The sequence below is a fragment of the Carica papaya genome, chromosome 7, assembly GCF_054855325.1.
Source record: "Carica papaya isolate Zhongbai chromosome 7, ASM5485532v1, whole genome shotgun sequence".
Taxonomy (NCBI): Eukaryota; Viridiplantae; Streptophyta; class Magnoliopsida; order Brassicales; family Caricaceae; genus Carica; species Carica papaya.
Genome location: NC_142315.1, coordinates 7,816,168 through 7,877,115, shown reverse-complemented (window position 1 = coordinate 7,877,115; position 60,948 = coordinate 7,816,168). Strand labels below are relative to the sequence as shown.

The following is a 60,948-nucleotide window of genomic DNA, read 5'->3' as shown; positions in this document are numbered from 1 at the left end:
ACTGGGTATTATATGAAAGGGCGGACAAGTCTCGTACATACAGAACTTTACCGTGAACACTTATCTCAGTCAGACGGGACTGATAAGTCCCATACCAAAAGGGTTTGAAAGATATAGTTTACTCTCATACCGGATGGAATATCGAGATGATGGAATGCTTGACACCCATTATTAGACGGGTATGAGGATGGGCAATTTATTGATAAATTTGAATATTTAGTTCATGCGTAGGAGATACATCCCTATGGACCTCTAGGAGTACCAGTAAAAAGGTAAGAAAGGAAAATTATCGTTTATTTTTCACTTGTGTGTGAAATTGCAAAGTTGTATGAATAGTGGTCTTCATAGGTTTATTTTTTAAAAAAACTCATAATGGTAAGTATGAAATAAATGTTTTTTTTCTATGATAAATGAAGTTACTTAAATTAATGGCTCTATTAGTTGTTTTGTGATTTTTACTAATCTTTATTTTCCATATAAATGATTAACGTGATATTCTTATTGGGTTAATGTAGCTTACTATTCTATTAATTATTTTAGATCAAGAGGATCTGGATCTACACCCCAATCAATAAGAAAGTTGTGAATAGTTTATCTCTCGAACCCCTTTAAGAGCTAGTGGAGGTTAACCCCTAATACATTTATTTATTTGTTTTAAATTATTTATTTTTATTAGTCACTGTAGTAGAGTCATTTTGGTAACTCTTAGGTATTCTAGTTTATTATGTAAAAAATATAAACTCTAATATTATAATTCAATTTCACATTTAAATTATAAATCTACTTCCTTTAAGTTATGTGCTTTTACACATGAGTTTATTGATAAAATTGAATTAATTAATTTCAATATTTTTAGTAAAATTATTAAGTTTTTAATTTTATTTTTTTCATAATTTAAATAAAAAAGAGAAATAATGAAATGTTAAGTTTATTTAATTATTTTATTTTAAAAGATATTTACCAAAAAATAACCCATAAAATAATTTTTAAAGTTTCAAGAAGATTAAAATATTAAAATTTCAAAAATTGAAATGAAACTTTTCTTTTGAGACAACCACTAAAGTATCCAATTTGTTTTTTTTTTTTAATTCTTTTTGGAGAATTACTTAATTGGTTCAATCAAACAGTGCCTCTTAAAAAAAGAGACTCTCAGACGGTAATCGTTTTGAATGAATTCTTCTCCGTTCACCAGCGTCCTCTCGGCGCTCGTTGTAAAAATTTGAACAGCGGACGACGTCGTATTTAATGCATAAGGAGCACCAGGAGGTGCTAAGTAGCCGAGGGATAGAGAAAATTAGGGCTCCGCGGATCACCTAGACCTGTCCTCCATCCGGTGATGGCGTCTGATTCCTCAAGGACGCGAATCGATCAGGTCCTTTCTTAATCCGGCAGTTCTTTTCAAACCCTCGATGCTTGCAATGTTCACTTTATATTTGAATTCTTTCTATACATTGATATACGTACACAAGCACTGATACGATTATCTTTGATACTGAATCAAGAAGTTTCGTTATCCGAGCCTCTTTTTTTATAACTTTTAAATCTTTAATATATTCTTGTAAACTCTGTTACTAATCTCCGAGGCAGCTCTGATGAAGTAGAATTTCTTTGTGAATTTGAATTCCATTTCGATACTGATATTTCTGCAGAGAATATATTTGGCTTTGAGAAACTGGAAAGCAGGATAAATTGTGGTTTTGAACAGATTTGCTTTGTTGTTTTGTAGTAAAAATGAAGAAATGGTATTCAGTGCCCGTGGAAGGATTTTTTTTTTTCAAGAAAAATGGATTAATATGCACAGAGGAATGCTTCCCACGATCAAACTTGTGTACAATAAAGAATTCAGTCAATTCTAATTAGTGCTTTCTTGGGTCTTAAAAATGACACTGGCAATATCTGATTTAATGTTTGTAGGAAATAAGTTAAAAAGAATATTGTAAATGAGAACTGGAGAAGTTACAGTTTCAGAGCTAGGCTACGCTCATCATGTTCATGAACAGAAAGAGAGCATGAAAAATTCTTTTTATTGAAGTTTCTTTTGGCGTGAATTTTATTTGTTTGTTGGATATTGTTTATAGTTCTTTGCATCGAGGAAGAGGAAATCTCTATCACCTGGTCTCAAGTCTGGAAGAGTTGGAAAAAATGCAAAAGTAACAGTCTGTTCGCCTAGTGCCAAGGGTAGTTTGGACGATTATTTGAAAGTCCCACTGGATGATAACAATGCTGCAAAGTCTTCGTACAAAGCTTCTGGATCATTAACTAGGAAGGATGCAGTTAAAAGAACTTTGGTTTCAGAGATCAACAAATTGCCTGAGGCTGACAAAGAGAAAAAACAGGCCTCTATACCCACTCACATACACATGGAAGCTTCAGGAGTAGAAGGAACTCTGAAGAGAGCATCTCAAAATTCTGGAGCCCAAGATTTTGTAAAAGGTTGCTCAGTTTCCACTGACGACGCAGAAAACTTGGAACTAAAGCAGTTTGCCACTGATTTTTTGTCTCTTTATTGTAGGTAATGTACCTCAATTTAGGGAGCATCTAGGTATTTTGTTATTTCCAATATCTGTTTAGCTGTTGCTTAAGGGTGTCTTATGCTTCTATAGTTTTTTCATTATAAATTAGTTGCTTCCCAACATCTGCCTCTCCCCTTTTTTTTATCTCGGATCCTGCATATAATGCAAGTTATAATTCTGTATTATTTGCAGTGAACTTCAGTCAAGTTTAATCTCATGTTCAGGATCAGAGGCAAATGATTATAAGATACTAGGTAGCCCGTCTCTGATGGTTGGAGAAGATAAAGCATCCAAGAAAAAGAATTCTATGTCCAGTCAGTTACAAGCAGACAACCTTATGGCTTATCCTAATCAGAAGAATCTCAAAAATATGCCTTCTGGTTTTACTTATAAAATCAAGGAATTTGCATGCAGTTCACTGAAACAGGTAAACTACTATAAACTAGTCTATTTTCATGTTCGAAATTTGTTGGTTGGGATTGTTCTACCTATTATTGTTACTAGTACTGCTGTTGGCATACTGGGCAGGTGATTGACAGTGAGGTTCCCATTGATCTTCCATCTAGCTTGAGAAAGTGCAATAAAGCATCTAAATCATTTGTAAATACCAATGAATGCCACACACCTGGATCATCCATTATTAAAATGTGTGCTCTTGAGACCCCAAAGTCTGCTCGTGGAAGCTCCATATTTTCACCTGGAGAAGGTTTCTGGAATGAAGCAATTCAAGTTGCTGATGGCTTGTTCCTTCAAACTGATAGCTTTGCTGCCGCAGAAATCAAATATGGAAATAACCAATATGAGACAAATAATTCATACAGTTTAAAGAATATGGATTGCGATGAAAAGATGAAGATACCTGCTGAAGGTGAGAGCAGAGTTCAAGGTGTCAGAGTTGGTGTTTCTTTGCCCTTATTAGAGAAGCGTAAGAAAGATAATGATAAAGAGGTGTCCCCCTTACCTGTGAAGCACTTTGATTTTTTATCTGAGGACAAAAATGGGGATGGGAGTAGTCCACGTCCTTGTGTTGCAGATACTTTAGAAGATGTTGCATGTAGAGATAATGAACTATCTGAATGTGGCTCTGTAATTTGTAAAGTTCCCCAACCTGTTGTGAATTTAGAGCAAAATTGTGACGTTCAGACAACTGAACAAATTCTTAGTGTGCAAGAGAGGACTTTTGATCATCCGATGCTTGAAGGGAAAGTGGATTTATCAACTCAAGATAATAATGCTCTTTTTATGTCCAATTCGTCAATTAATGACATCAGGAAACCAGTTGGTAACGGTGAATCTGATGAAGCCAGCACGCTGTCAAGTTTCATGATGCATAAGAACAATTTAGAACTTAGCAACTGGCTTCCTTCAGAAATATGCAACATATATAGAAAGAAAGGAATTTCAAAGTTGTATCCTTGGCAGGTACTATTATACTTTGAGCTGGAGTTAGATGTGACTAGATTTATTTATTAGTTGATTGGGGATGAAATTTTATGTTATTAATTTGGTAAATATGGTGATGCACAATTTTGGAGACCCAAAATTGGAAGGACCACAATATTAAGGAATATTTATGTAGCTTTAATGGTTTGTCATTATTACGAACACTTTCTTACCTCACTGCTAATTTAGGTTTATTGTTTCTAAGAAGTTCTGTTTCTTGTTTGATTAGAATTCATATTTTATATTCTATTTATAATAGTATATCTAGAAACCCTATAAATATACAGGTGATACCCTAATATTCAGAAAAATGATTATGAATAAGATATGCACATATTCTCTCATGATTTACTGCTTGCCAATCTTGTGATTATGATTTCATTTTCAATTTTTGTGATTGTGAATTTCTTTTTTCAATTTTTCTGTCTTTATATAGTTTTTTTTAACCATGCTACATCATGTAGTAGCTAGTATAAATGGATTTGTTTTTTGGCTTGTGGATATTTGTTTCTGATATCTAATGTGGGAGATCAAGCAAACTGTAAACTTATACTTCATTTTTTCTTCTGTTTGATCGTTATTTATTTATTTTTATTATTCTTATTCCCTATCAATAACACACATGATAACAAATGGCACAATATATGCATACGCGTCTTTGTGTGCTGGACTTAACTCTTCGCCCTTGACTGTTAATGCCATTGGTTTTTAACTGAAATTTATTGCCTTTCGGTTATAATTTTTTCCTATATGGATTATCTGGTATTCAACTCCTGGCTTTAATTCCTTTTACTTAAAGCAAAGAATGTTTGTTTTTCCAGGACAGTTTTATCATGAGAAGAACTTAAAACAATTATCTCATCCATGTCTTTCATAGCTAAACTCACAGTCTTTAAGTATTTCTCATTTTCAGGTTGAGTGCCTTCAGGTTGATGGTGTTTTGCAGAGAAGAAATCTTGTATATTGTGCATCAACAAGGTACTTTCCATTGATGATATTCTGCCAATTTAAACATGTGCTTTGATAGCCACTGTCTGTTATGCTGGAAATATTGCCAAATAATGCAAATGCGAATTACTGAGGAAGTTACTTTTGGGTTCTTATGGTGTTTGAGTGGCATCTAATAAACACATTGCTTTATTTTGCTCTGGTTGCCACAGTGCTGGTAAAAGTTTTGTTGCAGAGATATTGATGTTGCGCCAGGTGATATCAAGTGGAAAAATGGCACTGCTTGTGCTTCCATATGTATCAATCTGTGCAGAAAAGGTAATTTTTAAGTTTCCACCTGAAAGTAGAAGCACAAAATAATTTCTTTTCATCTTATGTTCTATATATAATAAATTGTGTTCAGGCAGAGCATCTTGAACTCCTCCTTGAGCCACTTGGTAAGCATGTCCGGAGTTATTATGGAATTCATGGTGGTGGAACACTTCCTAAAGATACTTCCGTAGCTGTCTGCACAATAGAGAAGGCGAACTCTTTGATAAATCGTTTGCTAGAAGAGGGTCGGTTGTCTGAAATTGGGATTATCATTATAGATGAACTGCACATGGTATTTCTTAACATCAATCATTTGTAGATATGTTGCATGCTTCCCTAAATTTTTTTTCCCTAATTGTTCTTTCTAGGTTTTACCTTGGCAGTATTAATGTATAGGGTATTTCATCCTATGGCTATTCACAGGTTGGTGATCAAAGCAGGGGTTATCTTCTGGAACTTATGTTAACGAAGCTTCGTTATGCGGGTGGAGAAGGCTCTTCTGAAACAAGTAGTGGTGAAAGTTCAGGCCCGAGTGGCTCTAAGGTTGATGCTCTGAGTGGCATACAAATGGTGGGGATGAGTGCTACCATGCCAAATGTTGCAGCAGTTGCTGACTGGCTTCAAGTAAGCAGAACCTCTAAACATCAATTTTCCTTCCTTGCTCTTGCATTTTCCTTATCTCTGTGAAAACTGTGCAATGTCTCCAACTCCATATCTCCTCCTCTTCTTGTACTTATTTACCAAAAATTTGAATTTTTTTAATTTTTAAAGATAAAACGACATTGCCATTATGGGACAGAGTTTTCCAGGTGTTCAGTAGTGTTTCAGGTTTGCAGACGCAATCATATAACATCTCTAGATATTTGTTATGAGTTTTCACATGTTTGAGTCCTGTGCCTGACTTTTTCTCCATTGTGATGTGGCTTGGAGACTATGGGCCAGGCCTTATGAGATATTTGGAGCAAGTTGGTTTTTCTTCCCCAGCCCTTATGTCTTTATTTCTTCTTGGTTATGTTGTTTTGGCAGAAACAGGGATTAGAAGATATGGAGAAGGGCTGTTTTTTTTGTGTTTGTGAGTGTTATGGTTGGAAACAAATACTAGAGTTATTTAAAGACGAATCTCAAACCCCTTTTGTATGGACAAATTAGTTTTTTCATGGCTCTTGGGACTTTGGGTGAAGGTTCATTGTTTTTTGAGGGTCTCTTGTTATTTTGCAAAGAGATTGGGCTGCTATGTCGTGTTGTTTTCCTTTTCTTTTTTCCCTATTGTTTATGTTATTCTGAAGTTGTTCGAGGAGGATCTATTATAATTTTTTTCCAATATTATTTCATTTTCTTTTCCTAATGTTTCTCTTATCTAAAAGAATACTAATTTTTTTGGGATAAAAGTATAGATAAGTATTATTTACAATGGTTCCAAGGGTGTACCACTCATATACAACATATTTATAAGTCAATTAAATGATCAATGACATTCCTAAATTCTTTCAATCTATTAACGTCATGACCCACTATAGAACCAAAAGTATGAAACCATTTATCCCTAATGTTAACCATCTCTTTCTCCATACCCTCAAAAGCTCTAACATTCATTTCTTTTCAAACAACCCAAAAGATAGATAATTAAAAAGAAAAATGCCCAAGCCCATAACTTGTCTCTCACTGAACCTGCAATTGCTCAGTTGATCCCCAGGAGCCTGTACACCATAGTTCATATGTTGTAAAAAATTGGGCATCACAACAGAATGTGATTACAGGATTCCACATCCCTTTTACATAAGAAACACCGATTAACTAAAAGAACATTATTTTTATTATCAAGAATTTCATTATATGCCTCAATTTGGTTTTGAGGTGGTTAACATATGCAATTATAACGAATCTTGCTTTGGCAAACATTACATAGTAGTTAAGGAATGTAAGTACGATATTGCATTATGTGTATGACTTAAATGGTTCCTCACAGCGCTTACCTCTCACTGCTTGCTCATCTTTGTATGTGTAAGTTATGGATGACTATTGCATTCACAACCTATGGGTACTCATACTGCCCAGCCTGGATCAAGGCTGTTTTTTTCTTCAAGAATGTGCTTCTGTCGGTATCGGTTGAAACTTACAAAAATTAAGAGTTGATTAATTTCAGGTTTTGATACATGTTCATATGATTTGACCTCACCAGACTTGGGGATACATATATTTACTGAATATGCAAAATTATAAAAAATATTAATATATAAGTTTATTTCTGTATAATATATTTTTGTTTATAATATATGTATTTTCTACAGAGTTAGAGCAGTTTGGGTGCAGGTTGGATATTTTAAATGTCCAAACGTGGGGCGACTGATATAAACATTGTTTTTCCTTTATTAGAATTTGGTATATAATTGAAATTGGAGTCAGACCCGAGTATATTATTTCAAATTATCCTGTTGCCATCCATTTATGACTGCATAAAAGTAGTGAACTTAGTAAGTTATAGGGGCTAGCTTCATGTTTTGGTTTTTCTGTTTATCCATTTCGTAGTCCCAATCAAGACTGAGGCTTAGTTATGAAAATTAGGTATTAGAGCCTGGTTTTTTATATTCTTGTATTATGCAGAACATAGAAACCTCTACTATTCAAGTCTGCTTGTGTTTCGACCTTTGTTGTGGGAGTTTTGCTCTACAAAGATCCCATCAGGGGTGAATCTTAAGGGATGGGAGGTCCTTGAGCATGAATCTTTAAACTATTTAACAATCATATATATTGTCAATTGCCTACATATTTGACTATATTCATTTCCTGATAGTTTTCTCATTTTATTTAGCTTCAAGTATTTGATCTTAGAATAGGCATTTGAATGCTGAATTGTTGATTTCATACTTTGTTAGGGTTTGATATGCCTAAAAGTATAGGACTAAATTCATTGTTTGGTAACTAAAAAATAAACATCGCACAGAAAGAAAAATGTTGCATCTTTGGAAAACTTAATGAAATGTTGCATCTTTGGAAAACTTAATGAAATGTTGCATCTCTAAACAAATCGCAAATTTTGATTTTATGAAATAACAAGAGTACCCTTAACTTTTCTCAACTTTTCAGCCATAAACATTTTCTCTTTTTTAACACACACAAATTCATAATCAAACTGAAGTAGATTTTTTTTTATATTACTAGTAACTGATTAATATTCTGAAATGAATTTAAATTTAATAAATTAATTAATTATAACAAAAAATATAATTAAGTCTTTAGCCGATAATTCTTTAGTAACTTTTCTCAACTTTTCAGCCATAAACATTTTCTCTTTTTTCAGTCATGAAGCTTATTTGGTAATTATCGACTAAAGATTTAGTTATATTTTTTGTTATGATTAATTAATTTATTAAATTTAGATTCATTTCAGAATATTAATCAGTTACTGGTAATATAAAAAAAAATCTACTTCAGTTTGATTATGAATTTATGTGTGTTTATTAACTCATTATTAAATTTATCATTTCAAATATTATTAAAATTATTAATTCTTAATTCTATACTTAAAATTCTTGCAAATATAAAACTTAATATGATGACGTTTAGGTAATTGATCATTATTTTTGTCATTACCAATCCCATAGACACCAAACACAGGACTTTTCTTTGTTATGTTATGTTTTGTTTAGCTCTATGAAATTCTATTATTGTCCCATGGTGAGCCAAGTCCTTCCTTTGTTGACAAAGTTGATTATCATCAAGATGCGATGAAATAGGTAATTAAGTGAAAACTAAATATGAGAAATCTTTGAAATCTCAATATGAGTTTTTGGGTTGGCAACAATTTTTAGATTGTTTAGTTCTCCAATTGACTTGTATCCACTTTATTAATTCTCAATTTTAAGAAGTTAAATCTTTTAGCTAAAGTGAAAACTATACATTGTCTTTTGATGGCAAAAGCATAGTCAATATTGTCACTACTTTTAATGGCTGAAGTATGACTACTTTCGCTAGACTTAATTTCTCACAAACCTAGACCAATGCTTTCTAACTGGATGCAACACAATCACTTCTCCTAAACTTAGTCTGCCATGAAAGTTTAGGCCCTCTACATCATTTACAAAGAGTTCCCTATGCCTTTTTATTTTTTAGTAACTAAAGTAAAAACGGTCCTGTTTAGACTTTTGTTCCTACTAAGCATAGTCGCATGAAGATTTCTCTACAAAAGAATTTCACGCACCCAGGAATTAGTGAGAGCATAATAGCTCTTAATTTTAATGCTCATATTCACTCATTTTCTGTCATTCTTGTGGGTGAACTTCCTTGGTGCTCTTATTTATATGAAGGGGTGTCTTAACAGATGGAAATTGAAATGATATTACCTATAAAATGAACTTGCAATTTCAGGTCAGATTTGCTGTGTTTCCGTGTAGATGAACTGGTGCATGCAGAATAAACTAACTCAAAGTATTGGTACCTTAGACAAATCAGCTGAAATTCAAGATTCTTAGCTGTTAGAAGATTTAAATTACAAATTTTGTTTCCATTTTTAATCAAACGGTTGATCATTTATAATTTGAACAAACTCATATAGGTTCTAGTTCTTATAAAATTTTTAGCATGAAATTGGTGAATTTGTATTTGAATTAAATACCATATATTATTATTTATCATCACCGAAACGGTATGAAAAGGAACTCAACATGCTTAATGGAGTATCGTGTTGGTTCCCTCTTAAGGTTAGAGTTTTTCTATGAGCTACTACTTTGAATAGGACTAACACCAATTATATTTTATAGAAGTCAGAGTTGTCATAGGGCTCTTTCTCCTGACGTTTGTTTGGTGTGTTTTCAGAGTCCAAGAGCAACTGTCATCTGTTTCTCCATTGTTTTTTGGCCTGGAATTTGTGGATTAGATTATTATTATATTTTTATGTTTGGGTTCGGTTGGCATCTCCCACATTTGGAGATTGTTATCTCTACTTCCCTTTGTTGAATAGGGAGGGCCAAAGAGCACAAGGCATTATGCAGGGGGGACATTTTTTGTAGTTTATTGGTCATTTGATTGGAAATGAATGCTGGAAGTTTTAAGCATCTTTTTCAATTGCAACACATAGTATGGAGGAGGATAATTTCCTTTGGTTCTCTTTGGGTGAAATCTTACAGTTTATGAGGGGTATGTCTTTATATGCTTTGCAAATGAATTATATCTCCATTTCGTATATGTTTTTATTTTTCTAAGTTTGGAGGATATCTGATCATGTCCTTCTCTTTTATAGTTTCTCTTTCCATTCTATAATGTTCTTTTGTAAAGTATTAGAGTATCGTGTCGATGAACTAGATAAGGAGCAGGCCGTATGCTCTTACTCATATGCAGATTGAGGCCACCTGAGTACAAGATTATTCTAGTGTTTCTTTTGCTATATGATAAAGCTTAATATTAATTGTCAATTGTGGATGGAATTTGTTGGACTTTGATGACTTAATCGAGGAAGTTAATGTACTTGATCCAATAGTTTGGGGTTTCAGAAGGAAGATGGAAGGATGTGTTATTCTGTTATTTTTTTTATTTGTATATTAACTTTAGGTTGATCTAGGGTAGGTGAGAGAAACATTTTCACTAAAAATTTTGGCGCTTTTTATATCTTTTCTGGAGGGATGATACTAGGTTATTCCTTCGTCGAATTTATTTTCCTGTTTGATAATTACTACCTTTTGCAACTTTGTGTACAGGCAGCACTGTACCAGACAGATTATCGACCAGTTCCTTTGGAGGAATATATTAAAATTGGTGACTCTATCTATAACAAAAGATTAGAAATTGTTAGAACAATTCCAAAAGCAGCAGACCTTGGTGGTAAAGATCCTGATCATATAGTGGAACTATGCAATGAGGTGACACTGTTTGGGTTGTTCTTTTTAACTTCTGTACTTTAACATTACCCAATATCGTAGCTATAGGAGTTTTTGAAAGGTTATGTGTACTCGGAATGTATCTCAGGTTGTTCAAGAGGGTCATTCAGTGCTAATATTTTGTTCCAGTCGAAAAGGATGCGAGTCAACTGCAAGGCATGTGGCAAAGTTCATCACAAAATTTTCTGTTAGCTTCCGTGAAAATAACAGTGACTTTGTAGACATTGCTTCAGCTATTGATGCCTTGAAAAGGTCTCCAGCTGGAGTTGATCCCATATTAGAAGAAACTCTTCCTTTTGGTGTTGCCTATCATCATGCTGGCCTCACTGTATGCTTTCTCTAGTCTGTTATCACTATTTTCTTTATCTTTTTCCAAGTTAGATCCTGCTATGCATGGTGGGAGTGAGTCTCGGGTCAACAAGTTCTGTTTTTTTTCCACCTTGGTTTCTTCCCAGTTTCTGAGTTTCATTGTAATTAGTTGCTAGTTCTTCTTTATACTCCAATACCTCTGGAAGGGCGAAGTAACTTTTTTGTAACCTTCAGGTTGAGGAAAGAGAGATTGTTGAAAGCTGCTACCGTAGGGGGCTTGTACGTATTTTAACTGCTACATCTACCTTAGCTGCTGGGGTCAATCTCCCAGCTAGAAGGGTCATTTTTCGACAACCAAGGATTGGTCGAGATTTTATTGACGGAACAAGGTACAAACAAATGGCTGGTCGAGCTGGTCGGACTGGAATAGATACAAAGGGAGAAAGTGTATGTTTTGATTGCTTTAAGTATAAGTCTAATTTTGCTGGAGTTTTTACATTCTAGGATGGAGTGCTACTGTTCCCAGAATAAGTTGAGATGAAAAAATGTCTTTCTTCACCTCATTCTTTGTAGTGGCATGTAAAAGACAATTCTGTTGTTTTTCCATTTTATTTGGTATTTAATCTTTTGTTTATTCTTTCATCTATCCTTTGCCATTTTAATCTAGGACATGAACTCCCATCCTCATATTTTCATCTCATGAAGTAAGTCCATGTGTGCATGTGTGTAATACTTTAAGTGAGGACATGAGCTTCCATTTTTTTATTTTCATCTGGCCTAGTCCTTCCATACACACACGTCTGTGGCTGTGGGGCAATGCATGTCTCAATGTGGGTGTCTCTGGGGTGTGTCTATGCTTTTTCCTGGAAATTTGTAATTTAGTCATACTCTGGGCTGGTAAGCTTTCTTCCCAGTGGCTTTTGAAGTAAAAAATGTTTTCAAGATGTTCTGTTTTGCCATTTCTTTGGGATTGAATCTTTTGTTTAATTAATAGTCTACTCTTTTTGTATTTTAAGAACATGAACCTTTACTATCTCCATAAATGATTGATTTTCCTACTTTTATTTTAATCCAACCAGGTGCTTATTTGCAAACCAGAAGAGGTCAAAAGAATTATGGGACTTCTGAATGCAAGCTGTCTGCCATTGTATTCTTGTTTGTCTGAGGATAAGAATGGGATGACTCATGCAATTTTAGAGGTTGTGGCTGGTGGTATTGTTCAGACAGCTAATGACATTCATCGATATGTTAGGTGCACTCTTCTCAATTCTACAAGACCATTTCATGATGTGGTCAAATCAGCCCAAGATTCTCTTCGGTGGTTGTGTCATAGAAAATTTCTTGAATGGAATGAAGATACTAAGTTATACAATACTACTCCTCTGGGACGTGCAGCTTTTGGGAGTTCACTTTGCCCAGAAGAATCACTTGTAAAGATCTCTTCTTTCTATCTCATTATGGTAATTATATTGAGAATTTTTGTAATATTTCATTAATTGGTTTTGAAGGTTGTGCTGGATGATCTTTTGAGAGCTCGAGAAGGATTTGTCCTTGCTTCTGATTTACATGTAGTTTATCTAGTAACGCCAATCAATGTTGATTTTGAGCCAGATTGGGAATTGTATTATGAACGGTTTATGGAGTTGTCTCCACTTGATCAGGTAAGTGGAATAATATAAGGAGAATATTAGCATCACACTTGCACAAGCATGATATGCACAAATGTAGAATGATCAAATTTTTATTTGCCACTTTTTAGTTGATAGAGTGTTTAGAGAGAGTTTGAGCCTTTTTTTTTCTCCTTCCATCTATAATCTCAAGAAAACTTTGTTAATCTCATCAGTCATGCCAGTTGAACTACCGAGAAAGTTCTTGATGGTAGAGAGAAATTCGTAAGACATAATGCTAGAAGAAGTCTGCGACATTTTCGACATCTGGAAATGGTGTGACACAATCATTTTTCTATGTGTCTTCAATAATGAGATTAAGTTAAGATGTTTTATGAATTTTTGTTGATTGAGAGTATAAAAAACCTAGAGTAGAAAGCTTCAAGGAGGGGATTGTAACCTAATCTTCTCAATGGATAGAAACAAGAGGTTGAGGTTTTTAGAGCTGTGCGAATGGAATGGTAGTGGAAAAAGAGAGATGCTGTTTGTGGAGGGTATTGAAGCTGATGCGCACTGGAGATTGTTCTTGGCGATCAACACTATGAGTGGATTAATAACTACAGAAGGAAGTGTTGACAAAATTAGTTTACCAAAGTATCTTATTGATATACTCAAGGAAATGGCAAGACAGCATAAAGACCAGTAAGTACCCAATAGATTCGAATCTCAAGTTGGAAAAAGTAAAAAAAGATGTGGAGGTAGACAAAGAAATGTACCAATGTCTAGTAGGAAGACTTATTTATTTGTTTCACATATGACTAGATATAGCCTATGCAATAAGTTTATTAGTCAGTTTATGCATAATCCAAGAAAAGTCCATTTACAGGCAGTTCACCGAGTGTTTCAGTACCTTAAAGGCATAGCAGATAAAAATTTTTTTTCAAAAGAAATGGAGATCTAATTATTTAGGCATGCACATACTCCAATAATGTGGTAGTAAGTCTGTCATCAGCACGACCCACAATCCAGTACAACATGATCAAACTAAACATATTGAAGTCAACAAATATTTCGTCAGAGAAAAATTGGAGAGCAGATTGATCTATACATCATGTGTGCTTATGCATTTGTTTGTTGGCTGATGTGCTTACTAAAGGATTGAGTAGCCCAGTGTTTCAGAGTATTGTTGCTAAGTTGAGAATGGAAAACACCTATTGAGGGAGAGTATTGAAAAAGAAAAGTGTATATATATTTTTTTCCTTTGTGTAACATATCAATTAGGCCCATTTAAGTAGGATACTATTTTTTTTTTAAATATATCCTTTTTTTAAAATAAATTTGAGTAGGATCCTATTATGGTGGAATATCCCATAAATCATGGGATTTGGAAATAGTTAGGTTTCTTTTTTATATAAATATGATAACATTATAAATATGTGTAATCACTTGTCATTATTCAGTAAGAAATACATTTTTCTTCATAATTTTTACAAATTTGAACAAGTAATATTTTTTAATTGAATGGGTACTAATGATTATCAGAGTAAATTTTGTTTTATCATTCATGCCAATGCCTCTTCTGTTTTGTTGACATTCAGTCAGTAGGAAACCGAGTTGGAGTGGTAGAGCCATTTTTAATGCGCATGGCACATGGTGTCCCTATTTGCCCTTCAAACAGATCAAGAGACAGTACTAAAGCTTTGCATGGAAAATCTGACAACCGACCTGGAATTGTAAACAACAATATTCTTTCAGATGAGCACACACTTCGAGTGTGTAAAAGATTTTATGTTGCTCTCATTTTGTCAAGATTAGTGCAGGTATCTTCTATTACTTTTTGATTTTTGCCTGCACTAATGTTTTCTTTTCTAGCACCTTCCTCGTACATGTTTCAAATTGTTCACGTCTGTGCATTTAATTGTAGATATAATTTTGTTATGGGTGCATGTACACAGGTTTCTTGCCTTCTCAGGTGCATGGTTCTGCATTTTTTATTTCTTATTTTTTTTTGCTAAAAGTTCAATTTTGCTTTTGCTATCCTGTCCCCCAGATTTCTCATCTGTCTTTTATCTGTTTTTGGCCTATCATATGAGAAATAAGATTCAACTACTGTCTTTTGTCTTTTATCTCTGAATTTATATGTATTAAAGTTCTATCTAACTTTTATTTAACATATACAACAGTTTATCTGTTTACTGCCTCTGCTAATGCACACAATCTTTAAATTTTGGGATGAAGGAAGCTCCTATCTCTGATGTCTGTACTGCTTTTAAAGTAGCCAGAGGCATGGTTCAATCTCTTCAAGAGACTGCTGGAAGGTTTGCATCCATGGTTTCCGTATTCTGCGAGAGGCTTGGATGGCATGATCTAGAAGGCTTGGTTGCGAAGTTCCAAAATCGTGTTTCATGTGGCGTGAGAGCAGAGATTGCCGAGCTTACGACCATTCCATATGTAAAGGTATCACATTCTTCCAAGTATTTATTACTATGGTCCTTGAATTAGTTTTATGGTTATTACTATAATTGTTATTATTTGATTTTCAGGGCTCTAGAGCAAGAGCACTGTATAAGGCAGGCTTGCGTACACCTCTAGCAATAGCTGAAGCATCTGTTCCTGAAATCATGAAAGCTCTTTATGAAACTTCTTCATGGGCTGCACAAGGTAGTCTGTTGTAGACTTTTTGTTCGTTTTCTTTGATTAGCGGTTGCAATTTTTTAACAAATGCATGGTATCATTAACAAAAAATGACATGACAGAAGAGCAGGTTTAATATGTCCTTAGATGAGTAAACTAACTATTTTTTTGTAGTTCATTTCTTGACTTATTGGTCTCTTTGGATGAGGTTTTTTTTTTCTCATAAACATCTCTCTGTTGATGCTGCAGCTATTTGTTAATCCTGATTTACTAGAATCCGAAGAGGGAATTTACATTTTATTTTCTGTATCTTAACATTGTCAAATTGACTTTATTTTTGTAGATAATTCAATGCAAAGACGAGTACATTTGGGAGTAGCTAAGAAGATTAAAAATGGGGCACGCAAAATTGTTCTCGAAAAAGCTGAAGAGGCAAGGATTGCTGCCTTCTCGGCTTTTAAATCACTTGGGCTGGATGTTCCTCAGCTTTCTCAACCTTTAATGTTGACTGGTACTAGAAGTCCTGCGGGCAAAGAAGCAACTGGTGATGATACTTCTAGTAGCTTTGTTAATCTGGATCAAATAGAGCACGTTCCAAATGAAATGCTAGGAAATTTGAATTTAAGCAAAGTTGCTTCAGAAAGTGAAGGAGAAAAGCTGGTAAAAATATCAGATGTCAGCTTAGGAGTTTCAACCAACATGAATTTGACTGCTTACTTCTCAGCAGTGCAATCTGGGGAATCCATAACCCGTGGCAATAAGCTTAATGGTCCGGTTGATCATGTCACAGGTACAGATGCTAACCTTTCTGTTCAAGTGGAAAAAACTGGGGTTGGAATCCGAATTCACGAAGGATTTATTGATCCTGGAGTGAGCACATATGATCTACCACCTGGCAATGCTTGTGAGAAGGGTCCTATAAATGCAGTTAATGTTCCGGGTGGACTAGATTCTTTCTTGGATCTCTGGGAATCTACAAGGGAATTTTGTTTTGATGTTCACTATAAGAAATGTCCTGAAATAAATTCTTTTGCGTCTTTTGAGATACATGGTATAGCAGTCTGTTGGGAAAATTCTCCTGTGTACTATATTAACCTTCCTAAGGATCTAATGTTGCCTGAAAGAAGAAATAAGAATTTGTCCATATCTGAATCTAGTGATAACAGCAAAAGTGCAAATCCTGAACATTCTTTGGAGATAGTTAAACAAAAGTGGAAGAGAATTGATGAAATTATGGGAAAGTCAGATGTTAGAAAATTTACCTGGAATTTGAAAATTCAGATTCAGGTGCTTAAACGTGCTGTAGTTTCCATTCAGAGACTTAGTAGGCTGAATCTTACAGAGAAGAACATGGGAATTGAACTCATAGACAACTCCTACTTATTATTGTCTTCAGTCTATATAAAAGATGGAATCGATCTGTGCATCGTTGCCTGGATTCTTTGGCCTGATGAGGAGAGAAACTCTAACCCAAACCTGGAGAAGGTAATTCTAGTCTTCATAGAAACAGTTGTTGTGATATAATACATGATGTCAGGTTTTTCTCTTCTCTATTAAGTGCTTTATAGTTTTTCAAATGAATCCTTGAGTTTTCATCCTTTGAGCACCTAAATGTTTATGACAGTTGTCCAGACTTGCTTCTAAAGCGGTAATATGGATGTTTTTTTAGGAAGTTAAGAGAAGGCTATCTGTTGAGGCAACAGCAGCTGCAAACAGGAGTGGCAGGTGGAAGAATCAGATGCGAAGAGTTGCACATAATGGTTGCTGCCGTCGTGTTGCTCAAACACGAGCCTTATGTTCTCACCTCTGGAAGATACTTATTTCTGAGGAACTTGTTGATGCACTTATGAATATCGAAATTCCATTGGTATGTTTCCTTGTGCTTATTCTTTGCATGAGTTTTTCTAGGGAGAATATCTGAGCTGGGAATGATTAATACTTTTTCATACTTGGAGCTAAAATTTGGTTGTGAAATTCATAGGCATGGTTTTGGTTCTATCCAACAAATTCATTATATTTTACCTATTTGTAGTTAGCATTATCTTCAGAACATGATCTTTATCTAATTTTGAGTTTGATTTCTCAAAATTATGGATCTGATGGTGCATGGTCACCGATAGGTTTTAAAGTAGTTTCGAAAAAGAGTTTTGAATAGGTAAATTTAATGTTTTGTATACACGATTATAGTATGAGGATAAATAAATAATAGGATTATTTAAGTTGGGTGCTTAAGAATGCATGTGTATATAAGATTAGCATGAATTCTATCTTCATCACTTTGGTGCTTGGGAAAGATTGGTTGATTGCAGTTTCTGATTTTCACCCTATTGGCCTTGTGACTAGTGTATTTACAATGGTCATAAAGGTGCTTTTGTTGAGGTTGGTAGGGATGTTGAATGGTCCTATTTCTGTTTACCGAAGTGTATTTGTGAGTAGTAGGCAAATTGTTATTGCTTCCTTCATTGCTAATGAAATTGTTGAGGATAAGGTCTAGAAGTAAGGACTTGTTTTAGAATTGAATTTTAACAAAGTTTCTGACAAGATCAACTAGGATTCTTGAACAATGTCATGTTGTAGAAGGGTTTGGTGATAAATGGTATAGATGGATTAGAGGATGTTTATCCTTTGTTTCTTGCTTCTTGCATGGTTATTGCCAATGATGACTTTGATGACTTCAAATCTTTGTTTTATGGATAGATTGGGGGGGGGGGGGGGGAGTGAGGAAGGAGGATCCTTTTCCTCCGTTTCTCTTCATGTTCATGGTGGATGTTCTTAGCGGAATGTTAATTTAGGGATGTGACAAGGGTTTGTCCAAATGATCGTGCATTGAGAAGGAGAATATTGAGATTTCTCATTTACAATTTGCTGATGATAATATCCTGTTCCCCGCGGGTAGTCATCGGGTTGTCAATGATGTGCCAATTTACTTCAAATCCTAGAGAGTAATTTAGGAATTATGCATCAACCTTTTAAAAAGTGGTCTTATAGGGATTAATATTGAAGATAATAATATTTCTAAACACCTTGAGTTGATTGAGTGTTGCTGTTGTCTTATCATATCACCTCTCTAGGAGTTTCTTTTTGGGGGGGGGGTGGGGTTCTTTCGAGTTGTCTCTTTAGGATCCTATGATAAGTAGACTTTCTAGGAGGCCTGTGATCGGAAGAATAATTTTTTTTTTTTTCAGGTAATAGGTCTACTCTTATCTAGCTTTGTCTAGCTTTCCTTTTATTACCTCTCTTTGTGTTTTTGGGGGTGGTTAAGAAAAATGAGAGGACTGTGGGGATTTTTTATGGCCTAGGAAGGTTAGCTCTTGAGTGATTCTTTGGTTAGATGGGATGTGTTTGCATTGAAGAATAAACTATTTTGTATCTCATTAAATATTAGTTACAATGATTTACAAAGATTTTGGTGTATTATTAATGTACCTTTTACCTTAATGTAATCCTAATGTACCCTTCTTAATACTTCATCTCAAACTAGTGAATAAATATTATTCATTTCCGACTTGAGAATAATCGTCTGAAATATAGGACTACTCAATCTTTTAGTCAATACATCATCAAGTTGCGAAGTAGTGGATATCTAAGGAACGCATATTGATCATCTATCCAACTTTTCTTTGATAAAGTGTCTGTCTACTTTAATGTACTTAGTTTTATCATGTTGTACTTGATTATGAGCAATACTTATTACTAGCTTATTATCGCAAGTGAATCTCATAGGTTCATCTTATTGAATCTTCAGTTCTTATAAAATCATCTTCAATTATAAAAAGTTAGACACCTTGAGGCATACTTCTAAATTTTGACTTTGCACTAGATCTAGTTACTACATTATGTTTTTTACTTCTCAAAGTTATTAGATTCCCTAAGAGAAAGTTACAATATTCAGAAGCGAATCTCCTTTCAAGTAGTGATTCTGCATAACCTATATCAATGTAGGCTTTAAAAAGCAGCTCATTGTTTCTTTTGAACATAATTCCATTTCCTTAAGTACCCATCAAGTAGTGGAGTATTGTGTAGACAACATGTAGGTGCACTTCTTTGGGTTTATGTAAGAACTGACTCACTACACTAACTACATATGCAATGTTTGGTATGATATGTAACAAGTACATCAATTTTTCGCTAGTTTTTGGTATATTTCCCTGTGTACATTTGGATTTTCTTTTGCCAGTATCAAGTAGTGGAGTATTGTGTAGACAACATGTAGGTGCACTTCTTTGGGTTTATGTAAGAACTGACTCACTACACTAACTACATATGCAATGTTTGGTATGATATGTAACAAGTACATCAATTTTTCGCTAGTTTTTGGTATATTTCCCTGTGTACATTTGGATTTTCTTTTGCCAGTCCCAATTGAGATCAATGAGTGTGCTACCAAATGTGCATGCTAGTTTACTTGTTTACTTAAAGGTTTGTAACATATTTTTATTGTGAGAAAAATATTCTGGACTTTGAGTATGTTACCTCTATTCCGAGGAAATATTTTAATTTTTCTAATTCTTCAATCTCGAACTCTCTACTCGGACATTGCTTGCGGAATACCTTTTCTCCTTCATCATTCTCTGTAACAATTATATCATCTAAATATATTAGGAGGGATGTGACTCCCCCTGACTCTGAATGCTCAATGAACAAGATGCGATCTCCTTGACGCTATCTGTACCTCATAGATAGCATTACTTTTGCAAATCTCCCAGACTATGCTCGATAGGATTGTTTTATCCTATAAAGTGCATTTTTGTAGTTTACATAAGTTATTTGGACATACTCCTTTAGCAAAAAATTCTTTAGATCGAATTGCTATAATTGTTTATTGAAGTTAGTTAAGTGCAATAGGATATGTATCTTATTCATCTGCGCAACGGGTGCCAATATCTCTAGATAGTCAATCCTGTAGGTTTAGGTTATACTCTTTAACTACCAGTCTTGTCTTGTACCTCTTTATGGTTAAGTTGAATTTGTACTTGATAATAAATATCCATTTGTACCCAAACTGGTATCTTTCCTTCAAGTAAATCCATAAGTTCTCATGTTCGGTTTTTTTCAAGTGCTTGCATTTTGATGCTTATAATATTTTTCTATTCCTCAATGAGATACTGATTCAGTGGAGACTGTATGTAAACTCATGAGAAAATTCTTGTGTGGTGGTGAACATTTTTCAAAAGAGACAAAAGTTGAGACTGGGTAGGGCAAATGCTTAGTGCGTTCTCTTGTCTCTTTTTTAAATACAATAGACATATCAATATTAGAAGGAAAGTGATTCTCAGTGCTTACCTCATTTTTAACACTCGGTTTGGATCTTTGAACTTGCGGATTAAAATCTCAGTTTATACTTCTTGACTACGCCTGGGAAGAACGTGGGTCTTGTATAGGTTCAAGTTCAAGCTTATTTTATAAGACTTCAGGTTTAGACTCTTTTTCTAAGCTTTGTTTTTCCTAGAGGGATGGTTGTTTTAGTGGGTGTAGTGTTTAAGAGTATGTGAGGAATATCAAAGAATGAGTTCTCTTTATCTTCTAAAATTATCTCCTCCTGAAGATGAGGATGATGAAAAAAGGACTCAATCTTAATAAAAAATTTTGGTAGACTAGTGACATTTTATCCCTTATGTGTTGGTGAGTATCCCAAAAAAATACACTTCATGGCCCTAGGGCCAAGTTTCTCTCTTTGAGACTAATATATTTGAACATAGGCAACACACCAAAGACACGGAGGATGAGGTAGGTGACTATGATCTCGGAGAAGAATGTAACTAGAACTTCCATAGGACTGCAGAAGTCTATCCTCTATATTGTAGTCGGTTGTCAAAAGCCTTACTCATGGTTGTTTGATTTTAAAAAAAAGAAGAAAGAAAAGAGAAAATGTAACGGCCCTGGAAATTTAAATGAAATGTATGTATTAGAAATCTCAAATGCGGAAGCGTAATAAAAATTTTGATTAACATCCCTTACACAATAACCAAAACGTACTCAAAACATGAAGGAACAAACTAACTAAAAGAGATACTCGAAATAAGAACTATAAATAAAACTATGAAGTCTTTAGGCATCCCCTTCGCCGTTTTCCTGTGGAATGGGATCGGGAACAACGTTTTCCTAATCTGAAATGGTTAAATAAGGAATGAGTTACACTAGTCTAGTAAAGACATCACACTATCTCACCGCTACGGAAGTAAAAGTGGGTAGAAAACAAAAATGACCAATGGAGCATAATTTATAACAAACTCGTTTATTAACATAAAAACTTTTACTGTCCACTTACCTCGGTGAGATCCATGAAAACAACATATGAAAGTAATAACATTATCATCGTCATGAAATCATATAAACTTTATAATATAACACTTACCACACCTTTGCATTTCAATCATTAAACAACATATTTTCCTCTTTTACCAGCCTACTAGTATCCATGGGAATTCATAGGGGTTCCTCGCTACCCGTGAACCATTAAAATTACAACCTGATTCCAGGGCCGTCCCCATACCCCGTCTGGTATGGGCGCCAAAACCATGAACCTCAATACCCCGTCCGGTATGAGGGTGAAACGGGCCGTCCCCATACCCCGTCCGGTATGGGCGCCAAAACACATAAGGTCTCCATACTCCGTCCGGTATGAGCGCCAAAACACATAAGGTCTCCATACCCCGTCCGGTATGAGAGACCAAGTTCCCGGTAGGGTTCCTTACGGACTCGGTTCGTCCACTATTTCCCAGGATATCTAGTCAGGTTGTCCACATTTTCCACTTATCAATTCACATAACCTTTTTGCCTTTTTTCTTAATCTCAATCATCCAATTATACACAACATGTAAACCAGTAATTGACACCAAATAAGACAACACACTATCGGGTTCACGATAATACAAACCATAATAAAAGAAACCATGATTCATGCATACGAGACCATAACATAATTACATCAAACATCATGCTGCATTTAATACTGAAAATTAGATCAAACAATAACAGATCAACACTGTATCAGACTTGGGCTCTATTGGCAACCTCAATCAATTATACATGTATAAAGTCTCAAAATATCGTTTAATTATTTATTAACCTTTAATACCGTGATAGGAAATAGGGTGAGGGGTGCTTACTTGTTTCGGGGTCTGAAATCGACTTTACAGTGCGCCGACGGGCTGTTCCTAATTTTCTTGAATTTTTTTCGGAAAATTAAAACGCACTACCGGTACTTGCACGTGTCCCAAAAAATCCCAAATCAGACTTAGGGTCCTTTTCGGCCAATATTGGAATTCCGGCACGACGACTCCGCCGTGCTCCAGCGACGGCACACCGCTTCCGGCGGCGATCCGCCTCGGGTTGGCCGTTTTCGGCCAAACTTGCATTGGTTCCTGCGATAAAACAACCCTAGGGCCCTCGGTGGGCCAAAAAATCACGAAAAACCGAGACTTACCGGCGGTGGTGCTCTCACGTGCAGCGGCTCCTCCGGCGTGAGTCGCGTTTTGATGTTTGACTCCGATCAACCTGTAGAGAAAAGAACGGTGATCACAGTGGTATAAAATTTGCATCGAACGGAGGCCGGGAAGGGCCTCATCGGAGGCAAAAACAGAGGGGGGTCCCAGCAGCGACGCCGTACTTCGGCTGGGTTTTCCGGCCATTTTGCTGGTGGTTTGGCTCCGGTTTGGCCATAGACGTACTCAGCATCGAAAAACGAACCAGGGGGAGAAAATTTACCTCGATTGGCAGTCAGAAACCTCTCCGGTGCGGCGGCGGGTGGCGGCGACTGGCTCCTCCGGCGAGGCACTGGCGGCTAGGGTTTTGTGGTCAGGTGTGAGTGGGGTTATTTATACCCTTTGCCTTTTAATTTTAACCGTCCATCAAGATTAAATCTAAATCGTCCGATCGCGATTTAATTGGGATTAAATCTGGACCGTCCATCGCGATGCAATCTGAGCCGTCTGTGCGCACGTTTGATCTGGGCCGTCCGTGCGCGTGGGAACGGATCTGGGTCGTCCGATCGCGTGCACGCGAATCGCCCATGTTGCCCGTCCCGTGTCAGCGTTTCCTTGCCACATGGCGTGTCCTGGTTGGCCGGGACTGCTGACCAGGCTGCTGACGTGGCTGCTGACGTAGTACAACTTTTCTAAATTGCGTTTTGACTCCCGGTTTCCGATTTTCTTTTCAAAAACACTCACAGAATCCATATTTTCACCCATTTTTCCCAAAATCAATTTCAATTAAATCCAAATAATATTTTTACCTAATTTTATCATTATTATTATTTTTATTAAATTAAATTAAATAAAAATCTAAAAAATTCAAATACAAAAAAAATAAAAATAAAAATAATAAGAATAAAATTAAAAATACTTAGGTGTTACAGAAAAAGAGAGAAAGAACAAAGAAAAAGAGAGATTTTGAGATAATTTCTTGATTTTATTCGATTCTTTTCATTCATATAAATGAATCTATTCATAGTCTAAGGATGTTTAAAGACGAACGATGATGGTTGCAGAAATTGCTCGGTCGTTTTCGTTGTGGTGGCGGTCGCGGAATCTGCTGGTAACGGTTAGGGTTGACTCTATAATTCTATCCTAACCCTAATTTGTTAGGGTGATTTGACCATTTTGCCTTCCATGGGTGAATTACTTTTTTGTCCCTTCCTTTTGTAGTACATATCAAATGGTCTCGAGATCGGTTGATAAGATAAGTAGCATTTAATACAAATTCTCTCCAATAGTGTTTTGGTACATGGTTTTGGAATAAAAACACACGTGTAGTGGCGCGGAAATGAGTATAGGCATAATAGAACTCATGAGCTGTTCTTTCCTTTTGAAAGGAGGATAATGTCTGATTAAAGTATTTATGGGTATTATCAGGTTAGAGACATTTAATTTTTACCCCAAATTGGATTTTAACCATCTTGTGGAATTGAGGATTTAATTTTTACCCCAAATTGGATTTTAACCATCTTGTGGAATTGAGGAATGATATGATTAATTTCATAGTTAGATTGTGGCAAGAAAAGCTAAGTTACTCTAGTGTAATCGTCGATTTAAAAAAAACCATCAGGCTCTAGAAATATTAGGAGCATCTGAGGGTCTCCAGATATCAGTGTGAACCAAATTAAATAACAAATTGCTTCTTTAACTATTGGGAAAAAATGACACGTTTGTGTTTTGCCAATTCACATATATCACAATGTAAATTTACATTATTTGAATCCAAAAACAAAGATGCAAACATAACCTTAAGGGTGGAGAATGAGGGTGGCCTAACTTTTTGTGATAGAGACTGAAGAACTTGAGAATAAGAAAAAACTTTTCTTTTCTTCTCACTCTACTTTTATTCATCGATAATCAGCAACAGTTTATAGGCAAAGGAAGGAAGAAAAAGACAAACTAATAAACTTCCCTAGTGGAAGGGAAAAAACAGCACAACTTGATAGTAGCCATTTTGTTATATTGTCAGGTTGTAAAAAGACAGAGAAAAGAAAAATACAGAAAAATAATTCTACAGTCCCCCTCAATCTAGGTTACATAAATGTTTAGTAAGTTTAGATTGGATATTAATTCGTTGAAGAGTCCTTTGAAAAGTGACTTTGTTAAAATATCTGCAGTTTGCTGATTAGTAGGAATGTGGAGTATTGTAATGGTCTGATCTTCAATCTTCTCCCTGATGAAGTGCCTATCTATTTCCACGTGTTTAATTCGATCATGATATATCGGATTTTTAGATATGCTGATTGTTACTTTATTGTCGCACCATACTTTTATTGGAGTAGTAACCAAGAATTTCATTTCCATTAGAACTCTTTTTAACCAAATTCCCTCACATATTCTATGAGAAAGTGACCGAAATTCAGCTTCTGCGCTACTTCGTGACACAACAGATTGTTTCTTGCTCCGCCAAGTGAATAAGTTTCCCCAAACGTAAGTACAGTACCCAGATGTAGATTTTCTGTCAGTTATAGAACCTGCCCAATCAACATCTGTGTAGATTTCAATATTCGTGTTCATTGTTTTTTGGAAAAATAGTTCTTGTTCTGGAGTTTTCTTAAGGTATCTTAAGATTCGATATGCCATATTCATATGAATATCAGTAGGTTGGTTTATGAATTGACTTGCAGTACATACAACAAAATTGATGTAAGGTCTAGCATGAGCAAGATATATTAGTTTGTCCATAAGTCTCTGATATCTTTCTTTATCAATCGGCTTGTCCTTTTTAAATCCAACTTTTGTAATTGTTTTCATGGGTGTTTCTGCTAGTTTACATACGAGCATCCCTGTTTCTTTTAACAGGTCAAGAACATATTTCCCTTTTGATACAGATATCCCCTTTTTAGAACGAGTAAATTCCATTCCCATAAAATATCTGAGTGCTCAAAGATCTTTTATCTCAAACTCCGTGGTAAGAAAACTTTTGAGTTTTTGAATTTCCTCTATGTTATCACCTGTTAAAATAATATCATCAATATAGACAATTAGGATAGTTTTCTTACCGGAAGTACTGTTCTTGACAAATAAAGTATGATCAGACTGACATTGCTCATAACCCATTTGTTTAATTGCTTTGGTAAATCTGTCAAACCAAGCTTTCAGAGATTGTTTTAGACCATAGAGTGCTTTTTTGAGTTTGCATACCTTGTGAGTTTTATATGTGGTCTCAAGACCTGGAGGAACTTCCATATATACCTCTTCTTCTAAATCTCCATTGAGAAATGCATTCTTTGCATCAAGTTGACAGAGAGACCAATCAAGATTAGTGGCACGAGAGAGTAATATCCGGATAGTGTTGTGCTTAGTCACTGGGGTGAATGTCTCCTGATAATCTATCCCGTAGGACTGAGTGAAGCCTTTAGCTACTAGAAAAGTTTTGTACCGATTCACACTTTCATCAGGATTGTGTTTTACAGTAAATATCCATTTGCACCCAATTTTATGTTTTCCCGGTGGAAGTTCTGTCAGTTCCCAAGTCTTGTTCTTTTCAAGAGCTCTAATCTCTTCTTGAATAGCACCTCTCCACATTGGCAATGCAGGGGCTTCATGAATGGTTTTAGGTTTAGTGAGGCTGCCATCAAGTTTGCTTATTTATGCATGATACTTTGAGAACAAGTTGCTGAATGAAATGTAATCTTGTATAGTGTTTAGTACAAGATCGAGTTCTTTTTTGCAAAGCAATAGGTAACTCAGTATCATGATCAGTAGTGGTAACCGTATCAGAAATTGTGCTTGAAAACTCATTACCTGATGTGTTCTTACTGCTTGGAATTCGAATAGACTCATGGCAATGTGTAGTTGGTTCCGAATCTTTATTAACTGAAGTTTTGTGTCTTCTAATATAGACACGTAACTCTTTGTTGATAGTAGTAGGTATAAGTTCAGTTTCAAACTCTTTGATACTCATTTCAGAAAAATTTGATGAGGACTCGGGAATAGTGAAGGGAGAAAAAGTGAGAGGTGGTGTACTTATATCCCATACTTGATATTCCTGATTAGGACTCTCCCCCTAAATATCAGTAGTGGGATAAAAGGACTGGTTTTCGAAAAAAGTGACATCCATAGTATTGTAGAAACGACGAGTTTTGGGACAAAAACATTTGTATCCTTTTTGACTTGGTGAATATCCAACAAAAATACATTTAATGGCCCGTGGGTCAAGTTTACCCCTGAGGTAGTATGAACATTAACATAGGCGGAACAACAAAAAACTTTATACGGAAGGGTATGAAAAATATGAGATTGCGGAAAGGCCCTGAGGAAGATATCATAGGGTGTTCGATATGAGAGAGTTCGGGAGGGCATACGGTTATCAAGTATGCAGCGGTGAGAATAGGTTCTCCCCAAAGAAATTTTAGAATGTGGGTAGTGAACATGATTGATCGGGCTGCTTCAAGAATGTGTCTATTTTTCCATTCAGTTATGCTATTTTGTTGTGGAGTATTGACACAGGAATTTTGATGGATAATGCCATGGTCAGAAAAATATTGGCTCAAAGTGGTTTCAAAGTATTCACACCCGTTGTCTGACCTCACTACTTGGATGTTGGTGTGAAATTGATTTTGAATTATAATGTAAAATTTTTTAAAAATCTGGCCAACTTCAGATTTTTCTTTTATGAGAAAAATTCAGGTAATTCAAGTGTGATCATCAACAAAAGATACAAACTATTTTGTCCCGATAATATTAGTGACCCGAGAGGGTCCCCATACATCACTATGAATTAATGAAAAATGTTTTGTGGGTTTGTAAACAGAACTGGGAAATGAATTTCGAATATGTTTGGACAGCTGATATATTTCACATTGAAAGGAAGTTGGATTTTTATTTCGAAACAAAGTAGGAAATAGTTTTTTCAAGTACACGAAGTTAGGATGTCCTAAACGGTAATGCCATAACATGATAGGGCATTCCATATTTAAGTTGTTTACAGATTCAGGATAAGTATATATTGCATGATGAGTTTGTCTATTAAGAGAAGAGTTGTCAACTTGTAGTAGATAAAGACCCGAATCCATACTAACATTGCCAATCGTCTTCCCCGAGTTCAAGTCCTGAAATTCACACAGTTTAGAGTTAAATGTAGCCACACAATTCAAGTCTGTGATAATTTACTTACTGATAGGAGATTGCAATCCAAATTTAGAACATATAGCACAGAGTACAAAATTAACTTAGGTGTCAGTGGAATTATTCTTGTTCCTTCGACTTGGGAGCTAGAGGCATCAGCAATTTTAACTGAAAATTTATTTCTGCACTTACTATATTACTTGAATAATGAGATATCCCCAGTCATATGATCAGAAGCACTTGAGTCAATAATCCATATTCCTATTTTTGTGGAATGAGTTGAGAAACAAAAAAAATACTTTGTGAGCTGTAAAAGCATTACTGATAACCATATTGGGTGAAAACAATTTTTGGAGGAGGCTGATTTGTTCTGCACTAAATAAGGAGCTTCCGGTAGAAATGGCTATAGTGGATCCATCCTCTGTTGAGATAAAACTGCCCCGATGAATTTCCTCAATTTCTTGCTTTCCTGTTTTCTTCTTCTCAGCCGATTCCTTCTCAGCTGGTTTCCTGTGAAGTTTCCAGCATCTTCCACGAACGTATCCCGGCTTTTTACAGTATTCACACCATGGCTCTCTCTTTCGCTCAGTCACCTGACTTATGAGAACAGTACCCGTCTCGGGTGAGAGAGATATGCTTTCAGCAGGGTTAGGGTTGTGTTGCGAGTCACCCATCATCACTTTCTTCCTGCTTTCTTCGCGTCACACCTCCAAGAACACATCTCTGATGTTTGGGAGAGGTTTGGTTCCAAAGATGCGTTCTCTTACCTCGTTGAAGTTTTTGTTCAATTCTAAAAGAAACTTGAAGATTCGTCTCTGTTCCACGATGCTTCGGAATCTTCTGGCATCCTCTGGGCAACTCCAAGCATGTTCCTCAAAAACATCAAGTTGCTGCCATTTTCGAGTAAGAAAATTGTAATATTGAGTTACTGTTTTTTCTTTTTGGCGCAGGTCGTGAAGTTTTTTCTTCGATTTCGAAGATTACAGAAGTCTTGTCGCGAGTGGAGTAGAACTCACGAGCTGCGACCTAGATATTGTGCGCAGTCTCATAAAGAAAGAAATTTTCGCAAATCTCAGTGGTCATTGAGTTCACCAACCAAGACATAATAAGATTGTTCTCAACTTTCCATATCTGAGCATTCGGATCGTTCGTGGGAGGAGGTGAGAGTTCTCCAGTGAGATATTCATCTCGGCCTTTCCCTTGGATGAACATCAACACCATGGACGACCACTGAAGATAGTTACTACTATTTAGTCGATGGCCAGTAACGAAAGAAGGAGCATGATCAACCAGAGCATGGCGGTCAGGCACCAGAAGGTGAGAGCCCAAAAGAACTTCGGGCGGAGAAGGGGTCTGCTCATCCATTGCCTATTGAATGCAAGAGGGATGCTGAAGAATTTGGATCAGGCTTGCTCTGATACCATGAAGAACTTGAGAATAAGAAAAAAATTTTCTTTTCTTCTTACTCTACTTTTATTCATCGATAATCAACAACATTTTATAGGCATAGGAAGGAAGAAAAAGACAAAAACTAACAAACTTCTCAAGTGGAAGGGAAAAAATAGCACAACCTGGCAGTAATCATTTTGTTATATTGCCAGGTTGTAAAAAGATAGAAAAAGAAAAAATACAGAAAAATAATTCTATAGAGACATATCTTATTAAGATGCTGGTGGAAAGACCAGTCCTTGGTGTCTCAGGTGCATACAGGAAGTATAATCCGTTCTATGTCTCAACACGTTCAATAGTCGTCCTTGAATTTTCGTCCTGAAATTCACAAAGAGAGAGAAAAAAATATCTTTGTAATTGTAAGATTTAGGGAAAAGAGTGCTTAATATTTCTTATATTTTATTCAAATGAGAGTAGGGGTGTATATATATATACAGACGAATTCATATAAGGTAACCAACATAAATTATCAAATTAATTTTATTCCTAATTATGCTAGTATATTTGGAAAGGTAATCATATTATTATGTATAAAGAATATTTTATAATATTCTAATACTCCCACTCAAGCTGGAGTGTAAATATTAATCATGCCCAAATTGTTTCAAAAATACTCAATCCGTGTCCCATTCAGAGGTTTTGTGAATATATTACCAAGTTATTCTCCTGTCTTCACATAACCAGTAGATATAAAGTTTTTCTAAATTTTTTCTCGGATGAAGTGACAATTAATCTCGATATATTTGGTTATCTAATGATACATGATTTGAGACAATATGAAGGACAACTTGATTATCACACTAGAGTTTTGCAGATGTGAGTTTCAAACCCACTTCATCGAAAAGATGATGTATTCATAAGATTTCGTATGTGAACTGGGCCCTATCTCTATATTCGGACTCGTGCTTGAGCGATATACAACTGTTTGTTTTTTACTTTTCCATGATATGGGATTTCCACCAACAAAAACACGATAGCTCATAGTAGACTTTATATCAATTTTAGATCCAACTCAATTAGCATTTATAAAATATTCAATGTGAGTATACTTATGATTTCTAAACATTATGTCGGATCCTGGGAAACCTTTTAGGTAGCACAAATATGTTCTAGAACTTCTAAGTGTTTAGTTATAAGTGTAAACATAAATTGACTTGAAACATTAACAGAATATGTAATATTTGGGCGAGTTACAGTGGGGTAGTTTAATTTCTCAACTACTCACTTATATTTTTTTAGATCTTTAAAGGGATCACCATCATCTTTTGTAAGATGTACATTTGGTACCATAAGCGTATTGTATGACTTAACTTCCAGCTTTTCTGTTTTTGCAAGTAAATCAAGTACATAATTCCTTTAAGATAACAAAATTGCTTCCTTGCTTCTTATTACTTCAACTCCTAAGAAATAATTTAAATGTCCCAAGTCTTTGGTATTGAATTTAATATGCAAGAATGACTTGAGAGAGGATATTCCTTCATGGTTATGTCTTGTAATCACAATATTATCAACATAAACAATAAAAAGTATAATAATAGTTGTTAATTGTTTATAGAAAACTGAATGATCACACTTGCTCTTCTTCAATTCGAATTCACGGACTACCTCACTAAACTTGTCAAATTACGCACAGGGATTCTGCTTCAGACCATACAAAGATTTTTTCAAATGGTAAAATTTCTTGTATTCTCCTTGAGCAACAAACCTAGGTGATTTTTTCATATACACTTCTTTTAAGAGATCATCATGAAGAAATGTATTTTTAATGTTTAGCTAGTGTAAGGGTCAGTTCGGGAGATTGTAATAGATATGAATAAACGGACAGAGTTAAGTTTAGCTACTGCAGAGAATGTTTCATAATAGTTCACCTCATAAGTCTAAGTATGACCTTTCGTTACCAGTCGAGATTTGAGTTTCGTGACAGAGTCATCTGGATTCACTTTGATTGTAAATACTTATTTGCACCCTATAACATTTTTTTATTTGAGTAAATCCACTAGATTTCAGGTATGATTATCATCAAAAGCCTTGATCTATTTAAGCATGATATTACACCAATTAGGGGAATTCAGAACCTCCTTAACTGTTTTGGGTATAGAAATGGAATATATAGAAGCAATGAAAGAGGTAGATGTAGTAGACAAATGATCATATGAAATGAAATTAGCAATGAGATAAGTAGAATGAGGAATGATGTATTGATATGTACCTTTACGAAGACTGATGAGGAGATCAAGATCATGGGTGGAAGGATCAGATGACGAAGAAACTAGTGCAGGACATGTATTGTTAGTCTGTTGTCATCTGAAACAAATATGAATAATTGGCGGTTGCCATTGAGTTGGAGGCACACCATCATCAGTTTGCTCAAAAGGCACAAAAAAAAAATACTATTATCTGGTTGCTCCGTAATAATACTGGGTTGAAATCTATAGATGAGCCAATCATCGTCTTTCACCTGATCTGTAGAACTGGATGGTGAGGAGAAGAACAATATATTTTATGAAAAGATTACACCGGTTGATTTTAGATATTTATTGAGGTATAGAGAGTAACATCGATATTCCTTTTGCAGGCGAAAATATCCTAAAAAAACATACTTCAAGACTATGAGATTTAACTTAATAATACTGGGTCGCACATCTCGAACATAATAAATACTACCAAAAACCCTTAACTGTACTGAAAATAATGATTTGTTTGTAAAAAGAACATTGTAAGGAATCTCACATTTAAGTACTCTAAATGGTAAATAATTAATCAAGAAACAAACAATGAATACATTATCGACCCAGAATTGCTTAGGGTCCTGTGTTTGAAATAAAAGAGTTCAAGTAGTTTCAAGTAAATGTTTGTTCTTTCTTTCAACAAACCCGTTTTGAGATGATGTATCAATACAAGAAAATTGATGAAGAGTCTCTTGTTGAGTCATATACTTCTGAAATGAATCTGACATATATTTTTTGACATTATCATTTCTTAGCTCATGCATAGAGACATCAAATTGAGTTTTGATTTTCGCATGAAAAACATAAAAAAGAGCAAATACTTTAGAATGATTTTTTATAAAGTATATTCAAATAATTCGAGAAAAATCATTCACAAAAGTAATAAAATATTTAAGGCCTGTTTTACACAGGACAAGACATGGACCCCAAATATTAGAATGAATTAATTCAAAAGCAGACTCAACTCGTTTATTAATTCTTTAATTCGATGAGTTACGATGATGTGTTGCAAGTAATTCGAGAAAAATCATTCACAAAAGTAATAAAATATTTAAACCCTGTTTTACTCATGACAGGACATGGACCCCAAATATCAGAATGAATTAATTCAAAAGCAGACTCAACTTGTTTATTAATTCTTTAACTCGATGAGTTACGATAATGTTTTGCAAATTGATACGACTCACAATCTAATGAAGATAAATCATGATATTGAGGACACAACTTATTCAAAATAGTGAGAGATGGATGTACTAACTAATAATGTGCTTTAAATGGAGAGAATACTAGAGCAGACAACTAATTGAGGTATCCAACTATCAAGAATATAGAAACCTTCTGATACATTTCCTTTACCGATAACCTACTTCATCATAAGATCCTGGAAAAGATAATGATTAAGAAAGAATGAGATACAACAATTAAGATCTTTGATAAGTTTACTTATAGAAATCAAATTGAAAGTAAGTTTAGATACGCTTAAAACAGATATCAGGGTAATGGAGGGAGTTGGTTTTGCAACCCTAGAACCTTCAATAATATAGGTTCACCCATCAGTAATAAGTATAAGAGATAGTGCTATGTATGATCGAAAGCTAGAGAAAATATTAGGATAACCTGTCATGTGATCTGTAGCCCCAGAATCAATTATCAATTTGTTTAATTAGGAGATAAGACATCTTTGACTTGATTCAGCAGAAGTAGTGGTTGGTATATATTCTTTCAAAAACTCTTGAGATTGAGAGAATTTTGCATACTCATCGGCTGAAACCATAATAGTTTTTTAAGAAAAGAAACTATTAGTAGCAGCAGTAGCAATATTAACAGTTTGTGTTCTCTAATTCGATTACGTAATTTCTTGTATTGCCATTTTGTATTTTCTTGTTCATGACGGTAGTAACAGACAATATTACTTGAATTATTATTCCGACTATCCATTGCTGTATTTTCTTTCCTGTTATTATTTTTTCATTCTCAGACAATAAGAACGTTAGTATTGGGTATAGTAGTCTCTGTGTGTAACATTCTATTAAAAACTTTCTAAAAAGATGTGATCTTGGAATCGGATAAAATTTGAGATTTGACAATCTCAAATTCAGATGGAAGACCAACTAAGAAGTTTATTATGGCTATCTGCGCTTTTTGTGTTTGCTGTATTTTGATATCAACACTGAACGACAAAAGTATATTAACCTGCTCATATTTTTTTTAAATTTTATAAAGTATGCCGTGAGAGATTTAACCTCATTCTCAGCACGGTAGAAAACCTTACAAATATCATACATGCAAAACACATTTCCTTTGCCTGAATACAGAAATTCTAAATAATCCATCGGTTCTTTAACAAACTCAGTAATTAATTAAGTCAATTACCTCACTGTCAATTGAATTTCTAATTTGTAGAAACAACTGTACATCATCTCTTAACTAAATTTGTCTAATTCCATAAGTGAGAAAGTCTTGAGTCAAGTGATCATTCTTATCAATACTACATAGATAAACTGTAATAGTTTTGCTCTACTTTAGATAATTTGTTTTGTTTAATTTATGCTCAGTAATCTTTAACATGGCTGAGACTATCTCACTTATAGAGAATTTGTTATCAGTCATTTTAATTCAGGAATATAAAAAAAAATGTTATCCAAAATACCCAAACACAACAGCTAGAGATATACCAAAAACAATGCAAATATACCAAAAAATTTGGAAAAATAGAGTATCTCTTCACGCACGATTGTCAACAATCTTACCAGAATCTCACTACTACAACCAGAGATTCTACACCGCCATAGATGCAGCCGCCAGATAGTCATGCTTTGCCGCCAGATAGCCATGCACTGCTGCCGGAGAGGCATGCTCCACCGTCGGTAACCACCTAATAGCCTTCTTTCGATTGGAAATCTCCATAGAATTTAAATGCACACCCAAATCTGGAATGGAGCTTACAAAAATGCCCCAAATCTTGCAAGAGAGCAAAAGATGACTTGTTGTCGCGAGATCTACTTTGCCGTGGCTTTCTCCTCCTCGGCCTTCTGATTTCGTGCTTAGAACCAGCTGACCGGGCTCTTCTACGGTTTCTGTCTTTGTGCGGGATCCGACACGCACGGGGAATGCTCTCCTCCAGCAAGCCCAACGCATGCGATGTCAAATAGCTGCGCAAACGGCCTCGTTCCCTTTTTCTGCATACATCACTATGCTAGTCGCACTCTGAACTGGTCAGAGATTGGTTGTCGACTTTCTCTAGCGCCAGGAATGAGTTGTTTAACTCTTATTTGGTCTGATGTAATTTGATTCCTAAAACTCTAACCCTAGTTTTATCTCTAATACCATGTAAGAGTTAGGGAAAATGGTACTGAATATTTTTTATATTTGATTCAAATGGGAGTAGGGATATATATACATACAACTGGATTCGTATATAATAATCAATATAAATTACTCTATTAATTTTTTTCATAATTATACTAATATATTTGAAAAGATAATCATATTATTATATACAAAAAATATTTTATAATATTTTAATAATAATTATGATCTTAGAACGACTTAGTTATTGATTTTAGATTGATATACAATTTAGGACATATAATACATCAACTAGTGTAAAATGAAGGCTAAACTTTATAATTTCAACTCATACTACCGTGGTCAGTGCACTATCAGCAATGATGATTTTCTAATTAGATGTTAAAAAATTGTGCGAAGTTGGTCTTATGGTTGTGGCTCTTGAGTCTATAATTCATGATAATACAAAAGATTTATTTAAGGCATTTAAATTATAGGAGATAGAAAATATATCTGAATAGGTCAAATAATCTATACTTTGTGATACAACGTCCAACATAATTTAACATTTTTAGGCTATTAAGGTTGAATAAAGAAGTTACAGGAAGGATTTTACTCATTGGATAGGAGACTGCGCAGCTGATGCTGGCATGCGGAGGAGTGGAGCGGCTGCTTTGTCTGGCTGGTACGACTGGCTGCCTATGGTGGAGTAATCGCATATGGAGTGGCTGAGCAGCAGGGGTCAGGCACGGCCAGGCATTAGGAGGAGGGGCGACATGCGCAAGAGCAGCCGTGGCTTGCGGCTTGCGGTTGGATGGCTGGTGCTGCCAGTGATGAAGGTCGGTCTTGGCTGTTGGTGAATGATGGCTGATGGTGGCCGGTGTCTGGACTCTGGTGGCCGGCGTCTGGACTTTGGTGGCCGGCTACGAAAGCTGACCCCTCCCATTCCTCCTCCCCTTTAGGATCTTTTCTTATTTCGTCGGTGAAGGCTGAATAAGATTTGTAAAGGAGTGCAAAGTTTTCTTAACTTAACGCTCTAATATCATGTAGAAAAATTAACTGTTGTGTATTTTATTGAGTATAGTACCCTATATATTCAAGTGAATAGTAACAATACAAGAAAATAATATTAATTACAAAGATCACAAAATCCAGGGTATATTACTATTGTACTCTTTACCTAATGTAACCATAATATACACTTTTTAACATTTTGTATTTTGAAAAAGGACGGTTGTATTATCCTTATGGGCGACAACACGTGGACATTATTGTAACATTTGTCACCATGCGCCATCAGAATTGCGGAGCTATTATATATAGCTCATAGAGTATTATAATTGAGTGCTTGTATTTATTGGGTTTTGTATTTTCTAATCTTTGTGGAGGATATCTTACTTTCCAATTTTGTAATATTTTTCCTCTATTCCCAAATATATATATATATATACACATATTTATATCTTAAAAAAGGCTGGTGGTATGAATATTGAGAATTTTGTCTAGATCATGTCATTATTGGTTAGACGATTATGCTATTTTCCTCTGAATCTTTTTCTTTATGGCATGAGGTGATTATGAGTAAGTATGAGTTATTTAGTAATGGTTGAGATTAAAGAGCTAGAAGTACCTCGACTCACATAATCCTCTTGGAAACCCATCTTGTAGGTCTATGATCTTTTTATCCCTCTTACCCTTTTTAAAACTTGTTTGAGGGGGATCTTTGGAGACTCCTACTCGGTAGCCATCTCACTCGTCTTTGCCGCCTTTCATCATGCCATAAAGCTTCTATTAGTCAATTCATTAATCATTTTGATGGACACACTTTTTGGATATTTTTTCCCTTCAGGAATCTCAATAACTGTAAATTTGATGACACGGTTTGTTTACTTTAATTTCCTTGAGCTTTTTATTACATTCCCACGACCCAATAGCAGAAACTGGACCTTGGATTCTTCTAGCATGTCTTCCCTAGTCATATTATCACAATGACTCTTTTATTAGTGCCTTTTCGGAGGTTAAAATTTCCTCAAAGGTTAAAGTTTTTGTATGCTGAAAAAGCTCAACACTGATAATGTCTTGTTAGTTTGCATACCTTAACTGTGCTTATCCCAGATATTTGTTATGTGCTTTAGGGGAGCTAAGTCTCATTGCCATCTCTTTCTGCACTTTAAGGTGGTGTGGAGGCTTTGGTTTAGACATTTTGATGATTCAGGTTCACGTGGGTTGTTCTCCTTTCCCTTGAATATTTTTCCCATAAAAGCAAATGCATCTAAGCCGCTTAGTAGTTAAGTTGCTGATGTAGATTGCCCATATCTGGAAACCATCCAATCAAGGTTCAAAAATAATTTCATTCTCAAACTGGATATGTTCTTGGAAGTATTTGATGCCATAGAAATGCTTACCTTTGTGTATCAGGTTAATGTTCTTGCAGACATGGAGCTTTGGGGAATAGGGGTTGATTTAGAGGGATGCCTACAGGCACGTAATGTGTTGGGTAAGAAGCTGAGGTGCCTTGAGAAGGAAGCTTACAAACTGGCTGGAATGACATTTTCACTATATACAGCAGCAGATATTGCTAATGTACTCTACAGGCACTTGAAGTTGCCGATACCAGACGGTCATTCTAAAGGGAAACAACATCCAAGCACTGATAAACATTGCCTAGATATATTAAGGTAAAGGTAGAATTCAATTTCTTTTTCTTGTTATCTTGATGGAAAATTTTTTCTTCTTGAGGTGCATATTATATTGAGAATTTCTTATGAACACATTTCATGTTTTTTGGAGTACCAATGAGAAAAACTGTTTTTTGAAGTACTGCTCATTTAATAAATTGAACTTTTTTTCTCTGTATAATGTTGTAGTGTCTTAATTCTCCTGCTTCAAGGATTCGAATATATTTTTTAAGAAAATGAAAGAAAAACATGTTTGTGGCTATTGAATCACCATAGAGATTTTCATTTATTTGTTAATGAGCTATCTTTTTATCCATCGTTAAATCTTGCATTTTTCTGGATTTGGTCCATTTCAGGAATGAGCATCCGATAATTCCAGTTATTAAACAGCATCGAACTCTGGCAAAGCTGTTCAATGGTACACTAGGATCAATTTGTTCACTAGCTAGGCTATGTAGCGAGACACAGAAATACAGAGTACATGGTCACTGGCTGCAGACATCGACTGCAACTGGACGACTGTCGATTGAGGAGCCTAATCTTCAGGTTTGGATACTATCCTGCATTCATGCTTACCTCTTCTGTGTTGTTTCTTCCTCTATACCTCTCTAAATCTTAAGTTGAAACTTAATGTTTGTGAAATTGCATCTTTGATCTTTCTGAATTGAAGTGTGTTGAGCATATGGTGGACCTCCAATTGAACGAAGAGAAAACTGGAACTGATATTGATGATGATTGTTGTAGAATTAATGCTCGCAATTTCTTTCTTCCTACCCAGGTAATGGTTACCTGCAATTTCTTTTCAAGATGCTTTTAGAATATAACTAACGTCTCTTTGACAGAATGGAAGGGGAAGAAAATGAATTTGAATGTGGCAAAATAAAGACCAAGTTCAGTGTTTTCTTCTTTATCTCGCTTAAATGGTGCATTTTTTTTAGTTGTTGAGGGAGGAAAATGAAATCTGCCACATGTCAACTGGAGCTCAACTGCTTCTACTAGCGTATATATATTTGAATTATTTTGTACCTATGAACAGGCCCAGAAGTGAAATTTAGAAAGGGAATAGGGGAGAAGCTTGAATATGCTTGCAAAACCCAGAACCAAATCGTTTACAGTTAGTAGTTCTGATAATTAGTTCCTTGCATTAGGTAATCCAAGAAGATAAGATACACATAATTTCATTTCTCCCCCTTCTCTGTATGGAGAATGGAAGGAAATTAAAACCTTTTTAGTACTATGAGCTTTTATAATGATGAAATTTTTATTTTTATTTTCTGTTATAACTACTAGAAGAACATGTAATGTAATTTTTACATTATTGTCTGTTATGGGGGATATTTAGCTGATTCTGAAAATTTAGAGTTTTAGGAAGCTTTATTAAGTTATGAGTTGTACAACTCATTTTGTGTATATTGTGACACTGGGCAGTAGATCTATTTTGAAAAAGGAAAAAGTAGTTGTGTGGTAGTTATATAAAAGTATAATTCTTGATCTACTTCTTTGTTGAGGTAGTTATGATCGTAATTAGCAGTTGTATCCTAAGATGTAAGCCTTAAAGAGGCCACCTATACTAAATATAAATTATGCAGAATATTTCTCTCTTAAAGTTTTTCAAGCACTCAGACTTAAGCAGGTCTTTGGGTTCTGTACTAATGAGTCCTAACATTCTATCACAATAGGTTTGTACGGAAGGAAAGACCGGATAAAATCTGGTTCCACTTTGTCTGATTTCTCTTTACAAGGACCTATAACTAGATACAGTTGGGACATACCATAAAGCGGAAGAAGCTTCTACAAGTGTATCTTCGGAGCATGGATTGCCAGATGACTGTGGGTGGAGGTGCCAAGAGTGGTTCACAAAATCGCCTGCCCTTCATGCAACATGGAGATGTCATTAACATGAAGGTTGGAATCCGTGAGAGGACTCACAGTATTACAGATGTGGCTAGGGTTAAGGAGGAGAGCAAGAAACCTGAATTCGGACCGGGTCAAGCTATTTTAGAAAGTGGATCTCAGCTTATTGCGTGGTGATATGGTGGATTTTCTCTAGCAGACTAAATACTTAATCAAGAAGAACAGAAAGTGGTCTGAAGTTAACAACCCAACAGTAGTTTTTTAGGAAGCAACTTGGAGATAAAATTTTTAAACCATTGATAATCTTATGAAGAAGGGCAGAACCACAGTTGATCAGTGTTTTTATTTGTCCTTTAATGAGTGTCCCTGAACTGTCTTCTTCTTTGGTGCCCAGAAATTCGCAAGTTTTGGAATCAGCTCTTTGTCTTCTCATCTGTCTCGGGTAGTTAGTGCCTCGATTAACGATAAAATTTTTGCTTGGAATTGTATCCTTACCTGCCAGCACTGAAAAAAATTTTTAGCCCTCATTTCCCTCTCTATATTTTGGTTCACTTGGAAATGGAGGAACTGGAGAGCTTTTGATTTCTTGTCTTCCTCTTTTGCATACATCAGGAACCATTGGTTCAGAACCCTTAGTCCTTTGTATAGGGATCATCTTTTTGGTGGATTCATGGCTTTTCCTAATACAGTATAGCAAATTTGATTTTTCTTGTTAAAAAAAAAAAGGAGTTATAACTAAATAAGAAGCAAAATCCTAATTTCAAAAATATAATAATTATAAAAGTTCCTGCTAAAATGTTAAATCTAGTAGTAATCCTACCCTAGTAAAAAGTTAAAACTATGCTAGGATTTTGTGCTTCAAACTCCCACATCTATAGGAAAACCAAATTATTACATCAAAAACTGTCTTAATTTCAATCAATAAGGCAGTAAGCTTTATCTCCTCCTCTTTCATGCCCACTTGTATACAAGCCCACTGAATGTGGTTTCTTGAAATGGTGTATCCTTGTTCTGTTGATATGCTGGGTGGCCCATAACATCCTCCTATCGTTATTTTGTATTAGCAACCTTTACTTTGTTGGATTCATTTCGTCTTGGTTTTATTTGCTTATTGTGCATCCTATCATAACTTTTACTTTAGAGGTTTCTTTTGAGAAAAATGTTCTGCTCATATCAGTTACTGCATTATATTTTTGGTTCATTTTGCTTGAGAAGGAAATTTCTTTTATTGTTTTGCAGGAGAATTGGTTACTTTTAGCCGCAGATTACTCTCAGATAGAGTTACGGCTCATGGCACACTTCTCTGGAGACACTTCACTAATTGAACTCCTTAGTAATCCTCAAAATGATGTTTTTACCATGATAGCTGCAAGATGGACTGGGAGGGTAGAAGATTCTGTTAGCTCCCTTGAGAGGGATCAGACCAAAAGGTTGGTTTATGGCATTCTATATGGAATGGGTGCAAATACTCTTGCAGAACAACTAAATTGCAGTTCAGATGCGGCTAAAGAAAAAATTAAAAGCTTTAAGAGCTCTTTCCCCGGAGTTGCATCTTGGCTTCATGAAGCAGTTTCAGGTTGCCGTCAGAAAGGGTGAGGGTCTTACTCATTCCATATTGCTATTCATAGATTTGCCTCTTTACTGCGGGAAAAAGCTTTAGTTGATGTGTGAATTTGCATTTATGGATAGGCATGGAATTGTCATCCAGTTATCTCTAACTATTTTGTTCTGCAGATTTCGGTGATTAGGAGATGTATGTATGTGCATATACTTCTATGTGCGAGTTATATTTGTATGTGTATATTTTGTGTACGTTTATGTACAATAGCTTACTTAATTCACTGTTATTTAGTTCATAAAATGGAAGATATTTAAAGTGTCTATTAATACATGCACACAAATCCACATATGCGTGGATGAATTCACACATTCCAACACAATTTTCAGAAATCTTATGGTCATCATCAATAACGCCCTTTGAGTTTATTTATTATGTTTTAGTTTTATTTGTGTGAAAGTCCATATGCTATATCGTTAATTTTGGTGCAGTTATGTTAAGACACTCATGGGAAGAAAACGCTTCTTGTCAAAAATAAAATTTGGGAATATTAAAGAAAAGTCAAAAGCTCAGAGACAAGCCGTGAATTCTATCTGTCAGGTTAACAAAGTTTCCCCTCTTTTCCTTTGGTTTGGGTAAAAAGTGCGATAAATCGAAATCTTATGTTGTGCTCTCTTCTTAATAGGGATCTGCTGCTGATATAATCAAGATTGCAATGATAAACGTCTACTCTGTAATTGTTGGAATTGATGGATCAATATCTAATTCTTCTCTTGAGACGAAGTATCATATGTTGAAGGGTCGCTGCCGAATTCTTTTGCAGGTAAATTATTCTACTTCAAAGCTAATTCTTAAGTAAACGATGTGAAAAAATTTAGTGTTGTATGTTTTATTAAATATTAGGGCTCTATATATATATCTTCTTGTGAATCGTAAAAATAAATACATAATTAATTGCACATGTGGGTATTTACTAACGTATCGTTTATCCTAATTATACTTCATATATACTTTCCAACATTCTCTCTCAAGTTGGTGAGTAAATATTATCCAACCCTAACTTGATAATAATTGTTTGAAATTCAAGATTGCTCAGCCCTTTAATCAAGTTGTAAGGTGTTGGATATATACAGTGTACATATCAAACTACTGTTCATTTTTTTAAAAAATAAACTATTCAGTTTTACTTGATGAAATGTTTGTCAATTTCAATGTTTTTGGTCTTGTCGTGTTATACTAAATCGAGGATAATATATACTTCCCATGCTCTAGGGGATTGCTTGACTTGTAAAGTGCATTTTTTAGGTTACACACTTTATTTCCTCCTATTTCTTTGGTAAATCCCAAAGGGAATTTGCATGTAGATTTCTTCTTCTAACTCTTCATGCAGAAAAATATTTTTTACATTAAATTGTTACAATTGACAACTAAAATTTAGCCAAAGATAATAGTATATGTACTGTATTCATTTTCGCAACAAGTTCAAAGGTATCTTGGTAGTCAACCTCATAAGTTTTATGTATACCTTCTGGCCACTAGTCTTGCTTTGTACTTTTCTATCGTTCTATCAGGTTTGTACTTTATAGTAGACACTCAATTGCACCCTATAGATCTCTTTCCTTGTTGTAAGTCCATTTCTATATCTGGTTCTTTTTTAGCACTTATATTTCAACATTTATAGTAATTTTTCATTCTCACAGGTTTAAAACCTTAGATAGTATATTAGGAATAAACATTACATTTAGACTTTCAAGAAAGTTTTTGTGAGACGGAAAATACTCTCTAAATGACGCAAAATTCGAGATCGGATAAAGTGGATGCTTAGTGCATTCTATCGTCCCTTTTTTAACTGCAATAGTTATGTCTATATAAGAAGGGAAAGAGTTCTCAAAGTCTACCTAATTTCCAATACCTGACTTAGATGTTTGAATTTGTTTTGGATCGGGGTCCAAGTTTTTCCTTTTTGAGTACACTTGAGAAGACCATGAGTCCTGTAAGGTTGGGAGTTTTGTGGACTTTGGTTTTCTAATGCTATTGGTTCATGCTAATTTTGTGTACTCAGGTTTTCTGGTGTTCTGGTTATTTGATAGGGTGTACAGAGTGTAACATTTGAGGGTAAGGGAATGTCAAAGAAGAATAAGTCTTCCTTATTTTCCAATATACTCTCCTCTCGATAATAAAGTTGATTAAAGAATGACTAGGTCTTAACAATAGTAACATCAGTGGATATATAAAATTTTTGGATGGAAAGGTGGTAGCATTTATATCTGTTCTATGTAGGTGAGTACCCATGAACACACACTTGATAGAACTTGGAGCAAGTTTCCCCCTTTGAGATTGATGTATGCGAACATAGGCAACACATTTAAAGACTCTTGGGATAAGGTTGTTTTGTGACTCTTACATTAGGAAATAAAATAGCTAAGACTCCACGTGGTTGCGAAATGTTAACACCCTAAATACTGACATATTTATAAGATATGTGATAGTCAATACAATTTTCCTCCAGTAGCGTTTGGATACATGATTTTTGAAACAAAAAAGCACGTATAGTAGCAACCAAGTTGTTATTTTTCTATTCTATCACTTTTTTTTTCTAAATAAAAAGTATAAGTATATTAAGTAAAAGACGTCAAGGGAGTGCCACCCATGTACAACACTAGATTACTAGGGTAAATGGTTTCCAAAGTATCTAGTGGTTTCCAGTCTAGTGGTTTCTCATGGGTCTTTCAACAAGTTTTCAAGATCCGAATACATCTCCTGAGTTGCTTTCCAAATTTCATGTGCTGTATTGTAGAACAGCTAGTGCACCCAATGTGTGGTTCTCTGAAGTTGTTCATCTAGGGCATTGCAATGTATTTATCGGCTCCAATGACCTGTAGTTAGCGTTAGTCTTGGCTGGAGAAGGGATTTCACGAGTGAGATAACACTCTTTCCCTTTTCCTTGGATGACTAACAACACAGATCGAAACCATTCACGGAAATTTGATTCATTCAATCTGTGGTGGGTGATTTGCAGTGAGTGATTCACTTCTATTAAAGAAAGAATATTATATTACTGGTATTCCTTGGAAAAATAGTGGACGATTCTTCCAAGGACGATGTTTGACTCGTTCTAGACATGGTTACAGTGAAGAAAAGGTTAATGATTTTATGTTTTCTTGAGCTAGTAAGAAACTTTGCTCTGATACTATGAAATCAGAGTGATTGAATAGAATTTTCTGATCTGTATTTTGATTTACTCTGTACAGTATATATAAACATCTACAGAGAAAACTTAGGAGACATTCTAGAAGAAAAAATCTAATAAGATTAGCTGCCTAAATCAGCCTAGAATCAAGGATTCTAATTGAAAAAGAAATCATGCTAGAATCAGGAAACTTTAACCGGGGTGTCCTAATCTTTAAATAAAGAGGGAAATATAACCTTGAGGATAGAGAAAGAAGGGTGTCTTAATCTTCTGTGCCATTTCAGATGCATTCAGGAAGTATAATCCGTTTCGAGCTTCAACATGTCCAATCATTTTTTGTAAGTTTTGGTCCTGAAATTCAGAGAGAAGAAGAGAAGATCACTTAACAATTTGGGTCATGTGATAATTTAGTTATTGGTATTGGATTTGTGCATACTTTGGAAACATGAAGTACATTAGTACGAGTAAAGTGAGGACTGAATTTTATGTTTCCAACTCTTGTCAATGTGGCTAGTGAACTATCAGCAGTAATGATTTTCTTATTGCTGGCATGAGAAATAGGTGTTAAAATGTTTAAAAGAGTTGATCATGTGGTCTGGTGGTTCTTGAGTTTATAATCTAGGGCAAATATAAAAGGTTTATCTAAAGGCATTTAAACCATGAAATGTAAATAACATACCTGAATGTGCCTATAGACTTCTACCTCTTGGTTTTTCCAGAGAGTCAAGTCTAGTCCTCAAACACTCGATTTTTGCCCTAAAATCACTAAGATTTATAGTCTGCTCTTCCCCTTGTTGGTTGCCAACATGTGCCTTTTCTTGAGGGATTAGGGCATTGTTCTTGTACCCCAATTTTTAGGGAATTTTTCCCTTGATGTGCCTTGGTTTTTTGCAGAAAGTACACTAGAGATTATTTCTGTTCTCTCGACCAGTTGCTGGCATTTCATTGTGACTCGGCTCCTTGCATGTTGGGTGGTTTGGAGCCTTTACTTATTATTGTTGAGCTTTTAGTGGAGCAGAGTTCTAGTATAACTTTTCTCCTGCTTTCTTTTGCAACTATAATTGAAATAACTTCATTCAGTGAAAACATGTCTTTTTTTCCCCAATATTTAAACTCGTACCTGGTCAAATTCTGCATTAAGATCAACCAAGAATTTGTATGCTCTATCCTTTTCCACAAAATTCTTCAGGGCCACTGCATCTTTTTTATTGCAGTCCATAGTGAGACAACGATACTGATCCAGTTCCTCCACCAATTTTTCAGTAGATTAGCTTACTATGTCGCTTATTTACTTTCTTGCTTTGCAGACCAAATTTTTACTACATACAAGTGTTGCTTCTCTCTGATAACATTGAATTCTAGAGCGAAGCCATTATCATTGAATATTCTCCATATCATGCATCAAATTGTAGATCTCCCGATTTTGAACCGGTGCCAGAATATGACTGAGTTTCCTGTTTTTTTAGCATTGTTTGAGTCAGTTATGACTAATTCCGGTAATTTTTCCATTAAGACATTCTGCCTGAATTGGTTGGAATTTCCCATTTGATTGAAAAGTTCCCAATTTTTTCTTAGTGCCAGTGACCTGTGAGGTTGCTTTAGACATGGCCGGAAAATTCAGGCAATGAAAGCTGGTTCAATAGGTGATGGCACTGCTTGTTGCAGCTAGATAACAAGGGCAGCATCTGGAGGAACTGCTGCGGGCGGTGGTTGGAGCAAAAACCAGAGGTCATAGGTGGAGCAGAGGCAGCATGCTGTGGTGGGTGTTCTGCTGGGTATGTGCAAGGCTGGTTGCTGAGCAGAGAGCAGCGCACAGTGGTGAGCGAGCTGCTGGGTGACTGTGCATCGCTGGTCGCTCTGCTGGAGCCTTATGAGCCAGTTGTGCTGCTTCAGGGAGTAGCAGCTGGTTGCTGGTGGTGTGTGGCATTGGGTCTTGCAACTAGGGATTTTCCAGCCATGAAGGCTGGTGATGATAGTGGTGGCTGTATATGAAGGCTAGTTTGTTTAGGTTCTTATTTCAGCAATGAAGGTCGATTAGGATTTGTAACTGAGTTAGGATTTTTTTTCACTTATGACTCTGATATCATGTGGAAGAAAAGAATGTTTTATGTTTTACTGAATATTAGGACCTTATGTATACATCTTCTCATGAACAATAAAAGAAAACACATAATTAATTAAATAATAAAAGAAAATACATAATTAATTAGACATGTGGGTATTCATCCTAATTACATTTAGTATACACTTAGTAAATGAATTCTAATACGCTAAGGATGTTCTCATACAATCTAAATAGGAAGCATATTACCTAGTAAAATTATAAAATCGTAATCTATGTAGAGATTTAAATATTGTTTTGTTCTTTGCGCATAAGGATTCCTATCCTCACTACTTTTTTTTTCTGTAATTCCATCTGCCTTTATTTTTTTTTTCTTTTGAGGAAAAAAAAAAGAGTATTTCATACCAAAGACGTGTACACGAGAGAGAGGAAGATTACACAACAGAAATAGCCAACCCTCAGAAGGTCCCTAGATATTCTTCACTGATTGGAGGATGACCTTTAAACAAGATATCTAAGGTCTGGAGCCATAGATCTGTAATTCTACAAAAGCCATATACATGACCTTCAGAAGTCTTCTCTGCCTTCCTCTCCGCATAGTCCAAAAAATGTAATAATGAATAAGGACGATTATGTTCTTGCTCTTGGCTGAACCAGCATCATCCCTAGCAAGGAGCTCAGCTGAGTGAGATCCATTCACCACCAACTGGATGTCCAATGATAAACGAGATGCTGAAACAGATAACCTTCTTAATAATATGTCTTATTCTGTCAAAATAGTGTAGAAATTGAAATCTGAAATAATCTTTAAAAGTTCTTAATACTTTAGATCATATAATACTAATAATATTTAATTATTGTCCTCAACATTATTCTTACCCATTTGAAAAAATTGTCCTCGTGTTTTAGAGTGTTGTAAGATTAAGAAATTTGATTTAAGAATGTCCCAGACTTTTTTCTTCTTTTTTATGAAATCTCTTGTTGATTTCCTTCACAAGAAAATAAAATGAATCCAAGAAATTAGTAGGAGTTAATGAAACCAAGTAGGTGGAAGAAAAATCAAGAAATTCACAGACATGCTTCTTAATTTTCTTCTCGAGCCTATATTTTGGAGATTATTAACATCGTAAGTAGTCTCTTAATTCTCTTCATGACAAATACTGGAACTAGGCTTTTAAAAAATTTCTTGTATGTGAACTTGTTTATGGGCTTCCTTCACTTTTTCTTCTACGTTATCTTCATCTCTTCTCTAATGGTTCTTCATTTTGTGAAGAAATTTCAAATTGTCTCCTCGTGTGAGATTTATAGATTCGTTCTCAATACAATTTCTCTTTCCTTTCATGTTCCATGTGAACTCTTTCTGAGCTGTTTGGGAAGTTTGGTCAGTATCTTGTGATCTGTATGAAATACTCTTTAAGAGTAAGAGAAAATTTCTTCTAATTTCTTCTTTAACTATGGGGAATGTTCTTGTAAATTTTGATTTTCTTGTTAATAAGGGAGAAAACCCAAGCTGTGTAAGATGGAGTCGTTTTAGCGAAAGTTGAGGACCGAGGCACAATATGAACCACAAAACTTTTAAATTTTCCTTTTTCTTCACATTTTCTTTAATTTGTAAGTATCTGTTGGCTGAATATATTCATTAGAGTATTGAATCTCCATTTTTAGGTACATGATGAACTTGTGCTGGAAGTTGATCCTTCTGCTATAAAGGAAGCTGCATTGTTGGTGAAAATGAGCATGGAAAGTGCCGCGTCTCTTCTCGGTATGTGGCAAATTCATTTGATATTTTATGATAGTTTTATTAATAAATATTGACCATAGTTCCTTTTATATGTCTTGCCAGTTCCTTTACATGTCAAACTGAAAGTTGGAAGAACATGGGGCTCTTTGGAGAATTTCCAAGTTGATCAATGTACTGGTGAAGCTATTCTTCCAAATGCTTAGGTTGGTTAACTATTCAGCCAGTCCTTTTACATGTCAAATTGAATGTTCTTGTCTGAGTCTTCCCAGGCTGATCAATTTACCAATGAAGCTATCCCTCCCTGCGTTTAGTGTGCTGAGAAAATATTGCATTCTTGGTTGAGAGTTTGGTGATATTGGAGGGACAGAATTGACGGCAATATGGATCAAAGTATAGTATATGCAATCAATTACTTGAATGTCCACGTGCTGTTATTCAGATTGTCTGGTTCCAGATTTATCTAATAATCAAAGGAGCTGGCTTATGCATTCAAGCTAAAGAAAAAATGTTCTTGTGACAAGGAAAGCCTTGCATGTTTGCTGCTTGAAATAAGCATTCTGACATAATCTAAAAGCTTGTTGAAGAATAATAACGGCGGTAATATCCTGCTTCTCCAGAGTAGACTAGCTGACATGCCCACTAGATGCAGACTTAGTTGTATCATACGAGGATGTAATTTAAGTGCTCGGTGAACTCTATCTTTAACATGCAAGACTTCAAGGTATAATGTCAAGCAAGCATATGTTTTCTTAAGCAGCTGGCGACAAGCTTAATCGCTTTCGAAGATAGGCACATTAAGAGAAATTGTGGACCCTTGCATACTAATTTATTAGAAAGGTATTTTCTTTTTTAATCATTTCTACTGCATTAGTTTACTATATATGCTTCTTGAGTCTGGTTATTGAATACGCTTGTGATTTTCAATCAAAGTGGTAGGAATATCTGATGCTCTAGGCAATATTAATTAATTTGGAGCCTTTGGGTTGGTTTCGGGGCCTAGGATGAAATGTATTCTATTGCTTCCATCAGATGTCTGATTTATTGGGTACAGGCTCAATATGTTTTGCTCTTGGATGTGGCATTATTCTCTCAAGACTCTAGCAGAGTTCATGTCAGATTATTGCTGCTGATTTAGGACTGCTTGTCATTGTCAGGGATCAGCTGAGAAATGATCATTTGTTTATTAATTTTTTTTGTTAAAGTTGAGAAATTATAATTTTGATTAGTTTTTAGTAAGGCTTAGAAGATAGTTTTCTCCTTCATGAGAAATAGTTTGTTTAGATGCCTTGATGAAATAATTAGTTCTTACAATTGGCTTTCAGAATTCTATCTAGCTGAATCGTCACAGCAAGCTGAAAACATAACTTCAAAGATAATTCATAGGAAGGAATAGAGTTGGACCACCTTTCAAGTTTAAGCCCATATTAAGCAGAAAATGAAATTCACATGTATGTTATGCAACTAATATTCAATTCTTTATCATTATGTTAGCATGCTGACATTTGAATTGCCTAACTTCCCTCCCTCTAAAGATTTCATCAAACTAGTCTAGTCCTTGAATCTTTTTGACTGAATTATGACAGGAGGATTTTCTTTTGACCATTGAGTGGTGGTGAGTTGAGATCAAAGGGAAAGGTAGATTTTTGATTTTCTGTAGGGTTTTGCACATGTTCTGATTAATTTTTATTTGTAATAGAACCAGAGATATTAATTTTTAGCATACTCTAATTTTCTTGTGCGGTTTTGTTTTTTAAATTTTCTGATGGTTTCGCTCTGCATAGGTTTAACTCCCAAGCACTTATTAGTAGCTGCGCTCTGACTTTGTAAAGTGTATTTGGTCTAACTCTGATAGATTGGAAGGTGACAAATTGTGACAAATTGTGACAAATTGTTTGTCTTTCTTTTTTAAGTTTTTTGTTTCCCCCTTTTTTGCGGTGAATCTTTGATTTTTATTATGAATGGAATCCTGTTGATCTACTTCTTGTCTGCTCACTTTTAGTTTTATTTTATTCTTGTTTTTCTTTTTTTTTTTTGGTGATTACTTGATTATTATTTTTGAGGGAACCATATATTTTTAAATGCACAACCAGTAATAGCATGAACGTAGGACCATTTATAAGAGAATATCTATTATTGAACATATGACATAAAACACATAACTATGCAAACATTACAAGTATAGGCATAACTGAACGTAGATTAGGTTCGAGTGCATTATTCTAAAACTGAAAGGTTGAGCTGTTCCAGGTAAAACCATATTGATTGACTTGGTTGAACTATGGGCGTCTGAGTGGATTATGAAGGTTTCTACTTGGGAACCCAGAGAATATGATCCTCGGGAAGGAAATGACAGATTGGAATAGTTCCTGGCTTCACTTTGAGCACTTGAAAAGCCAAATGCTTTGGGTTCCATGCTGATGTATCCTCGTGGCAGACTGCTACCGCTTTTGCTTTTGTCCCATCGGCACCCTCCAAGGGAACTATGTAAGAACTCGTGGTTTGTGTTGCGTGGCAGAAGAACACTGCATATGGATACTTCTGCTTGTGACATGCTACAGATTTATCGACTTTTCTCATCTTTATTCCTGCAGCAATTGTGTACTTCTGCATCGGGGTTTGTTTTTCTACCTCTGTGGAAATTGCCTGGACATTTTTGCCAAGCTTTGAAATGCAGAAATCTACCATTGATTCTAATGAAGTTGCACAATATTTTTCCTCTCCTTTGATCCCACTTTCCTCGCATTCTTTGATGGTTGTTTTTATCATATCAGCTGCCACTGATCCAGGCTTGAGGGAAAAATGGTTCAAGATTTCTGGAAACTTGCCAGATGAAAATGGAATTGATTTTGCAACCTGGCGTGGCAAGAATGTTGCTGAATTTGAAGTTTCAGTGAAATGCAAGTTCATTGTTTTTCCAGGGTTAATGTCCTTTTCCAAGAAAAATAGAGTTACACTTGGGTCATGAAGTTGATTCTCGGTGGCAGCATATAAGTAGTCAAATGGACTTCCTGAACCTACTCCAACATGGACAGGCTTCCCCTTGTACCCTGTGTTTACGGAAACCCCTCCCTTGCCAACTCCAACGTTGGTTCCCCCAGCAGTGCTAACTCCAACTCCCTTGCCTCCAACATTCACATTGGTGCCACTGCCTGGTTTTCCTTTGCCTGTATTGACATTTACTCTGCCATTTCCAACATTGACAGAAGTCGCCCCAGGCTTTCCTGCATTAACATTTACACTTCCCTTTCCTATGCTAACATCGGTGTTTTTGTGTTCCATGAAGACTGCAAAAATGATGACAGTGTTGTAAGAGGTTATGAGAATAGTGACTAACACCTTAATTGACAAGTTTTAAGCATTTCAGAGACCAACCTGGGTGCAGAAGATCTTTGACAACTTTTGGCATGGGAGTAGTCGGCAACATGGAATTCCAGTAAAGTTCAGGAGGTAGAGCAGCATGACTTGCCACAAGAGTAAGCTGCAACACAAATTTACATCATTTCATTAGTTTACAATCAGAGGAAGCAAAGCAAAGAAACATGCAGCATAAGAAAATCGAAATGGATTCACAAGCACACGATTCTACAAGAGAAAAGCTTACAGTGAGCAAAGCAAGGATGTGTAATAGATTGAACTCCATTAATTGATGGATATTCTGTTCAGGAGAAGAAGCCAAAAAATAACTCTTGTTTACATGGAAAGAAGACCAAGTGAGCTTGGAAATTTATAAGGTGAATTGGGTGACTGAAATAAATAGGGTGAATAGGAATATACCACCAAAATGTTGGACCAGATTAATTACTTCACCTGTCCCTGGCTGCCTTAAATGGCAGTGTTCAGTGTGGGACAAGTGTAGCTATGTAATGAGTGAAGAAAAGCGTTTAGAAATTGTAGTTCTACTTGCATTAGGTGACATCAACCATGCCCAAACACGGAACATTTATAATGCTATTTATTGCTTGAACACATCCTCACTTTCTTTCACTAAAATCTGTAAAAATTTGATTGTTTAGTTTGATTTTGATGCCAGGGTCGGTCTTAATTCACCTGGACTTTTGGCTCAAGGCTAACTAACAACTACCCCATTTATGATTCCATGACCAGGTACTTCTAATTTAGCTTTGTTTTTCTCTTTTCGTTTCTTTTTTCTTCTTTTAATTGAGTTTTTGTCATAATTTACTGGATGCTCTATACGACTGTCAGATAAGTTACTTTTTCCCTGTGTCAAACATTCCATGATATGGCACACCATACATTTTATGTTCCTTGAGATTAATTTTTTCTGTTGAGGAATCTCCAGAAATAGTGGAAAGATTGGGGAGGGTCGACATGTACATGAGCACATTAAATGGCATATAAGGTACTTGTTAATGGGTGAGTAGTGTGAAGTATTTGGTTTGGAGGGGCAAATACATCCAGTTGAAGTTATGAAATAAAAATGTTTTCTTACTGGTAAGAGATGGGTGGGAAGATTGAAGGTAGGACACTGAGAAAATCAAAATTATAGAAAATAACATCTCATAATTTCGGGATATGAATTTTATGTAGATTTAAGATTTGATCCAATTAAAAATCTAACTTCATACATGCTTTTCTCAATTCTACAAGTTTTTACACCAAACTCAGTTAAAAAATTATTAGTACGACATATATATATATTCAGTAATAATTAAAAATCGATCATCTAAAGTTCAAGATAGACTTTACCATCCAAGAATTGAAGGTTGATTAATCACTTTCCATGTCCGTGGAGAAACAAAAACAGAAAGTGATGCCTTAAATCTTAAGAAGTACAAAGATAAAAAAGATATTAAGTTTTCTAACTCTTGTGCGAACGACTAGTATTTGCAAATTCCTTTGTCTGAATTACACGAGAACTGATGTGAGAATGCAGTGACCACATTACATGACATGGCACACCATACATTTTAAGTTACTTGAGATTAATTTATCCTATTAAGAGATCCCCAGAAATATTGGAAATAGTAAGGAGGGTTGACATGTTCATGAACGCATTAAATGATGTATGAAGAATTTGGTCTGGAGGGGGCAAATACATCCAATTGGAGTGATGGAATAAAAATGCTTCAGCCGTTGTTGGTAGGAGATGGGTGGGAAGATAGAAGGTAGGACACCGAGAAAATTAAATTACAAAATAACATTTCATAATTCGTGATATGGGTGAAAATAAACAAATTAAAAATAAATAATAATAATAACGCTTTTCTAGAAAAAAAAAACACAAGGATTAATATTATTAAATAAATAAATAATATATATATATTTAATAAACTATGATTATTTTGATATGATAATGGATGATGTCATAAAAGAAATTTAAATATATATTTTTTCTTTTATTTTTAGTCGTTTTTGCTATTATTGTCATCATATTATTATTTGATGTCAGTGTATTATTAAATTCTTTCAGCTTCCTCAGTGTAAGTACTCCGTACGTATCTACTTGCTGGGATTGTATAGGGAGTAATAAAAGACAAAAGACAAAAGACAAAATCTATAGATTAGATTCTACTAAAACCTCATTAGAATCTTCTAGATATCATATATATATATATATATATATGTATATGTCTTCACATAATTTCTTAGTAACAATTCTTGGGAACTAGTTTTGTATATTCATTCCATCCCCCGAGTATAAGGAAGGTTTTATGTTTAGATTTTGATCCTTTATAATTGAAAATTAAATTAAATAAAATAAAGGGTCGAGATAATTAAATTGCATAATCTGAATTTGTTCAACTTAACTAGGTAGCTTTTTTATTAACAGTTCTAATTGCTTTTAAATATATATTTTCAGAATAAGCTGTAAGAACATTTAGGATTTCTTTTTTAGTGTGTAATTGGGCGGACTTATAATTTTATAAAACTTACAAACAAAATATGGTAGTTTGTACATTTTTATTTAACTTGTAAACTTTAGATAAATGATGAGTGTTTAGTAATGCGGTGCTTTTTTTAAAAAAAAAAAAAGAATATGCAACTTCTTACCCACCATCCACACAAAAAATAGTTGATCATGAAATGTAATTCAAAACAAATTTAAACTTATCTCAGGAGGAAACTCTTTGTTACATTTGCAGTCTGTTGTTGGTGGGAATTAGTTTAATCCACTTAAATTATGTAACAAGTATTTGTTCCGTTTGTGGAATTTAAGTCAGTCTCAAATAACTATTTGGCAACCAATTCTGGTGGAAGATCCACTTTTCATTTATAGTTTTCTACTAATGACATTTTGTGGCATTTAATGCCAAACTGCCTAATTATATTGATTGAATTAATTAACGTAATTAATTTTGTACTATATACTAAGTTATGAATTTTTTTTTTTAACGAAATATTAATGTGGTAATAAGAGAACTAAATAAAGCATATAGTAGAATAAACAGGAAAATTAATATTTTAAAAAATTCGTCTATGATTTTTTTTTTTTTTTTGGTGGGTTATAATTAGTATTTCCTCAAAAAAGTCAAAGAATAAAATAGTGATTGATGAATTTAATAAGTTAGTTAATTATTGATGAAAAATTAAGATTTGGACACGTGTCCAACATATGCAAGAGGATGATTTTGGTAGATTAAATGAAAGCCTCACCCTGAGAGACTGGTTCCAGCTCAATAATAGTAAACTCTATGCTGAAATTATTGACCATTAATCCCGCGCTTAACTATTATTAAGAGATTTTCAGTTGATTTTTTAGTACTAATTATATGTATATATATTTTTATTTCTAATTTTAACTAAAATTTTAAAATAAAATAAAAAATATATATATATTATTTGGGTTTAAATAATTTTTATCTTCAAAAATCTAAAAGCACGTGCTCTATTTTGAAACTCACTAAAACCTAACGTAAACATATCCGTATTGATCGACTGGTATATGTCGATCAGTTCGATTTTGACGAGTCGCAAATATTTTCGTCATCTTCAATTTCTTCCACAAAATGGTTATCGGAAGCCAATTTTTATGAGCTTCGTGGATTTGTTGCCCACCAAAGTATGTCATAATAGTTCCTAAGTGAAACTTAAGGCCAATAATAACCAATTTAACAATTGGATCCATTCAATAACCATGGATGACGATGCATCCATTACACTTACAACCATATGAAAATGAGAATCATTTTTAAAAAAAATTAAAATGTAATATGAATTAAAGTTTGGAAACTAAATAGACTATGTATTATAACTACATTATATATATATATATATATATATATATTATGTATTCGAATGCATTCCAAAAATACATATTTTTGTTATATATGTTTCTAAAACAACTCACAATTATTCTGATTCTGAAATCACCAATTAATTACATTTTGATTAGACAAGGCAGCTGCATTATTTATATCTTAATAATTAATTAATTAATTAATCACTTAATGCCAAAGTTTTGATTAGACATTCGTGCGGTTTTACCTTTTCCACTATTTAAAAGTGCATTTGTCCTCCAATTGATATTATTAATTATTTCAAGAATTCAACCATCGCACAAAATATATATTAATCTAATTATATTATAGTTAAAAGTACTTAATTAGGTAATACCATTAGAGAGATTCTTCACGAACACAAGAGATTGAGGATGATATTTAAACAACCAATTACAGGATTATTGGAATGTAGAATAATTTGTAAAAATGACTTGAGAAATATAAATTTCATACAAGTATAACTAAATGTACTTAAATTTTAATATATTTTATTTTATAATTGAGTTTCGTGGATGACAGATTTTATACACGTACATATGCCATTACTGTTGAAAGGTTGGAAAGTGTCATGATTTAATTTTAAATATAATTTATATAATCATTAATTTATTTATTTATAATTATTAATCACGTATCTTTTCTAACATGGTAGAATTACTTTTGCTTTAATTGATTTAGATTATAAATTTTTTAGTTTGTATTGAACTGAACGAAAATAAGAATGACTCGACGTTCGATTTATATGGTTCTCTATTTTTAGTTTCGGTTAAAATACTATTGAATTCGATTTTAGGCCGTTGAATACTATCAGTTGTCACCAAACAATTTCGTAGTTATGTGTAGAGATTGAATTCTCAATATAAACGAGTCTCATACATTATAGATTCTTTATAATATAAATCCACACAAAAATATTTGATTTTGATTATACACTGTAGTTTCTATATCTATTTTTGTTGTCTTTATTGTCGTTTTGTTTGCTTTATTATTATTTTTCACTGTAACTTTGTATGAGTAAACTTAATTTCTTAGCTTAAATTAAAAGACATTATCATTTTTGTTTGTCTCAACTAATGGTAGAACCATGAATTTAGAAGAAGAGGACAAAATAATAATAATAATAATGTTAAAAATGAACAGGAGTGCATGCAAGTGCTAACCCTGCCTTTTTAATTTTGATATTAAGTTAAAATTACATCTCATTTTACTTTAATTAATTTATTATATATACTATATTCATTTGTTTCATTCCTTAATTTCTCCAATCTATAATAAATAATAATATTATACATATAATATATATATAAATATATATATAGAAATTTAAAATAAAATAAAATAAAATATTTGTATCTATTAATATCTTAATTTTATATTATTTAATTTTTACGTTTATAATATTAATTTATACTAAACTGTGTATTAATTAAATAATTAATTCTAATTAGAAGAAAGCTGAATGGAGATAAGTGGAGGAAAATGATTCTCGTGGTTTTTGTATGATCACATTCACTTCTCACATAAAACAAACCATTAAACTGATATATATATATATATATATATATTATGGAATGCGCCCTAATTAGTTAATTTAATTAGGTTTCAAGTTTCAACTTTCAACAAAGTAATTATAAAATGAATATAGTTGATATATATATATATAATATGTGTGTGTCTATGAAGATTTTTGAATTTTCTTTTTTCTTAAGAAAACCCTTTTAACTATTTCAATATCATATAGCAGAATGTCTTTATCATACATACATATATATATATATATATATATATATATGATTGGGCAGGCGATGATGGAAAATAAAGTGTAAAAAGATAAGTTGCTTATAAAAAGCTCTTTTCTAACTTATTTTAATCATATTGGCTTACAATAACCCATACAGCTTTCATGCAGTAAAGCTATATATATTCACATGCCCACAAAACCCACCATATTCTTTATTTATAACTATGCTCTTTGTTTGTCTTTACCAATAATCATATCCCAATCCACGTTTGGATATCCCTAGCAAGAATATCTTTCCATTTGTTCTTTCACATTCTCATGCAATACTCTTTCCAAGTTAAAAGTAAAAGTAAATTCAATTAGGGTTATTTGATGCGTAAATCATATAAATCATAATTATGTTTATTACTAATGAGTGCATAAAGGAGAATTTAATAAAATAGAAGTGAATTTTACCGACTAAAGTCAACGGAGATTTTATTGAATTTGATGTAAATAATAAACCCTATGATGAGTTTCAAAAATAGTCTTACGATATATTTAGTTTTTGAGTCGGATGGTATTTTTTCACCTTTATAAATTAGAAGTTGGAGATTCGATTCATATCTAATTCAAAAATAACATTTATAATAATATATTATATTGAAAGAAAAAAAGAAAAAGTATCTAATATAACATAATTAAACTATAAATTAAATACTTTATTTCATAAAAAAGCTATAAATATTATTCCCTTGAAAATTAATTTGTTCTCCAAAAAGGAAACCCAACCCATTAACACTATGTTAAGAATTTCTATAATTAATTCCACATATATATATATGTATATATATATTAAAGGGTGAATGAACTTGCTCTAAATATATAGCTAGGTTTTTTTTTTAAATTTATTTCTTAATTAAATATATGTGTAAAGAATATGAAAGGAAGAAGACATCAAACTTCTTTGGGTGTGTTTTAGCCGTTTCTTACAAAAGTCAACCATTAAGAAATGATAAACAAATAGCCAGCTGAGTAATCAATTGGTTTTTCCTGCTTTAGTTTTGTTCTTTTAGAAAGCAAAGACATATTAAATTATTTCACTAAGGACATACTTTTCCAATTCACACAACAAACTTATATACATACATACATATATATATATATGCAAAAACAAAAAAAATTGAAAAGAAAATAAACATAAAACATAAAAAGTAATTACTTTTGATAATAATTATTACACAATTAATAAAATATAAAACAAAATTATTAGAATACTAATACTTAAAAATTTATAAAGTTATCAAAATAAAAAAAAAAATGAGATCAAGTGAATTTTATTGCCATTGTAATTTTTTGCTATTGAGCTATTTTTATTATTACAAATATATAAATATTTTCGATATTTTTCTTTGATATAATAGTTAAGAATATATAATTAATGTGTAAAAAAATATTCAACAATGCTGAAGAAATACACTCTCGAAGCATTAAAGGAACCAAGAAAGATGGTAGTTCTTGTACAATATAATTGTCATAAAAGTTATAAAAATCTCCTTTTGCTAATGCATGAGACACCAAATTGCAATATCTACGAATCTTAGTAATAAATACAACATTATTTAGCTGAGGTAGATACATAAATTATTTAAAATTAAACCAGGTAAATACAAAAACTATTTAAAATTAAACCAATTTTTGCATTTATCGCCCTTGTTAAGTTTAGTAATAAGACAAATTGTTTAGAATACCCCTCCACCCTAACTCTCGATACATCCACTTGACATGTTAGCTGTAGACTGAAACACATAGTCATTACTTCAACCATTTCTATCAATTGTGTAGCTTGCAATTGTCTCATTCTTGTAAATAAAATTAACCCCAATTCATCTTTATAAACCACACCGAGGCCTATCCTTCCATCATTTTCCCATGAAACATCATAATTTAATTTATATATATCTTGAGGCGGGGATCACCATTGCTTGGAAGTATTAGTTGATGCCATGGAGACCCAAGTTGACATGAGTCAATTTCTTTTACCATTTCCAACACATTTACATTGATTTCTAACTTTTGAACTAAAGAGATAGGAAACATCCCGCTCTGATAATGGATCCATTAATTTTTGCTCCACCAGATACCCCAAAAAGATAAACAACTGATGCCCATGACCAAGAACATGATGCATAAGAGAAAGATCTAAAGCAGGGATGAATAGCTTCATATGAGTTTGGATTAAGTCAAAGTGGATAGAGCTTCCATACTTCCGGTATGTATAAACATTATTAAAATAGATGGTCAATGTTTTCATCTGCCTCCCCTTATATAAAGACACATCAAATCCACTTGAGTCCTTTTATGTCTTAATTTGATATCGACCAAGCAATATATCTCGCGTTAATCATCATCTAAAGTGTTTTATATTTTATATTGTGTTCGCATTTCAAACCTTATTCTAATATATTAGGGAGCTTATTATAGTTGTGTTTGTTTGACTTGATGTCCCTACTTGTTATGCCAAGAGATAGTTAGACTTCACTGAGAAATCTCCATAATTTTTAAAATAACAAATCAAATTTTCTGGGTGAGTTGTATAGCTTAATGGTATCCCTAAGATATTTTTAGCATTATTCAAGTTGAACACCCTTCTTATAAACTCTGTATTCCATGTTAGATCCCGATGTGTATAAAATCAAATATTTCCTTAATGGTTATACCTTGTGGTCGGGTGTGGTGGGGGCACCAATGGCAAATTGTTTGACCATTTCTAACTCTCCGCTTTATTCCCTTAAGCAGTAATTTTCTCTTAGCCAATATATTTCTCTAAGTGTAATTTGGTCGACATCCCTACATTGCAGACAAGAAATCTCTTTGAGGATGATTTTTTTTTCCAGAGTTTTGGATAGTAAAAGGCATGGTCGGTATGCAATCATTAAGCTTGTTTTTTTAATATTGCCTTACTGAAACAATGAAAGTCCCTAAAATCCATTCACTATAAGTTTTTCAAAAGCATAGACTATCATAACTAGTGAATTCTTTTTTCCTCTATGTATTAACCCACCAAAATCCAACCACTATTTTCTCAAGATATATACATAGATTATCAGGTAATAAAAATATACTTATTATATTCGAATGTATTGATTGCACAATAAATTTCACCATCACCTCTTTGTTGGCCCCCAAGAGTTTACAAGTGGAACCATTCATGAGCTTTTTAAATATTTCATTCAATAGGAAATCAAAAGTTTTTTGCGGAGACTGATCCATCATAACGGGGAGTCCAAGATATTTCTCTTCTTCCTTCATAGATTGCATACTCAACTGAACTCTTATGTGATTACAAACTTGGGCTGAAAGACTTCTTAAAAAGATTATTAAGGATTCACTATACACTTTGAGAATTTCCTATGTTTCTTTTACTTTTGTATCGGTAGTTGTACTAAAGATCATACTAGCATCTGCGAAGAGTAAATGAGATACTGTTGGAGCTGTGTGAGTAATTTTAAGGCTATGTATTCTTTCTTCATTTTGAGCTTGTCTGAATGAAGAAGAGAAAGCTTTTGCACATAGAATAAACAAGTAACGGGGGAAAGGGTTTCCTTGTTAAAGACTCCAATTGAAAACAAAAACATTTAATAGGTTCTCATTAATAAACACATCGTAGGTACCTAAATTAACACATGACATGATCAAGTCCACAAATTAGCTATGAAAATCGAGTTTTAAAAGCTTGCCCTCCAAAAATTGGCAAG

At 34.2% G+C, this 60,948-nt stretch overlaps 2 protein-coding genes across 6 annotated transcripts; one reads left to right on the top strand and one right to left on the bottom strand.

Moving 5' to 3' along the window:
* The first annotated feature begins 1,125 nt into the window (after positions 1-1,125).
* On the top strand, positions 1,126-52,197 carry LOC110812459 (MUS308 and mammalian DNA polymerase-like protein). 5 transcript variants are annotated; one of them, XM_088207124.1, is made up of 29 exons: positions 1,129-1,372; positions 2,079-2,512; positions 2,706-2,940; positions 3,018-3,935; positions 4,870-4,934; positions 5,117-5,222; positions 5,308-5,508; positions 5,640-5,840; positions 10,907-11,068; positions 11,175-11,414; positions 11,630-11,842; positions 12,475-12,825; positions 12,904-13,056; positions 14,601-14,822; positions 15,241-15,459; positions 15,546-15,663; positions 15,980-17,121; positions 17,306-17,503; positions 37,565-37,824; positions 38,181-38,370; positions 38,495-38,602; positions 40,918-41,270; positions 41,728-41,836; positions 41,922-42,059; positions 48,154-48,250; positions 48,332-48,400; positions 48,499-49,066; positions 49,552-49,677; positions 49,813-52,197. In XM_088207124.1, the coding sequence occupies exons 1-27, from the start codon at positions 1,337-1,339 to the stop codon at positions 48,501-48,503; spliced, it is 6,543 nt and encodes a 2,180-aa protein (XP_088063250.1). In that variant the 5' UTR covers positions 1,129-1,336; the 3' UTR covers positions 48,504-49,066; positions 49,552-49,677; positions 49,813-52,197. The 5 variants fall into 5 exon arrangements, with proteins under 5 accessions (XP_088063253.1, XP_088063251.1, XP_088063252.1 ...); XM_088207123.1 differs by having other exon boundaries at positions 48,332-49,066; XM_088207125.1 differs by lacking the exon at positions 38,495-38,602 and having other exon boundaries at positions 1,128-1,372; positions 48,332-49,066.
* On the bottom strand, positions 50,323-52,067 carry RD22 (BURP domain-containing protein). Its single transcript, XM_022031538.2, has 3 exons — positions 51,831-52,067; positions 51,602-51,707; positions 50,323-51,513 (listed from the first exon to the last, which is right to left on the bottom strand). The coding sequence occupies exons 1-3, from the start codon at positions 51,867-51,869 to the stop codon at positions 50,537-50,539; spliced, it is 1,122 nt and encodes a 373-aa protein (XP_021887230.1). The 5' UTR covers positions 51,870-52,067; the 3' UTR covers positions 50,323-50,536.
* Positions 52,198-60,948: the final 8,751 nt, after the last annotated feature.

Coding starts and splice junctions, on each gene's coding strand:
- RD22 (XM_022031538.2), bottom strand. CDS start 51,869: ATGGAGTTCAATCTATTACACATCCTTGCTTTGCTCACT. Junction 51,708..51,830: donor ACATCCTTGCTTTGCTCACT/GTAAGCTTTTCT, acceptor TTTGTGTTGCAG/CTTACTCTTGTGGCAAGTCA. Junction 51,514..51,601: donor CAAAGATCTTCTGCACCCAG/GTTGGTCTCTGA, acceptor TCATTTTTGCAG/TCTTCATGGAACACAAAAAC.
- LOC110812459 (XM_088207123.1), top strand. CDS start 1,337: ATGGCGTCTGATTCCTCAAGGACGCGAATCGATCAG. Junction 3,936..4,869: donor CAAAGTTGTATCCTTGGCAG/GTACTATTATAC, acceptor TCTCATTTTCAG/GTTGAGTGCCTTCAGGTTGA. Junction 11,415..11,629: donor ATCATCATGCTGGCCTCACT/GTATGCTTTCTC, acceptor TGTAACCTTCAG/GTTGAGGAAAGAGAGATTGT.